The 72,089-nt window shown below is 37.7% G+C and overlaps 1 protein-coding gene and 1 pseudogene across 1 annotated transcript; one reads left to right on the top strand and one right to left on the bottom strand.

Moving 5' to 3' along the window:
* Positions 1-17,694: 17,694 nt before the first annotated feature.
* chrd (chordin) lies at positions 17,695-34,768 on the top strand. Its single transcript, XM_051664955.1, has 21 exons — positions 17,695-17,999; positions 21,175-21,278; positions 21,355-21,481; positions 22,051-22,176; positions 22,437-22,554; positions 22,653-22,740; positions 23,878-24,019; positions 24,137-24,274; positions 25,277-25,359; positions 26,583-26,730; positions 28,823-28,929; positions 29,216-29,507; positions 29,972-30,213; positions 30,513-30,626; positions 30,725-30,922; positions 31,026-31,119; positions 32,702-32,758; positions 32,893-32,996; positions 33,119-33,376; positions 33,831-33,924; positions 34,025-34,768. Exons 1-21 carry the CDS (start codon positions 17,870-17,872, stop codon positions 34,087-34,089), a joined length of 2,829 nt encoding a protein of 942 aa, XP_051520915.1. The 5' UTR covers positions 17,695-17,869; the 3' UTR covers positions 34,090-34,768.
* Positions 34,769-47,709: 12,941 nt separating this feature from the next.
* On the bottom strand, positions 47,710-71,315 carry LOC127421848 (NACHT, LRR and PYD domains-containing protein 3-like; annotated as a pseudogene).
* Between the last annotated feature and the right edge of the window lie 774 nt (positions 71,316-72,089).

Raw genomic sequence — 72,089 nt, 5'->3', positions numbered from 1 at the left:
TATCTACCTTCTCTTGGTTTTGATTTTGTCAGAGGAACATTTTAAGTACTTAAGAGAGAAATCATTTAAAATGACTAACTATTTCTACACGCATCTCCACACATCTAAAAGCTGTCAAGTCAATCTCAGCAGACGATTCAATGTGATGAAGTTCTTACCTGCGCAGTTTGCTGTCGCGCGCATTAATCCCGCACACACTCCGCACGTTCACATGCGTGAGATCCGCTAAAGTGCGTTAAATTCGGCCGCTCAGTTGAATCTACAGCCGCAGAGCTCCAATCTCACTCATGTCAAGTGCACGCGGATCGCCTTGACACAGCGCGCGCGCGTGTGTATGTGCGCGTGGAGAGGCGTGGGTATGTGAGATCTCAGACACACACATCCTGTTGTTAACTTCATAACCTCTGTACTTTCAGCAAGAATAAAAGCTTCATTCACTGTTTGGAGACGTAACACACACACAAAACGCGCAAAGACTCATTTCCACACATTAATCTGCTGTCAGTACTGAAGGTCAGTGCATACGAATGATCCTCGTGCTACACCACTGCCATGTGCAGGAAAATAACAGTTTATTATTATTATTATTATTATTATTATTATTATTATTATTATTATGTTATTTTATTGAGGATGGGATCAGACATTTGATATTTTTTCATGTCATGTAATTTCATTTTTTCCATATAATTTAATTATATTTTATTTCATCATATTTACATTTATTTTTCATGCAATGCAATGTCATTTTATTTCATTTTATGTTTTCTTTCTTTCACATATATATATATATATATAATTTATTTTATTGATGATGTGGTCAGAATTATAATAGGCTGCTACACCATCTTTATTTAGGGTTTCTTTTATTTAAAATTGTGATATTTTTTCATGTCATGTCATTTTACTCTTTCCATATAATTTATTTCTATTTTATTTCATCATATTTAAATATTATTTTTCATGCAGTACCATGTTGTTTTATTTCATTTTATGTTTTCTTTTTATATATAATTTAATTTAATTTATTGATGATGTGGTCCGCATTATAAATAGGCTGCTACACCATCTTTATGAAGGGATTTTAATTTTATTTTTATTAGATTTTTTTTTCATGTCATGTTATTAATTTTTTTTAATTAATTTTTATTTTATTCTTACCATTTAATTAATTATATTTTATTTCATCATATTTTAATTTATTTGTCATGCAATGCCATGTCATTTTATTTCATTTTATGTTTTCTTTCTCTTTTATATATATATATATATATATATATATATATATATATATATATATATATATATATATATATATATATATAATTTATTTTATTGATGATGTAGTCAGAATTATAATAGGCTGCTACACCATCTTTATTTAGGGTTTCTTTTATTTAAAATTTTTATATTTTTTCATGTCATGTCATTTTACTCTTTCCATATAATTTAATTATATTTTCATCATATTTACATTTTATTTTTCATGTAATACCATGTAATTTTATTTCAATTTATGTTTTCTTTTAAATTTACTTTTTTCATTTTAATTGAATTTATTATAAATAGGCTACTACGTCATCTTTATTAAGGGATATATTCATTTGATATTTTGTTCATGCCATGTTATTCATTTTATTTTATTCTTACAATCTAATTAATTATATTTTATTTCATCATATTTTAATTAATTTTTAATGCAATGACATGCCATTTTATTTATTTATTTAATTTATTGATATTGGAGTCAGAATTATAAATATGCTGCTTCATCATTATGTCTAAGGTATGTCATGTCATTTTATGTTTTCTTTTCTTTTAATTGAATGTATTGATGAGGGGATCCAAATTATAAATAGGCTGCTACACCTGCACATCTGTATGCAGGGTTCCTTTAATTTGAACATTTAATATTTTGTCATGTCATTTAATTTTTTTTCTTTCCTTATAATTGAAAAATACTGTATGCAATCATTTTTTTATTTTTTTATGACATGTCATTTAATTTATTTATTTTTATTTTATTTTTGTTATTTTATTTAAATGATAATTTACTCAGGGTTTGATCCAATGAGTGATAACAGTCCAGTTGTTTACTTGTCCTTAGAGTTCAGACGTGCATTTTGAAACAACTGTTGATAAAGCTGGAATGATGAACACTGTGGCTGTTATTTGTGAGAATTGTACCTGTGTGTGTGTGTGTGTGTGTGTGAGTGTGTGTGTGTGTGTGTGTGTGTGTTTGTGAGTGTGTGTGTGTGTGTGTTTGTTTCTGTGTGTGTGTGTGTGTGTGAGTGTGTGTGTGTATGTTTGTGAGTGTGTGTGTGTGTGTGTGTGTTTGTTTGTTTCTGTGTGTGTGTGTGTGTGAGAGTGTGTGTGTGTGTGTGTGTTTGTTTCTCTGTGTGTGTGTGTGTGTGTGTGTGTGTGTGTGTGTGTGTGTGTGAGAGAGAGAGAGAGAGAGAGTGAGAGAGAGAGAGAGTTTGGTGTGTTGGTCACACACATGAATATTCAAAATATTCAAAAAAACATACAACCATACTGTCGCCACGGGGTTGAGCTGCCCTGCTTTGATTGGACGTCCGCTATGACCCGCCTGCCCTTTGACCACACGGTGACCTTTGACCCTAAAGTGAGGGCCGAGATCGAGGACCAGATGGCAGACAGGTGAGCGCAGTGCTGTGTACTGCATACTGAGCAGTGTACACTGCATACTGCATGCTATTTTTAAAAACAGTATGTAAAACAGTATGCATTAAACAGGTGAAACAGTAGTGTACTACACTTTTATCACATGACCTTACTATATTACATGTTTAATAAAGCTGTTCAACTGACTGAAGTCTTAAAACCCAGAAAAGATCAGACATTTCTGAGGTTCCATGGGTTTCCTAGATGTTTGTTTCTTTGTCAGTAAAATAAGGTCTGCGGTTTTGTTTTAAAACATAAATTACACACAGTCATACCTCAAACGTAAATCTTGAAGCCACTGTTTTTTAAAAACACAAGATTTCTTCATGTTCTTCTCTTGTCTGTCCTTTAGATGGCAGTGTAGATCTTTCTGAAGAGGAAATGGAACAATCTGTGTCAGGTAGGGCAGTAGGGAACACAGCATATACTGCCTACTTCAAAAAGATAGTTTGGGAAACAGTATGCAACAATAAACGTGTCTGATAATTGAATGCAACATTATTAACACATGACACACTGGAAATGGAAGGTCAAGCACATTGCATTGTGTAATAAAGTATACAATAGTATACTACACTTCTTTGGAATAGTATACTACGTGTTTATATGGTTGCCAACTTTTATCCATGGGTTTTGCCACTTAAATATGGGACAAATTTATTTTGGCCAAAAATACAGGATGTCCCCGCTACTTCGGGACAGTTGGCATCCCTAATACCATCATTCTATTATTACTATTTCTGCAATTATAGAAATGGCAAAAATAGTAGGTGTAGTATGCAAGTATGCAATTGCGAACCAAGCCACAGTGAGCACTGGTTGTATATTGCACATGTTGGGAAATATAATATTTTTTTTTACCGATTTTTTTATGCATGCAGAATGTGTGCATACTATACATACTACACATACTATTTACTGCAGAACCTGTAACTATGTAATTCTGAACAAGCCCTACTTTGCCATACCTTACTCTGCCTACTATTTAAAAAAAATAGTATGTGAGCAATATGCAGTTGTACACTACATTATCACCTGACCTCTTTACGTTGCTTGTTTAACACTTTAATGCATACCTCTGGTCTGTAGTGACCTGGGACCTCTTTCCACCCCCTGTACCTCAACCATTTTTTGGAGTTGTGCCCACACCTCTTTTGTATTCCTCAATTTTTCTCTTATAAATAGTGTAACACAAAAATATAATGTATAGTGTCAATAGAGACCCTAGGTATATTTTTTTTCACTTTCATGTATTATATTTTTATGATGATTTCATATGTATATAAGTGAACTATCACAGGAAATCTATTTCTTTGTTTATTACATGAGAAATGAGTAATATATTCATACAAATAAATACTATATAATGTTGATTTTCTGTGCAACAATGGTGAATTATCTGTATCCAATATCCATGTACACATTCATATTATACATATATTTCTTACTCAAGGTGGCGCTGTTGTTTAGTGATTGACTTGATTTATACCTGACATTGATATTTGATGAAGAAACAACATGGAAGTAAACTATAGCAAGTGTAACACATGAACAGTATGATTTGGCTGTTATTTGGGTGTACTACTGAAATTATGTAAGTTGTGCATTTAGTGCAGAGGCGCAAAAATCATATATGCAAGGTATGCATGTGGGTGCTATGTGAAGTTGGGCGCCAGCATTTCACTAAAGGTGGTGCAATCGACCTCCTCGACAACCCCAACATCCCCCCCCCCCCCTTAACAGATACATGGGCACAAAATGTAGTTTTGCATACACGCTCCGAAATGTGTAGTTGCGCCCTGCATGCATACTTAAAATTCACATCCTGGTCACAGTATACACACTGCAAACAACTTTTTTTCAGAAATAGTATGTAGTATGCCAAATATGTGTGGTCCGTGTGTGTGTTATCTCACGTCTAGTACTCCTCTCTGCAGGTCTGATCTTCAGCCTTGATTCGTCCTGCTCTGATTCAATGCTTCACCTGTCAAACTCCACCCTCACCATAACCTTCAAAGGTCACACATGCCTCCCGTGTGACAGCGATGGGATCAGGGTTGTGACTTACGTCTGCAACAGCGCCGTCTATAGAATAGGTGAGAGAACAGCAGCTGATTTCAACAAACCCCTGACCCTAAAGGCTTGAGAAGGAGATAGCTGCAGGCCAGAGCTCCAAAAAGGGGCCAGAGCTCCAAACCGCTAGCAAAGGTATACTGTAGAGAGCCCATAACCTAACCCTTTCCCTAGCCGTGTGTGGAAGTGTCAGCCGCTTTTGGAGCTGGCCCATCCCCCTTCTGGATTAACTCCACCCCTTCTGGAGTTGCCACACCCTCTTTTCGAGATTCCACCCCCCTTTTGGAGATCTCCGGACTGCAGCTATACCTACTTGAAAGGCTTGGGTATAATTAGTTTTTCTGTGTGCCGTTCTGTCTCGCCCACGGTCAAGCGCTTAGACTTTTAAAGTATACTCTTTTGAGCGTGAGCAAATTTGAACTCGTCTGACGCATGCACACTATGACTGCTTTGTGATATTCTTTTGGTTAATGGGAGGCACATGTTCCAGCCAGGTCTCCTAAGCAACCAAATAGGCCTGGTTGCTAGAGTGGGTAGAGTTACATGGGGTAACCTCCTAGTGATTGCTATAATGTGGTTCTCTCTCTCGGCGGGGTGCGTTGTGAGTTGTGCGTGGATGCCGCGGAGAATAGCGTGAAGCCTCCACACATGCTATGTCTCCGCAGTAACACGCTTAACAAGCCACATGATAAGATGCATGGATTGACGGTCTCAGACGCGGAGGCAACTGAGATTCATCCTCTGCCACCCGGAGTCACTACGCAACCATGAGGATTTTGAGTGAACTGAGAATTGGGCATTCCAAATTGGGGAGAAAAAAATAAATAAATAAATGACAAGAACATGTGGCAACAAAGCACACAGACAAGGACAGTCCGTGTCTCTATAAATACTGGAGCACACGTGGTCAGGCTGCACGTACTGTGCTGATGATGAAATTTGCATCACACATGCAATGCGCCAGACATACCGAAATGCGGAGAACCGAAGTGTACTTTGGCATTAAGTATTAAAGTTATGCAAGCTTGATTTTATGCATCCTTGCGTTCCAGAATGTGTCAGACCGCAATTTAAAACACAACGCAAGTATGTGTTGCATTCTCAATGTTGCCACAAAGGGTGCTATAGTGTTTACCGTATGCTTCAAAAATGAGTGTTCTCTTTCAGGTCAACTATTGTAATGGCAAAGAGAATATTGAAGAGAAAAGCTGATATACATGGACTGATTTGTTTAGAGACGTTTCAAACTTGTTATGCCATTAAACTCGTTTTGTTTCTGTTTTAACATTTCATTCTCAGGTGTGATCTCACCATCTGATGGTCGAGGCTGGTGGATTGAGAGGCGTGGTTCTGCATTTCACTCTGTTTTTGACAGACAGCATGAGCTCCTCCCCTCTGTGCCCCCTCAGTTGAAGACAGTGGGTGTGTTTCTGAATGTGGGCGGGGCTTCGATCACCTTCCACAATCAATGTAACTCAAGAGTTTCTTGCTGCCATCCCCTACCACTTCACCCTTCCTCTCTGCCCTGCTCTTCAATTAGGCCAGGGTTGACTCAAGCTCCGGTCTGCCACCACCCAGTCACATCTTTCTCAACCATAACTCTGCCTATCGGGGCCTTGGAGGGGCGGGAAGAGGGTGCTGGAGGCAGGATGTGCCATTTGGTTCTGTGAGAACGGTGATCCAGAAGTTTGAAGAGATGTCAATTGGGTCGGACTCCAATTCTGGTCCCACATCCAATTGCAGCTCTCGTTCAACTCTCAGCTCGCTGTCTGAGCGCAACACCAGTACAGAGCGACTCTGTTCCAAAACCTAGTGAACTCCTAATGTTAGGATAGTGAAATCAAAAGGCTTATCAACTTTTAAAAGGGAAGAGAAATTGGTTCCCATTTGGTCAGGTCTAAGGGGATTTTCCCCGAGCCCCCCAGAACCTTCTGATGCCCACGCCTTTAACTGACAGTGAAACGATTAACAGGCACTCTGCCCCCTGGACATATGGCATAACAATCAACGCTGCCCTCCTCTAAACATAGAAGTGCCCAACCAAAAATTGCATCGTAGTACAGGTGTACAGTAATGCCAAATTTTGACTCCCTAGTATCCCAGTGTTTAGTGTTAGGTGTAGGGATGGGCTTTAGGGGTAGGGATCAATGAGGTTAGGGTTAGGGGTGGGTGTAGAGTTGTGTTTCTCTAGGGATGAGGGCTAATCAGGTAGAGGGGGGTCAGAATCTGGTGGGCAGTCAGATTTCAGCACAACACCGGCCCTGTTCCCATATCTTTGTTGTTGACATCAAAAGTGGTGTGTCCAGGGGGCCTGGGTAGCTCAGCGAGTAAAGACGCTGACTACCACCCCTGGAGTCACGAGTTTGAATACCAGGGTGTGCTGAGTGACTCCAGCCAGGTCTCCTAAGCAACCAAATTGCCCCGGTTGCTATGGAGGGTAGAGTCACATGGGGTAACCTCCTCATGGTCACTATAATATGGATATTGCTCTTGGTGGGGTGCGTGGTGAGTTGTGCATGGATGCCGCGGTGGATGGCGTGAAGCCTCCACACGCGCTATGTCTCCGCGGTAACGTGCTCAACAAGCCACGTGATAAGATGCGTGGGTTGACAGTCTCAGACATGGAGACAAATGAGATTTGTCCTCTGCCACCCAGATTGAGGTGAGTCACTACGCCACCACGAGTACTTAGAGTGCATTGGGAATTGGGCATTCCAAATTGGGGAGAAAAAAAAAGTAGTGTGTCGAACTCTACAATATTTTGGTGTTAATTCATCCATCACTTGGTGGAAGCTCATCAAATTAGACAGATGCCAACATGGAAAGTTTGTGTGACATGCCCTCATCCTCAAAAACCAACAACTACACAAGGTAAAAGAAAACATGACCCAGCCTACATTAAAAACAGGTTGACTTGCAGTGAGAACAAAAATGGTTGGCTGCAGAGATTAAATATAATTTTAATTATTTAACTATTATTAGTTTTATTTAACATGATTTTAAAAAAAACTGCTTTAAAGAATTCTCAAACAAAAAAAAAGAAAACAAAAAAAAAGCATGTTTAGTGACTGTTGACAGACCAAGTAGAGTGCCAATCATACTACAATGGTTATTTAGGAAATGGACATTCCAAATAAATGGCAAATTAAATACTACTCTTAATATTTTTCCTGTATATATAGATAAAGCAGGAAAAACAAGAGTAGTATGGTTATATGCAATTCCGAATTTATCCCAAGCCTCTAAATTTCCCCAGCAATTACAAGCAGGTGTTTTACTTTTTACTTGGGGTCATTTGAATCAGTGGATGAGTTCGGAAGGTGCGGCAGAAATAGTAAGAGTACTACGGTAGTAAGTCATTCCGAAATCCGAACTCCACCAGTGTTGTGTTGAATGGCCAAAGTGCATGACTTTAATACAGTAGAGGGAGACAGATGACAACCATGAAAAATAAAAACTTTCACCTCATGTTGATAATATAAAACCAGTAAGAAAGAAAAGTCACAAGTCACAGTTTCTTCTAGACAGAAGTGTGACTAAATGGAGAGCAAATGGCGACGTTTGGTGCAGTCTCCTGCGTCTTAGAGACTCAAATCAGTATGAACTCAAACATTTTTCATCGAACTTTTCCAAATTATCTGAGCTTTGCCATCCACATTCATTTAATAGCTCTATACTCTTACTGTATGTCAACAATGGACTTGTCTAGGAGTTTCAGGAGAAACATCTGAAACAAAGTTGATTCTTCACTGAAAGAGAGTCAAAAATTACACAGGTGTACCTATAGCTCAACTGGTATATCATGGTGCTAGCAATGCAAAGATCATGGGTTTGATTCCCAGGGAACATACAAATAGATGGAAATGTTTTCCTTGAATGCACTGTAAGTTGCTTTGGATAAAAGCATCAAACGCATAATTATAAATTAAGTGGGGCTCAGGACAAACATGACTGTAAAATTCAAAATGATGGGGATGTTATTTATTTACATAGTCCTTAATATTCTATTCTAAACCTAGTTATTCACATTATCACACAAAATATTATTTGATTGAATTTTATGGGTAGGGGAGGTAATATAGTCTTATATATTTTTAAATAATTATTTTAATTATTTAATTATTTAGATTGAGAACTTATGTAAATGAATGGATTAAATTGAAGTATTGAATAAAAGTATATTTTAATCATCAATCAGTAAGTTCCAAGGCACTCTTCACACTGCACACATTTTTGGCAGTTGTCCCGATACATGCGGGTTTGCAATCCACATTTTAGAGTTTTTAAGCTGTTTAAGTTATAAAATAGTGATTTTTACTTGATTGTTCCTTGGAACTTACTGATTGACGATTTAAGCTTCCCCTAAAAAAGAGCACCTTCTATAACCTCCTGAGACCCGAGCGTGACTGCTGATTGCATTTTCCATTCCCCTTTTTGTTTTGTAACTAGTAATCCCTAAGAAACATGCAATATATATATATATATATATTTAGACCAAATCGTTTTCCTAAAAATTGTTGTCCTCATATGTGGACAGTGGGACTATGTTGTGAAATTTTAAATAATACCAAGAAAGTCAAATTTTTTATTGTTTCCAGGAGTGTTGATTATTCATGTTTTTGAGACGTTATAGATATTACAGCTGAAATTAGCATAATTATTTCTGATTCAAAGTAATGTCCAGCATCATCCAATCACTGTCAACCATGTTAAAATAAAATGATACATTATAAATTCTGAATCTATGTACTGATTATCATTGTCTCATGTCTGTCAAACATGTTGAGTGATCCAAACATCATCTGAAACCTGAAACTGAACTTTTGATCAGATTTTAGGAGTGAATGCACTTAACTGCATAGAGAGCTATAGGATGCTCCCTTGCTCCCTATTTAGTGAATGACTTAACCTCCAGTGTGCTGTCTGTCTGCACTGGTCTCAGAACAGTTTGAAATGCACCTTATTTTCATCCTGACTCCATATAAAGCCTCTGACAGCTTTTGGATGAACCCATTTATTCTCAATGTGATAATGTACAGTAAATATAGGATAGTTTAAATGAAAATGAGCCTATAGTCCACATACGTGGTCATTGTGTTTAACAGTGAGGCGTTTTTTTGATAAATCAATGAAATGTAAAAAATGGCATATCGGATGAAACTAGAGACACTAATCTTTTGACTCAAACAGGTTTCAGTGTAAAAACTTAATGAGGTTTCTTACCAGATGTAGTTTTGTTGCCGTTCCTCCTAAAGACAAACTCCGCTGTGATCAGCGCCATGTTGTTTTGTCACATGACTCCGTACGTCGAAAGTTTAACCCTTTAATGACAGCACAGAGTCTCCTGAACTGAGATCAGTCGGTTTAAATTAAATTAAATTATGCATATCCTATAGCGAAGCCAAAACGTAATATCCACGCATGTGGACGCGGGGTCTCAGGAGGATACTATATTTATTTTAATTACTATTAATCAGACAGGATACATTTTTTGATCTCTAAGTTTTTTATATGTTTAGAAAAAAAAAAATGCCCTCATAAATGTAAAAAAAAATAAAAATAATAAATGACCCTGAAAATCAAATTAATTTCTCACACTGGTCTGGCATGATACAGTATGAGAGACATGAAACTACCTTAGATATGTTTTGTATTGCACTAATATGCACTAGAATGCACTAATTGATCAATCCTAATCAAGTATTTCTGAGAGTCATCTAATAAGACATCTTTAAGGCAACAGCGGCCAGCATCCTCTCTCTCTCTCACATTAATTCAGTTCTCTTGTTTGTGTCTTGGCCGGGATAGTGAATTAATTTATCAGACCACCCAGACTGAGCAGCAGACTGGACGTCTTGTATATTTTCTCCTTAAAAATCAATCATTCCAACCGGTCAGAGATGATTCGATTTGTGCGTCTGCAGAGTTTTGAAGGCGACTAAACGAGTGCAATAATGCGCCATTGGAAAACAAGCATGGAAGTAATTTGCCTTGTAAACAAAACAAACTTTTTTATGTGTGTATGTTGTTCAGGGAAAGTAGGAAGTGGTGAACATGATATGGGGGAAATGTCGTTGCTCAGAGGCTGCTCTTGTATAGCTCAGGAGACATAATGGAGTTCATACAGAAGTATCAACTTTGTCTCATGTGCTTCTCCTAAAATTACTTAAAAGGAATAGAAACAGGCACAAATAAGACAATCGTTGATGAAGAGAATATAGAGCTATATAGTTAATGTGAATAGCATAGATCAGATCATTTGGTGTTATGGCATGTTGGGTTCATATCTTTGAGACATCTCATGACATCATGCAAGAGGGGACACTTTGGATGTTATTACTGGAGATAACTTGGATCTTTTTCATAGGAAAAACATCTGTGAAGCAAGAGACTTCCCTTTGCTCTCCATTTCATGCCATTGCTGTCTAGGAGAAACAGTTGAGATATTAAGGAGATCTCACTTGTGATTTGTCAAACGGGTGAATATGTTCTCCAGGGCTCCTGTTGTGTTTCGCAGAGGTGAGAAAGCAAACGCAAGACCTTCAGTTCGCACCTGGGTTCGATAAACCACAAAACAGTCTGCTTCCCTTCAAGAGCTAATATGCATGAAGGAGGTTCATTTGCATATTAAATGAGTAATTCTGTCTGTTAGTGACCTGTGAACTTCATCTGTATCTCATTATTATTCCATTATCACCGTACATTCATGCCGCAACACCCTTGAGAACAGCATATCAGTATGTTCCAGCAAAAAGCAAATGTTTTTCCAAAAGCAAAACAAATAGTTTTCAAAGGCTTTTTGCGTGAGCAAAACTCTGATTCATGCTGCTTAATGAGTGAAGTCGCCTGTGAGTTTGCTGTTTTTCTGTTTTATTTCTACTTTCACTGCTTCCAAGACTTTTTTAAAACTTAGTAATGAATACATGCGCACTTAGTCAGCACGCCTGATGCAGTATGTGTGTGTGATGATGTCTGGACCCGATAAACACTTTTGGCACCCGTGCAGTGTGGAACAGGATGTGTGTATTTACCGTTTCCCGACAGTTTTCAAACAATAATCTGCTAGAGAGTCACGGTGAGCTGCCATCACCAGGAGCACGAATCATCTATCAGCTGTTGATGTAATATCCATGTCTTCAGATGGAAACCTGCAAAATAGAGAGAAATTAGAAAAATAATGTAAAAACTTATAAAAATGTATATGTATTGTCTGACAAAACCTTCCAATGGGGATGTCCTTAACTGGAAAAAAATGATTAATAAATTAGGAAAATAATGTTTTTGTTCATGTTTTGGGGGTTGGATTTAGTTTGTATTCATTACTGCAGACTGGTCAATGGTTTGTCCTCATATGGAAAGCAAGATAAACTTCTGTTTTGAATACACTTGAAAAAAAAATGGTAATACCAAGTTACTTTTATATATAATATGGTACAGAATGATTATGTACCATGGTACTTAAATGATACCAGACATCTGATATACGGCCATATACTGTATATGTGCAAATTCAAATTTGACTAGTATGTGGGAAAATATGTTACATATATGAAAACTGCCATTTTTTTAGTATTTTGAAACATACAGTATGTTGCATATACAGTATGAGACTATAACGACTATTATAACACTTCAATACAGTGAGACTCTATTTATATAACTTATCTAGAGTTATACCATAAATATTGCACTTGATGCAATATATTTAATAATTATTTTTTATTTCATTAATTTTTAAGTTCTAATTTATTATAGTTTAATGGAATTATAATAAAATGTTAAAAACAATTATACATGAAATTATTATAATTATAAATAATAAAAATAATCAATACATTTAAAATGTTAAAACATTATTTATTATATACTATTATATACATTAGAATTTATTAAAGCTTAATGTAATAATAATAATACAAATAATTATGCATAATTATTATACTTATAAATAAATGATTTATAATAATTTCCTACATTTGAATATTGTATAAATAATTTATTTTAATTTAAAAAATAATATTTGTATGTATTTACTACTTTTATAAATACCCTGGTACTTAAGTGGTACCAGAAATCTGATATATGGCCATATATGAACAATATACAGTATATATATTATTATATTATATTATATTATATTATATTATATACACATTCAAATTCCATTAGTATTTGGGACAATATATGTTGTATATATATATATATATATATATATATATATATATATATATATATATATATATATATATATATACACACTAGTACATAGCATCTCAGTGAAAACCACATATGAACAAATATTTCATATATGTTTTTTTTTTTTTTTTTTTTTTTTTTTTTGGCATATATTGCCAAATATCGAATTTCTACCATCATGGTAATGTCCAAAAACGTTGTATTGCTATAGTTTTTCCTTGGTTAATTTGTATGATAATACCATGGAACTTCATATACATACGCCATAAGCGTGTTCCATGGTTCTTAAATAGTACCATACAATACTTTAAAGAATACTATTGTGTTAGCATTATGGTAGTGTTCATAAAATGATAATATGATATTATGATAATACCAGTGTACTGTTTGATTACCACATTCATATACCATGTTGTTTAACTGCTAATGTAGGGTACTTCAAAGAATACCATGGAAATAGCATTATGGTACAGTTCAAAAACCATAGTATTTAATTACTATTGAATTACCATATGATACTTAACTGGTAATGTAAGGTACTATAAAGAATACCATAGTGTTACCATCATGGTATTGCCCAAAAACATGGTATTATCATGTCCATAAAAATATATCATAGTATTTAAATGGTACTTCAAAGAATATCATGGTACTACCAGTATTTTCATAGTGTATCTTTATAATAACACCAGTGCAAGTGCAGTAGATGATACCCACATATACCTGTGTACACACTAGTGTCAATACGCCCTTATTAATCCAAAGCTTTTGTCAAAGAATCAGGCAGAAAGTGTTCACACGCCCTTCTCATCATAACATGAGCTGTATAATTGGGCTCTGTTTTCTCCAGTTCGCCTTCCTGTGTTGGTTTCTGCTCTGTTGAGTGAATAATATCTTATGTTATCACCTCATGATGAAATGCAAACAGCTCATGATCGATTGATGATCGATTCCCATTCTCAGCGGATGCGCGAGCGCAGGTGTGAAGCACCATCATCATGAAAATAACACACCTTACACACCTCGTGTGTACCTGCGAACTCATTTCGGAAACTCTAATACACACACAGAGCATTTGCTGTGTATATTGTGATGTTTAGTTCTGTCTCACATGTCTGTTAACGGAGATAATTGGACTATAAGGACCATGAGAAACTCCCATTACAACACGTTCATTATTGCCAGACTCTATTTAATTGAGCTATAACTATGCCATAAATGTTGCATTTGTTGTGATATATTTTACTCATTATTATTATAATTTTACTATTTTAAGTTATAATTTACTTTAAAGGAATTATAATCAAATGTAAAATAAAAATAAAAAAAAATAATAGATTTGAACATTTGTAAATAATAATGTATTATATATTAAATGATAGTAATTGATATCTTTAATAAGTTAAAAATTATTATAGTTTACTAGAATTATAATAGAACTAAAAATAACAATACATAATCATAATAATTATAAATAAATTGTATATGATAATTTTCTACATATGCACATTTAAAAAATATATATTATATATATTAAAGAATAATATTTTATTATTTAATAAATAATGAATGTATAGCCTAACAACAAATAGCTAAATAAAATAAAAACATATATATTTTATAAATTGAAAAATAATAATTACACATTTGACATTTTTTATAATATTTTTAGAAAATAATAATATTTATATATTTAATACCTTATTATAATTGTTGTAATTTAATAGAATTATATTATAAATAAAAATAACAATACATAATTATGATAATTATAAATAAATTGTATATAATAATTTCCTACATGTGCTCTTTTTAAATAATGTATTATAAATAGGCTATATTAAATACAATTATTTTAGATATTTAATAAAGAATGAATTTATAGCCTAATAAAAAGTGGCTGAATAAAATATAAATTAAAACATAATAATTATACATTTGAAAATGTCTAAATAATATTTTCAGATATTAAATAATAATATTTTATATGTTTAATAAGTTATTCAAATTATTATAGTTTAATAGAATTATAATATAAATAAAACAATAAATAATCACGATAATTATAAATCAATTGTATATAATAATTTCCTACATATGCACGTTTTTAAATAACGCGTTATATATTAAATAATATTATTTTAGATATTAAATAAAGAATGAATTTATAGCCTAATAAAAAATAGCTAAATAATATATCAATTAAAACATAGTAATTATACATTTAAACATTTCTAAATAATATTTTCAGATATTAAATAATAACATTTTATATGTTTAATAAGTTATTCCATTTATTATAGTTTCATAGAATTATAATAGAAATAAAACATAATGCATAATTATGATCATTATAAATAAATGGTATATGATAGTTTTCTACGTGTGCACGTTTTTAAATAACGTATTATATATTAAATTATATTTTATATATTTAATACAGAATGAATGGATAGCCTAATAGCAAATAGCTAAATTATATATATATATATATATTTTTATTTTTTTTTTTTTTTTTTTTACTAAAAACAAAAAAATTATTAATTCTAATTTATTATAATAGAAATAAAGTGTAATTTACTAGATTCAGAAAATATGAATCTACGTTATTTATTTGAGACTCTTTAAGACTGAAAAGGGGTGAAAATACAAAACATTGGGCTAAACGAGCGAATATGTTTCTTAAACGTTCTAAGCGCATCCTACACCAATAAACCCCCTTCTGAAGACAAAGAAACAAACACACTGTTGGGTTCGTGTAGCTTCATTTATCTCTAATCTCACTGCATGCACTCGGAATAAAGCGAACAAGCTGAAAGTTCTTCCTCCTTTCACCCCTGCTGGAGTTTATTGCGCGTTTCCTTTCTCATGTATAACGCGTTGTGCTGCGGCTCTATAGTCATGTTTAACATGTGCATGGCGGGGGGAGGGCCCCGGGGCCCCCGAGAGGTTTCCGGATCGCTTGATATATGACCGCACCGCTCATTCGGCCACTTTATTATTTTGTGATTTTATTATTCCATTATCCTCCATTATTCAGAGCCTTTCAAGGCCTATGGAGGGGGAAATGGCCCTATGACCGCATACGGAGAGGAGGGGCTTTAACAAACCATCATGACTCACAATAGAAACCATTATTATTATTATTATTATTGGCATATTCATAATTTTCTAAGGGGAAAGTGCACTTTCATTGGCTGATCTCTCAAGCAAATAAAATCAATGCATACAGACAATAAAAGCACTTAATAACTTCTCATATTTGCGAGAGTTGAGGGTGCAATCTCATCATTTATGGCTGTTTTATTTCATCCGACTTTAAATGGTCAGTTCAGAAGTACACAGTAAAAATGGTTTTGTTAAAAAACCTATACCTATTATGATTCTAGACAAAAATATTAGTCTGAATCAACCCAACAACACCAGTAGATGTCATTTTAAAGGGTCAGATCAGGTGGAAATTGCTCCTTATGGAAGAAATGCACAGTTTCATCCCCTTGTAAAAAAAAAAGAGAGAAAAAAAAAGGAAAAGACACATGCAAATAGAAATAGACACAGGCACTGATCTTTTCAGGTTAATGGTGCTCTCAAGATTAAAGTTACATTTTGAGTATCATACTTACACCTTTAAAAATACTCATCAGTGTTTGTTCCTCATTAAAGTTTTGATCATTCTTGAAAGACAAGAGCAAGCTTTTCTGAAGACCTCACTGAGATACACAGACTTGCTGAGGGGAAATATAATTGCTTTGGTTCCTCAGTGAACATGCATTGTTCTTCTCAAAGAAAAGGCTCTGGTTCTTCTCAGGATGCATTCACTGAGTTACTTGTGTAGGACATCTAGAGAAATAAAAGACTCCCCACACAGCCTTTGATTCTGCCAGGGGGCTGATGGATGTTAAAGCACATTAAAATGTGAATCATGGACCTGCTTTGGTGACTTAAAAATGCCCCAAAGGGTCTGAAGCTCTAAAGATGGGTGATTATTGCATGGGCGGACAAGTGGAGTGTAGCTGAAATGTGGTTATGGGGTAAAAATAAGAAATGTGTTTCAGCTTATCAAGAAACGTGCTTGGCTTTATTCTTGAGCTGCTATGTGGTTTTTACAATATTTTTAAAATTCTTGATGTTTTATGGGTTCTTCACAGCCATGTTTTGGTTTCTATGATTGTTTAATAAAGAACCAGAGAATAAAAAGTTTCTTGTGCAATTTAAAATGGGTTTCTTATGACATCAGACTGCATGACTTCTAAATATTTTTATTTTTTTTTTAGCTTTAACCACTACATTAAAGTAGTTTAGCCCTTTAAAAAGGAAAAGACATATAAATATGACAATTAAATGACATTTCAAATGTATTTTGTTTCCTGGATGGAGTGTTACTCTTGTTCATAATAATAATAATAATAATCAATCAAATCATGAAATAACAAAGGCGGTGATCTTTTTAGGTTAATTGTGCTCTTAAGATGAAAGCCATAATTATTATGAATTAGCCTATTATTATTATTGTTAGGCTATTTTTGATCTTTTTGGCTCTAATAGGCTAGTAACGTTTATTTTTATGAGCGTAATAGAGAAAAAAGTTTTAAAAATGATGAGAGGAAAAGATAAACAGTTTAAAGCCATTCAAATCATTAAAGGTTGTGTTTTGGGGGCATCTAAGGTTCCGTCCCGCCCCTTCACGAGCTCTGTATAAAAGCGCGTCCCGCTCCTTAGAGGGTACAGGCACACGCGCAACTCGCGCTCTGACGCGTCGCGATATAAACCACTGAAGTCAGGGAGATTTGATCTTTTCACTGGAGAGCTCAGTCTGAGGAGAGACTCGCATTGAGTGACAACGAAGATTATTGAATTATTTCCTTATTATTATCTATTGATCTTGTGGTGAAGAAGAAGGATTTACTCTGAGGTGATGGAGGCGCTGCGGCTGCTGTGGATTGTCGGCTGCGCATCGGTCGCATCGGCTCAGGGTTCGAGACTCAAAACACCAGCACTGCCCATCCAACCCGAGAGAGAACCAATGATATCGAAAGGATTATCCGGTAAGTGTGACACTCTTACAAATAAAGGATGAATATAACATAACGTACAAAGAACCCTTTCAGCTCAAACACTCAATCTAGAGGTTCTAAATGACTCTTTGGAGATTAAATAAACGTTCCAATTTAGAACTAATAAAATATAATGAAACATCAAGAACTTTGTTAATCTTAGAAGAGCCATATAGCTATCTCAAGAACCCTACAAGGTTCGTCACTGGTTCTCCTTATCAATAGCCACTTTTTTCTGTCCTGTAAAAAAAATCCGGTTAAATTTACAGTAAAAAGCCGGCAGCTGTGGTTGCCAGAAATTCACAGTAAAAATACGTAACCACGTTTTAAGCTTTACGTGATGTAATTTTGATGCCTGTATATTTTACTGTGTATTAACATCGTTTATATGATCAAGTAATAAACTTGATATAGGCGAATAACCTTCTGAAACTGTACAAATCTGCTTTCACTTTATAATGTATTGTTAATCACCGTAGTAATGACAGAAGGGCACATGATGACATGAAGTTCATCAATACATGCTCTTCCTGGAGCAATGCCCAAGACACACGAGACAGTGCTCAGTGTCACTCACACAAACACTAAACACCATCAGGGTAACACAGATAATGCAGTAAACATTAACTAAACTACATCAGATATAACACAGAACACCCCAATGTACATAACTGATATTAAAAATAAGAAGAAACATAACTATTCCCATAAAATATAATGCAATATGATGGGTAACGCAGGGAATTCTGGGAACGCCCGATTATTATTTTTATAGTAATTTTTAACAATAATTTACCATAAAAAGTACATGTACTCTCTTGTTAAACATAATATACATTTTTACTGTTAATTATACAGAAAATCATACTTTTTACATTTAAAAAAAATACTAATTGTAATTTTTTTTTTTACTGTAAAATTACATGTATTGTCTTTTTAAATATATTTTAAAAAAATTACAGTATATTTTAAGGTAACTACCTGTTAACCAGTTAATTTTTTTTTTTTTTTACTGTAGCATTTTTACAGTCTTTTACCGTTAAAATTACGAATATTTTTTACAGTGTAGGTTCTACAGTGTAATTTTATTGGAATGCCATTTAAACTTCCACAAAGATCTTTAAATTATCTAGTTCTTCAGGGAAGCATCCATGTTTTTGTGCTTTGAAAAACCCAGAAATCCAAGTACACTGATCTTAAAAACATATAATGAAACATCAACACTGAAAAAATAAAACTGGGGTGAGGTTTACTTAAAAAAAACTAGTAAACAATTTCCGCACAGAAATTGCTAGTAAATTTAACAGACCATGTTTTCAAGTAAAGGCTACTCACTATTCTGGTTGGCTGTAATTGGAAATTCTCAAGTAAAGTTTACTTTGCAATACTCTGTTTTAAGTACATTTTACTCACTTTTTGTTTGTACATTTTACTTAAGCAATTTAAAAGCCATACTTTTAAAAGCGTACTAGCATTTCAAGGGGTTTTAAACATCCTTAATCATGTACCACAAGACACAGAAGCTTATGCGTGCGGCTGTCCATTAGTCACCATCACCGTGCTTTAATGGCGATAGAACACGATGACGGTAACAATCAACAGATCATTTTTTTGATCATGAACAGGTAATTTTGAGTAGAAAATGAACATCAGACTTCACAAAACAAGAAGTTACCAAATGTAACAACAAAATCAAAAATAAAACAGAGTAAATATTTGCAAACAGTGAAACCGTGCATGCTGGGAATACCAGCATTGAAAAGTTAAGTAAAATTTACTTATTTTATGTACCTGTGAAATTTACTCAAATTAGTGAGTAAATATGACTAGGTTTTCTACTTTAGGAGTGATACAGGATGACGCATTGTAAAGATAAACAATCATAGATAATATTTACTTATAAGCTAGAGCAGGGGTTCTTAACGGGGCGGTTCCACCCCTCCAATGGGCGTTCAAAGGATGCCAGGGGGCGCTGAGAGCAAGGGAAGGGAATGAAGTAGGGGTGCGTTCATCAAAGCAAATTTGAGAACCACTGAGCTAGAGCATTAATTTTTACGTTTGAATTGAGTACAAATGTAGAATTTACATAATATTTTCAAGTTCACGCTTAAACTAACTTATTCAATGTAGAAAATACTTTCTGTTATATTTACTTAATATTTAAAATGTTCTTAATATGTACTTAATACTTCTTAATAATATATATTATTCTATATTTCTTACTATCAAGTAAATATTATTATGTATTCTTTATAATAATAATATATATTATTCTATATTTCTTAATATTAAGTAAATATTATTAGTTAGTATTTACTTAAAATACTTAATATTTTCTGCTATATTTACTTCAAAGAAGAAGAAAAAAGTTCAATGAAGAATGCTTTTACTCTCCAAAGAACCACGTACAGCCAAGAATGGTTCTTGATAAGAAGATTCCTGGCATAACCTTTAGAGCTATTAAAGATGCTTTCTATAGAAAGTCACTAGAAATAGATAATTTTGCAAAATTAGTTTATTCTTATATCAGCGAAGAATCTTGGAAACAGACTTTGATGAAATGGGACAAGCTGCATTTCAAAGACATTTCTTTCTGATTGGCCTCTACATGGTCATATTACAGTTTATGCGTGTGTCTTTGAGTGTGTGTTTAGCTTAACAATAAATTGTTTAATAGTCTCGCTCTATAAAAGGAGGCAGTAAACTGCAACTGATGATAACTGGCCCCATTCCAGATGCCATAAACGTTTTAACTCCAAATGTACTCGAATCTCTCATTCTCTCATCAAAACAAAGCAAAAGACATGTTTTGGTTACCAGCGCTGCTGTCTGATGTGGGTGTATGATTTCATTAGGAGAGATGAAATCATATTTGCTGCTTGTTATTGTCCAAGTAAAGTCATGTTCCTGAATGTCTGGCTCAGAAACATGCTTTTGAAACTGATTTGTACACATTCAGGTTCCAGCCACAAAATTAAAGCGATAGTTCACCCAAACATGAAAATTCCGACATCATTTACTCACCCTCATGCTGTTCCAAACAAGTATGACTTGTATGAAAGTATGAAAAAAGAGGGGGTTAGTGAACTATTTCTTTCAATATTCACACTAGAAATGTCTGTGCATGCCAGAAAATCACATGTTGCGTTTGTTTATTTTCCTAAAGGTTGCTCCTTCGGTGGACGCTTTTATTCCCTGGAGGACATGTGGCACCCGGATCTTGGTGAACCGTTTGGCGTAATGCACTGCGTTATGTGTCACTGTGAACCGGTAAGGCCTTACACACATACACAAACACTTCAGTTGTGTGTTCATAGGAATTCTAAGCATCTTTCTCTCTGAGCAGCAGAGAAGTCGCCGTGGAAAGGTGTTTGGAAAGGTGAGCTGTCGGAATATGAAACAAGACTGTCCTGAACTGACCTGCAATGACCCTGTCCTGCTCCCAGGACAGTGCTGTAAAACGTGTCCAAAAGGTAAAACACACACACACACACACAGACAGAATGCACACACAGATGTGTGTGTTTTTCTATGTCTGGTGAGACTTAACAAATGGAAACACAGTCCAGCGTTTTGGAATGTCACACCGTTATACGGGAAAACAGTGTGCTTGTGTGTGAGAGAATGATGGAAACTTTTGGCTGGCACTATTTTTCGTGGACAGATGGATGAGGAATGAAAGAGAACAGGGATTGATGGAGTATTGGCTCATGTTTGAGCAGAGCAGGGTGGTCTGGGATCGTACACACACATCTTATGACAAACACTTTGCTGTATCGGTAGTCGCCAAGTTCACGTCTTAGCTTTTCAAAAGTACTTGAAAACTTGACACAAAACGTGCCGGCATACTTCATCATCATGTACTTTGACTGGCATCGTAACTCTCTTACGTTATTAAACATTTATAAAGTCGCTCATCTTTATGGATGATGGTGAGTTCGGAAGTTTCTGTACGCTTTTCCAGGCTACTCATCAAACGCTCCGTCAGTGTGTACATGCCCTAAGTGACATCATTCTAAGCTGGTGGTTTCTGTGGTTACAGGTGACTCGGACAGGAAGGAGTCTTTGTTTGAGATCTTCCAGGAGAAAGAGGATGATCTGCACAAGTCTTATAATGACAGATCATACATCAGCTCTGAAGACACCAGCAACAAAGACAGCAGGACAGGTGAGACACTTTCTGTCTCTTTAGCACATGCAGGTGCACAAACACATTTGTAATGGGGAGACGTCATATTTAATGTGACACAAATGGCCATGAGTGCACGATGATGTCATCAATATTTTTGGCCCATATTCCCTGAAGAGTAATTTAATATGGTGTCTGCCCTGACTAAGGTTCATTTTGTTCTCACACGTCTAGATCTTTACACAATTAAATGATCAAGTTGAATTAAGCCTGATGAAATGGATTTGTTGTTTCTCTAGATTTTGTGGCATTGTTGACGGGTTCAAAGGACTCTTGGCTGCCGAGTTCAAGTGGCGTCGCACGAGCACGTTTCACACTCACTCGAACGAGCCTGACGTTCTCTATTACATATCAGAGGTAACACACACACACACACATGAGAACACATGTGATGTCAATGGGTCAAACTAGTCTCTCTCTCCACTTCCATAATTTCACACATTCGTCTGTTTCAGGATGAGCAGACCGAGTGTCATCACGTTCCTTGATTCCGATGGAAACACAGCGCTTGAGTTCAGAGTTCCACGGACAGAGACGGACATGGTGAGCATGACTAACTGTCTATCTGTCTGTCTATCTGTCTGTCTATCTGTCTGTCTGTCTGTCTGTCTGTCTATATATCTATTTGTCTGTCTGTCTGTCTCTGTCTGTCTATCTGTCTGTTTGTCTGTCTGTCTCTGTCTGTCTGTCTTCCTATCTGTCTGTCTGTCAGTCTATATATCTATTTGTCTGTCTCTGTCTGTCTATCTATCTGTCTGTCTGTCTATATATCTATTTGTCTGTCTGTCTGTCTGCCCATCTCTCTGTCTGTCAGTCTGTATATACGTTTTTCTGTCTGTCTATCTGTCTGTCTGTATATCTGTTTGTCTGTCTGTCTGTCTGTCAGTCTATATATCTGTTTGTCCATCTATCTGCCTATCTGTCTGTCTATATATCTGTTTGTCTGCCTATCTGTCTGTCAGTCTATATATCTGTTTGTCCATCTGTCTGCCTATCTGTCTGTCTATATATCTGTTTGTCTGTCTGTCTGTCAGTCAGTCTATATATCTGTTTGTCCATCTGTCTGCCTATCTGTCTGTCTATATATCTGTTTGTCTGCCTATCTGTCTGTCTGTCTGTCAGTCTATATATCTGTTTGTCCATCTGTCTGTCTATATATCTGTTTGTCCATCTGTCTGCCTATCTGTCTGTCTATATATCTGTTTGTCTGCCTATCTGTCTATATATCTGTTTGTCTGTCTATCTGTCTATATATCTATTTGTCTGTCTGTCTGTCTATATATCTGTTTGTCTGTCTGTCTGTCTATATATCTGTTTGTCTGTCTATCTGTCTATATATCTATTTGTCTGTCTGTCAGTCTATAATTTATATCTGTTTGTCTGTCTGTCTGTCTATATATCTGTTTGTCTATCTGTCTCTCTGTCTGTCTATATATCTGTTTGTCTGTCTATCTGTCAGTCTATATATCTGTCTATCTGTCTGTCAGTCTATCTATCTGTTTGTCTGTCTATCTGTCTGTCAGTCTATATATCTGTTTGTCTGTCTATCTTTCTGTCTTTCTGTTTGTCTGTCTCTCTTTCTGTCTTTCTGTCTGTCTGTCTATCTATTTGTCTGTCTGTCACACAGTATATGTGTGCTGGTACTTCTTCAGATCTTTAACTTTGTATGTGTGTTTGCAGATTTGTGGAATTTGGAAGAATCTTCTGAAGTCCCAAATCCGTCAACTGGAGGCGGAGCAGCTCCATGTTTCCATGACAACTGCTGACAACAGGAAGGAGGAGATACAGGGCAAAATCATCAAACACAGAGCGCTGTTTGCAGGTGAGTGTGTGTGTGCTGTAACTGTATATTCATCAAAACTAAATGTCACTCAAAATACATATCAGAATATTCGTTTTATTTTGAGTTTAACTTTATTTCCTGCTGTTTGTTGGACAGAAACGTTCAGTGCAATTCTGACATCTGAAGACGTGCATTCTGGGATGGGTGGAATCGCCATGTTGACTCTCAGTGACACAGAAAACAATCTGCATTTCATCCTGATACTGCAAGGACTCATTCCACACACAGAGAAAGGTGAGTACACACACACACACACGCGCGCGCACACACGCACAGCCATGATTCTACTTACTTTATAATGAATGTGATTTCATTTGTTATTTTATTATGCCAGTTTAGCCCTTGTACAGTCTTCATTGCAGACTGACATTCTTGGTATTCCCGGTCAAATTTGACCAGATACAGTTTTATCAGTTTTAATTATTTTATTTCTTTTAAAGAAATGTAATAAAACTGACTTCACTAAAGTAATAACACTAAACGTATGCATTTCTTTTGGAATTTTATAGTATTTAGACCTAATAGACCTCTAAATGACTAAATTACACCATTTAATTTTATATAAAATAAACACATTTCATATTACTTTCACTTAATAAAATGCATACACTGCATTAAACTGAAATAATAAGAAAATATAAAATGTGTTTGTAGCATCTGTTGGGAAAAAAAACAACATTTACATTTACATGAAATTACAGTTATAACCAGTAGATGGTGCAGCAATACACATGCTGCCTGGTCACTGTAGACCAATGTTGTAACAAAGTTCATTTCTACATATTATCACAAGTTACGAATTTGGATTTATATTTAGATATTATCAATGACTATAATTTTCTAATAAGTTTAGAGTTGTTTTAATGTTTGCAGTCAAACCTGACCATGGTGTTACACAGATAAGACTTAGAGTAAGCATTTTGTTACAAATCATTCATTTTGCAAACATGAAAATTCTATTCAAATTCGGTCAGTGAAGTAAATGAAGTATGAAAATGGCAAGATATTGAACAACAATAAACAGTGAATAAGAAGAAGAATGTATAACTTTACATGCAATTTTGTTTTCATTATAGATTAAGTGTTTTGTCTGGATCTGTATATTCAGTTTTGAAAGTCATTTTTGGTGATAACAATAATAATATTCACACAGTAACATACAACCGCACTGCCACTGAGAATGAAAAATGGAAAATTTAATTAATGATAATTTAATGTCTTTATTTTATTTTTTAGCCTCTGTAAAGGTGCCAGTGAAAGTGACATTGATGTACCGACAACACCTGCTGAGAGAAATACGAGCAAATATCTCTGCAGACGTGAGTTCTAACACACACACACACACACACACACACACACACACAAACATGCACACACAAACGCACACACACACACACACACACAAACATGCACACACAAACGCACACACACACACACACAAACATGCACACAAACATGCACACACACACAAACATGCACACAAACACGCACACATGCACACACACACATACACACAAACACAAACATGCACACAAACACAAACATGCACACAAACACATAAACACACAGATAAACATGCACACAAACACACGCGCACACACACACAAACACACACACACACACACAAACATGCACACACAAACGCACACACACACACACACACACAAAAACATGCACACACACACACATACACACACAAACACAAACATGCACACAAACACAAACATGCACACAAACACATAAACACACAGATAAACATGCACACAAACACACGCGCACACACACACACACACACACACACACAAACATGCACACACACACAAACATGCACACACAGACACATACACACACAAACACAAACATGCACACAAACACATAAACACACAGATAAACACGCACACAAACACACGCGCACACACACACACACACACAAACATGCACACACAAACGCACACACACACACACACACACAAACATGCACACAAACACGCACACATGCACACACACATGCACACACACACAAACATGCACACACTCACACATACACACACAAACACAAACATGCACACAAACACACAAACACAAACATGCACACAAACACATAAACACACAGATAAACACGCACACAAACACACGCGCACACACACCCATGCACACACGCAAACAAACACAGCTGTCCTCTTCAGCCTGTCGCAACACGGTGGCCCCGTTTCGCAGCAGGCCCACCGGGAAAAGTCCTGGTTCTCCCTATGGCCAGTTCGCCCTGCGCACACGCACACACACACATACATGCTTTCACCCTGTCAATCAATCTTTATCCACCAAACATTTGCTTCTCACTTTGTTGTCAAAGTGTGTGTGTGTTTGTGTTTTTTTCAGTGTGTATATTTACTCTGGGTGTGTGTTGTTTGCATGTTGTCAAATATTTCTTCTCTCTGGAGATTCCAGACATTTCCGGAGCGATTATAAACTTTAAAAACATGCATTCTCACCTGTCTCTCTCTGTGTGTGTGTGTGTGTGTGTGTGTGTGTGTGTGTGCAGGACACGGACTTTGCTGAAGTTATGTCGGATCTCAACAGTCGGGAACTCTTCTGGTTGTCTCGTGGGCACCTGCAGATCACCGTTGAAACGGAAGGTCAAAACCCCCATCAGATCTCAGGATACATTTCTGGCAAAAGATCATGTGACAGTGAGTGCAGCCAATCAACTTCAGCCACATTATAAGTCACTTCATCAGTACATGCACAGACTTAAAGACTGTTATATCGGCTTAAAGTGAATTTAAAGTGTACTGAATTTAAAGATGACCCCAAAACAACAGACCTGAACTCATGATTCTCATTAGATACATTTATTGCATATTACTTGTTATATTTCATCTTTGTTTCATGCATAAGTCATCTTGGGGATTTTTTCAAGCCAAAATGTAATTGTAATTCAAATGATTTAGGATTACGCTTGTGCACGAGAGGCTAACGGTCAAAGTTCAAATATTGTAGGATTGGTTTCTTGGTCGTTCCGTTTGGGACTCTAGATTAAACAAGATTTTCTGTGTGTGCTTGACTCACGTGTCTGTGAGGCCTCTTGTGTCCACAGTAACACACACACACACACACACACACACACACTGGCAGGCGCTGCCAAGGTCGCACTGCACTGGCGTTCTTCTGCTGTCTGATTCCAGCTGCAGCATTATAACAGTTTGACGTGATGTGTGAAGAATTCAAACCCAAACCATCCTGAACAACTCACACTCTGACCACTGCCATCTTTCTTTCTTTTTCCTTTCTTTCTTTCTTTCTTTCTTTCTGTCTTCCTTTCTTTTCTTTCTTTCTTTCTCCTGTCTTTCTCCTTTCTTTCTCTCTCCTTTCTTTCTTTCTTTCTTTCTGTCTTCCTTTCTTTTCTTTCTTTCTTTCTCCTGTCTTTCTCCTTTCTTTCTTTATTTCTCCCGTCTTTCTTTCTTTCTTTCTTTCTTTCTTTCTTTCTTTCTTTCTCCTTTCTTCTTTCTTTCTTTCTTTTTCTTTCTCCTGTCTTTCTTTCTCTCTCCTTTCTTTCTTTCTTTCTTTCTTTCTTTCTTTCTCCTTTCTTTCTTTCTTTCTCCTTCTTTCTTTCTTTCTTTCTGTCTTTCTTTCTCCTTTCTTCCTTTCTTTCTCCTTTCTTTCTTTCTTTCTCCTTTCTTTCTTTCTTTCTTTCTTCTTTCTTTCTTTCTTTCTTTCTTTCTTTCTCCTTTCTTCTTTCTTTCTTTCTTTCTCCTTTCTTTCTTTCTTTCTCCTTTCTCCTTTCTTTCTTTCTTTCTTTCTCCTTTCTTTCTTTCTTTCTTTCTTTTTCTTTCTCCTGTCTTTCTTTCTCTCTCCTTTCTTTCTTTCTTTCTTTCTTTCTTTCTTTCTTTCTCCTTTCTTTCTTTCTTTCTCCTTTCTTCTTTCTTTCTTTCTTTCTTTCTCCTTTCTTTCTTTCTGTCTTTCTTTCTCTCTCCTTTCTTTCTCCTTTCTTTCTTTCTTTCTTTTTCTTTCTCCTGTCTTTCTCCTTTCTTTCTTTCTTTCTGTCTTTCTTTCTTTCTCCTTTCTTTCTTTCTGTCTTTCTTTCTCTCTCCTTTCTTTCTCCTTTCTTTCTTTCTTTCTTTTTCTTTCTCCTGTCTTTCTCCTTTCTTTCTTTCTTTCTGTCTTTCTTTCTTTCTGCTTTCTTTCTTACTCTTTTATTTCTTTCTTTTATTTCTTTATTCTTTCTTTCTTTCTTTTTTCCCTCTTTTTCTTTCACCTTTTCTTTCTTCATTTTTTCCCTCTTTTTCTTTCTTTATTTCTCCTTTCTTTCTCTCTCCTTTATTTCTTTCTTTTCTTTTTTCTTTTACCTTTCTTTTCTTTCTTTCTCCTTTCTCTCTTACTTTCTTTTCTTTCTTTCTTTTCCCCCTTTTTCTTTCTTTCTTTCTCTCAAATTTTCAAATTGTTCTTCTCTATTTATGTGTTGGTCTTCATTTTCTGGGCATTACGTCATTCTAGCCCTGACCTTTGACCCTGCACGAGCTCATGTGGGTCTCATTTCGATGTGTCGGTGATTGTTTGAGTCTCTCTGGACTAGATTACATTCACCTTCTTTCATGCAAGAGTCTCTGTCGTTATTGCTTTCCTTGTTCTCTCACTCGTGTCACTGTATTTTTACTTTTTTTATTTCAAGAGGAATTTAGGAAAATTAATTTGGTGAAACTTAAACTTAAAAAAATAATAATAATAATTAATTAATTATTAAATTAAAAAAATTAAACTCTTTTGCTGTCTTTTTTTTTTCAGCTCTTCAGAGTGTGATGTCCAGCGGCTCTGCTTTGGCTCCTGGAAAAACAGGTGGCGTTGGGTCAGCAGTTTTCACATTACATCACAACGGCTCTCTGGATTACCAGGTATTTACCATAATATATTTACAGTATAGATGTAAAAGGGGTTTCACTAATTGTGAAAAGTATGAAAAAGTGTGAAAAGTTGTATAATATTGTCAAGATTTTCCTGCTGCTAAGAGTGCAAATGTGAAGCTGAGACACTGAAAATACAATAATTATTTTGTGATTTAATTGTGTAATTACTTTGTGGTTACACAATTATATCAAGTAATATAATTGACAAATATTATGTTTGTCATAATGATATCAGTTCAGTCGAATGATTAATTTGTTCCGATCTCATTCACAGGTGCTGGTGGCGGGTCTGACCAGCACGGTGGTTGGCGTGACTATCGAGATGAAACCACGGCGACGCAGTAAACGCAGCGTGCTTTACGACGTCACGGCAGATTATTCTGCGACAGAGGAGCAGGGCAGCGGGCGAGCGGCAGGCAGCTGCAGTCGTGTGGAGGCTCGGCACATTCACATGCTGCTACAGAACGAACTGTTCATCAATATCGCGACAGCCGAACAGCCCGAGGGCGAGTTACGCGGACAGATACGAACGCTGCTGTACAACGGACTGGACGCACGCCGACACGGTAAGAGAGAGACTAGATACAGATTTAAAGATGAAAAATTACTATAGTTATATACAGTATATATATATATATATATATATATATATATGCATTATATAAAAAATGCCAAACAACAATACCACCAAAATTCAAAATATGGGAATGTTATACTATTTTAGGTCTAGTTGTCCATATTATAAATTAAGAAAATGAATTATGTTTTTATATATTTATTTATTAAATTTTATTGGTAAGAGGTAATCCATTCTCAATCTATTTTATGGATAATTTATGCTAATGAAAAGTATTCGAGGTAAAAGCATTTTTTTTACATGGTTTACGTGGTTTAATCATTTTCTTAAGGTCCTTAAATCAAGATAAATTTACTGAAAATATTAAGACTTGTTTTCAAAGATTATGTGTTGGGTTAATTGTCATTACTTATGTAATTAAAAAAAAAAAAAAAATGGAATCCGTCTCTCTAGAGCTTCCAGTTCCTCTGGCGGGTCAGTTCGTGTCTCCTCCGGTTCGTACCGGTGCAGGCGGTCACGCGTGGGTCTCGGTGGACAATCAGTGTCATCTGCACTATGAGATTGTCGTTAACGGCCTCAGCCAGAGCGAAGATGCCACCATCAATGCCCACCTGCACGGATTAGCCGAGATCGTTGAGATGGACGACTCAGCCACCAATCACAAGAGACTTCTCACTGGCTTCTACGGTCAACAGGTAAACAAATAAACACCAGGAAACAAGCTCAAACTTCAACATAATTCACACCTGATTATAATATAAACGACATGATTGCAGGACAATAAAAGTGTGTTTGCTTTGGCTGCTCCAGCGTCATCATGCCAGAAACAACAAACACACTTCTGCTGTTATTTATTAAAATCCTTGCAGGGAATTGTATGTTTATATAAAGCGGGCGGATTCTCTCACAAACTGAGACCAGATATGCGTTTGCAGTCCAAAGATGTTCAATTCTGTGTTTGAACTGTCTCTCTCTCTGTCTGTCTGTCTCTCAGGCTCAGGGTGTGTTGAGGGATATAAGTCTTGATTTATTGAGACATTTGGACAAGGGCACAGCTTATATTCAGGTCAGCACCAAAATCAACCCAAGAGGAGAAATACGAGGACGTGTGAGTACACAGACATTTACTTTACTTTTAAGGATATATTATAGACTTCTAATGTTTTTATACAAAGCTAATTATTATCGATCTGTCCTTTTTCACAGATTCACGTTCCTAACAGCTGTGAGTTCGGGTCCCGCAGTGAGGTGGTTGAGGAGATGGAGTTTGATGACCTCGTGTTCGTTCGTGACCCGTCAGAACTGAAGAAAGACCCACACACATGTTTCTTTGAAGGAGAACATCACGCTCACGGATCGCAGTGGACGCCGCAGTACAACGCCTGCTTTAGTTGCATCTGCCAGGTAACACACACACACATATGGGTATAGTTTGCATTTCCATCTCTTTTGTATTTGACTGGACTTGTGTGTTAATTTTGTGCATGAAATGTTTTACTCCCTGTAGAAGAAAACAGTGATCTGTGACCCTGTGATCTGTCCTGCACTCTCGTGTCCTCACACCGTCCAGCCCGATGACCAGTGCTGCCCCGTCTGTGATGGTGAGTCTCAAATATTGTGTAAAAATTAGGACTGTGGATTGAACGCAAAATTTTATTTAGTGCAATAGACCTGGCTGGAGTCACTCAGCACGCCCTGGATTCAAACTCGCGACTCCAGGGGTGGTAGTCAGCGTCAATACTCACTGAGCTACCCAGACCCCCCTAACATGTTAAAAATATGAACACAATGAATCATTTCATGGATCCGTACGTAAATTCCATAATAAAGGAGCAATTCAAGCTCAGTATATTACCTTGATTGCAGTAGGGGGCAGTCAGTGCGACTCCAGCTGTACAGGCAACACAGTCTTCCACAGACACACTTTTTCGCTCAAAGACAGCTGAACGAAGCACAACAGAATTCAGGAATATCGAGATGCATTTTTCAAAGTTTTAAGTATGTTTAACTTGACACAGCATCCTAAAAACACAGTGCTCATGACTAGAGATGCTAAAAACTAGTGAAATGCAACGCAACCAATGCAAGGGGATGCTCCAAAAGCATCCGTCTGACGCATGAGTACATCGACCAGCAGTTAAACATCTCTCAAACAGAATAAGGCCAATAATAGGGTTATGTTCAATAATATGGAAATAACTTTTAAGTCACATTTTGTATTTTAGATATATTAATGCTTAATTTCTCTATATACATGTAAATGATGTATTGTATCTGAATTAGATGAATTATTACATTTATTTTAAAATATATGTATAATTATTTTAATCATTATATTCTGAATTATCTTTTTTTATCTGGCCTTTTCTCGTAAATATTGATATATGCAAATAATTTAACACATTATGCAATTAAATCGATTACAAATTGTAATTGACTAACAGAACTATTTAAAATAATTATGTAAAAAAGCATAACATTTTTTATTCTACACCGAAAATATGGAGCGTTGGGGACAAGTGTGCACATTTCTGCTTATGAATATTAAATTTAGCTAACAAAATAAAAAGAAAGATTTTATATATATATATATTTATTTATTTTTATTTTTTTCAATTTGGAATGCCCAATTCCCAATGCGCTCTAAGTCCTCATGGTGGCGCGGTTACTCACCTCAATCCGGGTGGCGGAGGACGAATCTCAGTTGTCTCCGCGTCTGAGACCGTCAGTCCACGCATCTTATCACATGACATGTTGAGCGCGTTACCGCGGAGAAGTAGCGCGTGTGGAGGCTTCACGCTATTCTCCACGACATCCACGCTCAACTCACCACGCACCCCACCGAGAGCGAGAACCACATTATAGCGACCACGAGGAGGTTACCTCATGTGACTCTACCCTCCCTAGCAACCAGGCCAATTTGGTTGCTTAGGAGACCTGGCTGGAGTCACTCAGCACACCCTGGATTCGAACTCACGACTCCAGGTGTGGTAGTCAGTATCAATACTCGCTGAGATACCCAGACCCCCATACTTAAACAGTTTTATTGACATGGCCAATTTATACATTTTTTACATTTATGGTTGTTAGCTTGGACTAAGTAATGTATTAACATATAAAAACGTTTAATGAAGTTTGCATTTTTAAGCTTCATTTTAAGATTTGTTTTAATTCTCTCAACAGAAAAGAAAGAAACTAAAGAGACCGCACCAGTAGAAAAAGTTGATGAGAATCCAGAAGGTGAGTTATTTGTCAAATGTAATTTCTATTGGAAAATTTTCCATCAAATTGAATTTTGTTACTGTAAATTAAAGTGTGCGAATGATGTTCTAACTGATTTGAAGGGTATAGTAAAATGTTTTTTGTTGTTTCAGGCTGTTATTTTGAAGGTGATCAGAAGATGCACGCACCTGGCACAACGTGGCACCCGTTCGTTCCTCCTTTCGGCTACATCAAGTGCGCAGTGTGCACCTGCAAAGTGAGTGTACAAACAGTACAAAATGTCCCAGAATTTGTTCTGGCTATCTGTGGCAGTAAACTGTTAATATTCCTTTTTTTACGAATATTAGTAGCTAATGTCATTGCTTTCATCCATCACAGGGTTCAACTGGAGAAGTCCACTGCGAGAAAGTGACGTGTCCGGCACTCACCTGTAGCCGACCAATCAGACGCAACCCTTCAGACTGCTGTAAGGAGTGTCCAGCGGAGGACACGCCCCCTCTGGATGATGACGAAATGATGCAGGCGGATGGAACGCGTCACTGCAAGTTCGGCAAAAACTACTACCAGAATAGCGAACACTGGCACCCGAGTGTCCCGCTGGTTGGGGAGATGAAATGTATCACCTGCTGGTGTGATGTGAGTTTTTCTTTTATTTATATGAAATAAATTGGTAGCACTATTTGAGTTTTAAGGACTGCCTGAAAAGTTTGGAATGCCCAATTCCCACTACTTAGTAGGTCCACGTGGTGGTGCGGTTACTCACCTCAATCCGGGTGGCGGAGGACAAGTCTCAGTTGCCTCCACTTCTGAGACCGTCAATCCGTGCATCTTATCACATGACTCATTGTGCATGACACCGCGGAGACTCACAGCATGTGGAGGCTCATGCTACTCTCCACGATCCACACACAACTTACCACACGCCCCATTGAGAGCGAGAACCACTAATCCCGACCACGAGGAGGTTACCCCATGTGACTCTACCCTCCCTAGCAACCGGGCCAATTTGGTTGCTTAGGAGACCTGGCTGGAGTCACTGTTTTCATTCTTAATAGCACAACTAACGTGTGCCGTTCTCTTTTTATAACAGCACGGAGTTACGAAGTGCCAGCGAAAACAGTGTCCGTTATTGAGTTGCAGTAACCCCATCCGCATGGAAGAGAAATGCTGTCCTGAGTGTATAGGTAAGTTTTCAATTTTACATTTTGACATGTTGCTGGATTACAGAAGTTTAGCTAAATCCTGCATAATTTACTAATACACTTTCTGTCTTTGTTTTCACAGAGGACTTCATGGAAAAAAAAGAAATGGCGAAGATGTCAGAGAAAAAGAAGAGCTGGAGACACTGATATCTTCTTTTCTCAGCGTTCTTCAGATCAGGTCATCTCAGACTCACATAACGGGACACCTGCACCAACAACAACAAACAAACGAAACAGAGAGGACGTCCAGAACAAAAGAGAACGAGAGTTTGAGAGAACGTGACTCTGAAGACGAAAGAGATCAAAACAAAATGAGAGCGAATCTCAGCTGCTGCAGTCCTTTGAATTTCGTTTGGACTGAATTTTTCACAGAAATGTTTGTTTTATTTTTATACGATTAATTGGTTTTTTTTTTATACTTTGGAACAAAACATCCATTCTGTTACCAATAAACCTTTGTCGAACAGTTCGCTCACTTGGTGACACACACAAAATCTTTGAGCATTAATAACCGTTTGTACCCTCAGTAAAATCTTTCAGTATGCAAATATGACGCTCAAATCTCAGCCAATCAGAAGGACTGTTCTGCATTCTGTGGCTATGATGCATCTGATTGGAGATTTGCTCTATGGGTGGGGCTTGGTTGTGGAGGCGGGGTTTAGAATGCACAGTTAGCCCCGCCCATTTCTGTTGCACCTGATGTCAGTCTGTTTTTATGATTGCTGGTATGTAATATTTTATGGCTTTTTTCAGTATTTTGATGACTATTATGAATATTGTTTGTATTTCATATTTATTAATTATGATCAATAAAGAAAGTTTTGTAAAATTACATTGTCATAAAAGTATGTTGTTTCTGTATGCTGTTTTAATTCATGTTCGTAGTCTTTTTATTTTATGAAAAATTAATCTTTCATCAAAATGTAATAACTTGCTCCACCTCTGAAATGACTTTCATTTTCTTCTGACATCATCAATCCCTCTTATTTTTCAGCTCCTCCCCTCCAACTACTGATTCCATCCTGGTATTTAACGCCCACTTTTCACAATCCAATCAATTCTCTTTGTATAAATCAAATCCCGCCCTTCATCTTCAGTGTTTCATCACTGAATGTACTCATGAAACTACTCAAAGTTCAAATGCACGTCACACATCTTTGGCACACATGTATTTGATCTTTAGTAAATGTTTGTCTGCTTCAGTTTCTCCCGTAAGATCATTTGATAACAGATGTCATGTTCAGAATATCATACTATCATCCTAACAGAAGTGACAGAAATAGCTCAAAGTAAATGGCAGGCTGTGTTCTGAACTCAGAGTTTTGTTTGAGTCTGTACACACATTACAAATGTGCAGAAAGAGCATACTCTTGTGTCCACATGAGTAACTACAGTATTTCTGAACAGAGTGTTTTCACTTCAGTGTTTAAAAGACAATTATGTGCAAGTATAAATCTACAGTTACAGCTAATACATACTGTATATTTACAAATAAGTTTGCTCATTCATTCTTATTTAAACAAGTATTGAGCTACATTGTGTCATCACCTGAAAACTGTGACTCAAGTGTTTTCTGTGTTTTTTTGACATTGTAGGGCTTTCCAAATGAATGAATTTTGTCAAGTGAAGTGAACTTCAACATATATTTTATACTGAATGTGTAGGGTGCGGTGAACACTACGAGGGCACACTGAGGTCACTATATAGTCACATGACCTTCTGTATCACCCACATCCTGAGAACTACAGAATTCCCAACTGTCTCAATCAGTACAGGAAATGATAGACATCCTGTTAATAGGAAATAAATCCATTCTAATAGAGTTTATGATATTAAGATGTGTGATATCAATCATTTAGACACTACATGATAAACTAAATACATGAAGAAATAAGTTACAGTTGTGATTAAACAGAGATAAAGTAAATCTGACCATATTCCTTAAAGTCAATTGTGTGTGTGTGTGTGTGTGTGTGTGTGTGTGAGTGTGTGCATGTGTGTATGTATGCGTGTGTGTGAGTGTGTGTGTATGTGTGTTTGAGAGTGTGTATGTATGTGTGTGTGTGTGTGTGCGTGTGTGTATGCGTGTGTGCGTGTGTGTGTGTGTGTGTGTGTGTGTGTGCGCGTGTGTGTGTGATAGTGTGTGCATATGTGTGGGCATGTTTATGTGGTTTACGAGGACAATTTTTTAGGTTACAAACTGGTAATTACAAGGGTATTATGCTATAAATGTGGTTTATGAGGACATTTCTAGTGTCCCCATAATTCAAATCACATACCAAATGATGTTTTATTGAAAATGTAGAAATGGGGTGTCACGTGACGCCATGCAAGAAGCAGACGTGTGAGCGACGAGCTCTGTGCACTTTGCTAAATTTTCAATTATTTTCATGTTATAATCTGGTGAATTTGATACACCCAGTTACACAATTGCTCTTTGATGCAAAACATGGCAAAAAAGTCAAAATCCTCGGGCTCTGGAGACATTAAAAGACACTTACGTGTTCAGGATGAAAGCCCCGACAGGCCTACAGACCAGGGACTCGATTTGGATGGCGCGGCGGGAGAGGAGATCCAGCGTCAGTTGTCCAACATGTCGGTGATGTTGACGAAGGTTCTTGCTGAGTTGGAGGATCTTGCTGTAATAGGTCGATCGATTACGGTGATGGAAATAAAATTCTCTGAGTTAGTTACAAGAGTGTCAGATGTCTTCGGAGAGGGAATTAACCGCTAATCTGCCCGCGACCAAAGTTGATTTGGAACATCTCCTTGAAAAGCTTGAAGATCTTGAGAATAGAAGCCGCCGGAATAACATCATTGTTGGAATTCCTGAGCATGAAGAGGGCAGAGATATGGTGAAATTCCTAGATGAGTTTTTCCGGAGTCTGCTCGACATAACAGGCCACAAGCTGGAAATCGAGCGAGCTCACAGAGTCCCAGCTCACAGATTTGCTGAGGGAGATAGGCCCCGATCGATTCTGGCCAGATTTCTGAGATCATCCGATAAAGATCTTGTGTTGCGCCAGGCGAGGAGCAAAGGGAAGCTTTCTTGGAAGAACCATAATATTTTCTTGTTCCCGGACTTTGCAAACTCGACAAGAGAGAAACGCGATCGGTTCAAGGAATGTAAGAAACTCTTACATCAGAAAAAGATCTCGTTTGCTCTGATGTTTCCTGCCAAACTGAGAATAGAAACGAAGGTCGGTCGCAAAGTATTTATATGTCCCAATCAGGCAATGTCTTTTATAGAATCAATGTCTGAGTAAACCATTGGATGTTTCTCATGTGAGTGGGTCAACTCGCTGTACTTACTCTTGAGGAAGCTGGGTGACACTTTGGGTTTTTTGCGTTGGCTCTGCCGAGAGGCTGGAGCTTGTTTTGTGAATAACACTTTTCCTTAAAGAAACTTTTGCATTGAAGTTCCCTGCCAGTTTGAGAAGTGGACACTACAGATGACCGCAAAATATCTACATGCTCACACAAAGGATGTCTTTTATAAAGCTGACGGATTGTGTAAGTCATGGTTTATACGTTTATGCGGCCTCCGAGTGAATTGACTTGACCATCCGGGGAACCATGATGCCGATTTTGTTTCTTTTTGTGTTGGTTCCGCCTAGCGGCTGGAGCTTGTTCTATTGAATAACACTCCTTTGGAACAGCTGTGGATTAATCTGTTCGTTCTTCGTGCTTATTCCTCCTGCTGGCTGGAGTTTGTTTTTAGTTTTTTTACGGGACATTGGAATGATTACGTCATCCGCTGAACTCATAACAGCTGGCTCACTGAACATTCGTTTGCCTGACCGAGGAATCTGAACGGTTTTATATCAGCTGAAATTTGTTTTGTGGAAGTTCACACCTTTAAAACAGTTCTGTGAATGAATCTACACATTCTTTGTGTTCATTCTTCCTATTGACTGGGTTTATTTTACAAAGTATTTTCTGTTATGTAATTTTGCTTCACAAATTTGTGAGGCAAAATTGTGCAATCCGATGGCAAAGTTGTCACGGGGGCTCGTGGGCGTTCATGGACCTTTTGAGTTTGAAGGGATTGACGCTGGTTGGCGCTTTCGTGCGCGGGGTTAATGCGCATGTTTTTCTTTTTTCTGTTTGTTTTGTTCAGGGGAAAGTTCGGGGTTTGATTGTTTCCCTAATGGGGAATGTGGTCTGTATAATTTTGTTTTTGACACACAGTTTATTTTTTCTACTATATCAAAATGTCAAATATTAATATGAGTGTACTATCTCTCTCCACATGGAATGTGAATGGGGTGGGGCACCCCATAAAAAGAAGGAAGTTATTACTTTTCTTAAACGTAAGAAATATGATATAGTGTTTCTTCAAGAAACACATCTCTCCCCGCAGAAAGCGGAAACATTTGGGAAGATATGGGGTGGACATGTTTTCTTTAGTGTTGGCTCAAGTAAAAGCAGGGGAGTCATTATATTGGTAAATAAACATCTACAATTCAAATGTCTCAAACAGACTAAAGATAAATTAGGAAGAGTAATTATAGTTTTAGCTGAAATTCAAGGGCAAAGGTTGATTTTGGCTAATATTTACGCACCTAAGGCTGATGATCAGGGCTTTTTTATAGATCTTGAAGGGATGTTGCAAGCCGCTGGCACCCCTCATGATATAATATTGGGAGGAGACTTTAATCTTTTGATGGATTCAGTCCTTAATCACAGTGAAGCAAAAGTGTGTAAACCCCCTAGAGCAACAGTGACGCTTCACAGGATGTGTAAAAATCTTGGTCTTTCGGATATTTGGAGACTTTTGAACCCATCTGGTAGGGAATATACATTTTTTTCATCAGTCCATAAGATTTATTCTAGAATAGATTTTTTTTTTTGATATCCAAATCCCTCATTTCATCTGTTGTGGATTGCTTAATTGGAAACATCTTAGTCTTAGATCACGCCCTGGTGAGTTTAGAGGTGATGCCACATATAGAGAAAAAGAAATCATATAGTTGGCACCTTAATGTATCCCTTCTGCACAATCCTGAATTCCAACAAATGTTAAAGACTGAAATCAATGTTTATATGGAGACCAGCTGGTCCTCAGTATCCTCTGTGGGCGTGGCTTGGGAGGCACTTAAGGCGGTACTTATGGATCGGATCATACAGTATGCCTCATTCATCAAAAAATCCAAAGCACGAGAACTCGTGGAGTTGGAAGGAAATATTAAAAGTGCCGAGGCAGAGCTGAAGCGCCGTATGTCAGCTGATGGCCTCAGAGAATTGACCCGATTGAAATATAGATATAATACTATTTTGTCGCGGAAAGTGGAGGTTTGGTTATTCAGGGCAAGACAGTCATACTTTGAGTCGGGTGACAAAGCAGGGAAGCTTCTGGCTAGATATATAAAGCAGAGAGAGTCTTTTTCTACCAGTCCCTCAGTGAAATCTGCTGGTGGTGAAATATTTACCTCAGCCATTGATATTAATAATGCTTTTAAAGAATTCTATCTTGATCTCTATAGGTCCACGTCTTCGTCTACTGATGAAGATATTAGAAACTTTGTGGAACCATTAGATCTTCCTAAACTGATGATTGAGCAAAAAAAACTCTCTTGATTTTGAGATAACCTTGGAGGAGCTTGACGAGGTAATTAAGTCCCTACCTACTGGCAAGGCTCCGGGACCAGATGGATTTGCTGCAGAATTTTTTAGATCCTATGCTACAGAACTGGCTCCACTTTTGTTAGAAGTTTATACTGAATCATTAAAGAATGGAAAGCTTCCACCAACCATGACACAAGCCCGGATCAGTCTGATTCTTAAAAAGGACAAATATCCAAGCGAGTATAAAAGTTATCTTATACATATAGATCAGGTGGGGTTTATTCGGGGCCGCAGCTCTTCTGATAACATCAGGCGTCTCATCAATATCATGTGGTCAATGGCAAATGAACAATCTCCGGTCGCTACCATCTCACTTGACGCTGAAAAGGCTTTTGATATGGTAGAATGGGATTATCTTTTTAAGATTTTGGAAATATACGGGCTCGGGAGTACATTTATTGGTTGGATTAAGTTACTTTATAAACACCCTGTAGCAGCGGTACAAACAAATGGATTAATCTCAGATTATTTTACTCTGGATAGGGGCACTCGGCAGGGTTGCCCTCTTTCCCCATTATTGTTCTGTCTTGCCCTGGAACTATTAGCAGCCGCGATCAGAAAGGAGGATGATTTTCCAGGGGTGACGGCGGGAGGCGTGGCACATAAGCTTCTGCTTTACGCAGATGATATTTTATTATTTGTCTCTGAACCTACTAGATCTATGCCTTGCCTCCACAGAATTATTAATTCCTTTTCCAAGTTCTCAGGATACAATGTAAATTGGTTTAATCCGAAGCTGTGGCACTGACAGCGTACTGCCCAGAAACAGCTTTCCAGCCGGGCGCCTTCCGGTGGCCCAAACAGGGCATTAAGTATTTGGGGATTTTATTCCCAGCAAATTTGTCTGATTTAGTTAGAGTTAATTTTGACCCTTTAATAAAAAGGTTTTCAAGCGATGTGGGCAGGTGGGCTTCATTACGTTTATCGATGATTGGGAAGGTTAATGTTATTAAAATGAATTGTATTCCAAAATTCAACTACCTGTTACAATCTCTCCCTATAGATGTCCCCCTCTCTTATTTCAAGCAATTTGATAGCATAGCGAAGTCCTTTATTTGGAAAGGTAAGCGCCCCAGGTTAAATTTCAATAAGTTAGATAGGCCAATTGACAATGGTGGGTTAGGCCTACCCAAGATTTTTTTTATTATTATGCATTCAGTCTTAGACATTTGGCTCATTGGTCGCTTCCACCTGAGAGGGCCCCTCCCTGGTTTTGTATTGAAAAGGAAGTTCTTGCCCCTATCTCGCCACTGCAAAGCCTGTCTATCAAACTAGCCGGAGAGGTTAAGTTGCACCCTGTTATTTTGCATTTGCACTCGATATGGACAAAAGTGTCCAGAGTGTTTAATTCTGATATTTATTTAAACGCAGCCTCGAGCATATGGCTGAACCCTAAACTATGTATTAATAAGTCCCCTTTTTGTTGGTCAGATTGGATTGTGAGGGGGGTTAATGCACTTGGTGACCTATATGAGGGTGGAGTATTGAGACCTTTTGAAAATTTGGTTCAACATTTTGGCATTCCCAGATCTCAGTTTTATAAGTATTTACAGCTTTGCCACCTACTCTGCACTATTTTTGGGAGTGGCACGCACCCCCCTAAGGCAGCAGGTGCTTTGGGAGAGGTGATAGCTGCTTTTGGAAAAGGCCATGAAGCATCAGTGTATTACTCCCTACTAATTCAGAGTCTGGGGGATGGAGCCTTGACTTCTCTCAAGAGAGTATGGGAAAAAGATTTGAATTTGGTATTGGAGGATGGAGTGTGGACTAAGATTCTTAAAAATGTCAAGTCTGTATCTAGAGATGCAAGGGTTCGCCTTATGCAATTTAAGAATTTACATAGATTTTATTGGACCCCCTCTAGATTATATAGGCTTGGTCTTAAAGACACACCCACTTGCTAGCGATGCCAGTCAAAAGTTGGAGACACTACCCATGTCTTTTGGGGGGGGTGTTAAGATCCAGGAGTTTTGGTTGAGGGTTCAGAGGTATTTGTGTGATGTTTTGAACACTCAGGTTTTGCTCTGTCCCAGACTCTGTATTTTGGGTGATGGGGCGGTCATGCATTTAGGGGATAATCACATAAAAAATTGGGTTTTGACCAGTCTCATGATCGGCAGGCAAGTAATTTTAAGGGGTTGGAAGTCAAGTGGAGCACCCTCTTTTTCGGAGTGGTGTGTGGAAATGGGGAAGGTAGCTGCATTTGAAGAGGCGGTAAGTAGAAGGCTGGGGTTTAGGGACTTATTTGCAAAAAAATGGGGCAAATATTTAGTTTTTTTGGGGGACTCTCGAGGAGGGTGTAGTTTAGTTTAATCATGTATTTATTTGTGTATATATATATGTATATTTTTATTTTATTTTATATTTTTATTTTTTATTTTTTGGATTGTGTGTGTGTGTGTTATGTGGGACCACACGGGTGTTTGTTAGGGGTCAGGGTGGGATTGTATTAGTGGGGTTTAAATGTAAAATGTTGATTCTTTATATATGTGTTGAGTTTTTTCCACTGTCATGTGCATATGAATCAATAAAAAATGTTAATTACAAAAAAGAAAATGTAGAAATGCAGAAAGTTTTTTGTGAGGGTTAGGTTTAGGTTAGGTTTAGGTTTTTAATGGATTCCTATGGGGCTATTCACACCGGGTCCGACAAATCGTCCACTGACAATCCAAAGGTTTTTTTTTTTTTTTTACGGAGAGTTGTCCAATTTTTCTTTCTTCGGACTGCGATGAAAAATTACTGACCAATGAGATAAGAGATTTTTGTCATTTTTCCACTGGCAAACACCAGCATTGATGTGGATCTGATACACACCTCAAAAATTACGTATACAAAGTCAAAGTCCTGACTTGAACCCAACTGAGATGCTGTGGCAGGACCTTAAATGGGCAGTTCATGCTCAAAAACCCTCCAATGTGGCTGAACTAAAGCAGTTCTGATAAGAAGAGTGGGCCAAAATTCCAGCACAGTGTTGTGAAAGACTGATCTCCAGTTATTGGAAGCGTTTGGTTGCAGTTGTTGCTCCTAAATGTGGCACAACCAGCTATTAAGTTTAAGGGGGCAGTTAGTTTTTCACATGGGTGATATTGGTGTTGGATAACTTTTTTGCTTCAATAAAAAATATACAGTATATATATTTGAAAACTGTAACAATTTAGTATGAAAAATACACAAAAATGGATGAAATCAGGAAGGGGGCAAATACTTTTTCACAGCACTGTATATTATCCAGACATTAATTCAGGCATTATAAAAAGAGAAGCTGAGTTCAGGAGTCTGGAATATAGACCTACTTGTAGCAAAATACATGTGCAAATAAATATCCAACAGTGCTCTTTAATCTCACTCACATTAAAAACATAAATTATATACTCCTCAAAATGCATCAACAATCATGGAAAGAACATAATGAAACAGTTATGCCAAAGTAGGTAAATAAATGCTTTAACAGCGTTTATTATATTAATCTCTCACAGCTGAAGGGTGCGGACAGGAGACTGGTATAACTACAGTGCCGCAACAGCGCCACCTACTGTACAGGAGTGAAATAGTTTTTAGTTGCATCATAAGAATAATAAGATGAACGATATATCAATGTACCAATCAAACTCACTCAGACTGCTGACAATTTCTTTTTTTTAAATTATATTCATGTACTGTATGTGGTTACAGATGAATCATATAGAACAGTGAAATCACTCACAGAAACTTTAACTTCTCTGCCTACACTTGACTCCATTATCTTAAAGGAGACGGATGTTTTTGTTGCTCCCAATAGTCGCTCCTCATTTGCATAAAGTTAAACTTTTCTCAACTTTGTAATGTTGCTTGTTAAGCCCACATCTGGTTGCCAGAGGTCGCTGTCGCTCATGTCACTGGAAGTCCCCAGCTCTCATTGAAAATGAATGAGATCTAGTCACTTTGTCTTTGGAAGTCATTGCATGTGTGTATGGGGCTTTAATCATGGTCGTTACCGTCAAGCTCAAAGAATGGCATAAAAGAACCATAAAAGCACCATTAAAGTAGTCCATAAAACTCATGCATTATATTCAAAGACTTTTGAAGACATACAATAGTTTTGTAAATTGTAAAAAGCTGTTTAATAAATAAATATACAGTCTGCATGCGCAACACGCTTCAATGAATGTTGACACACACACACACACATTCAGTAATACGGTATATCACGGTAATTAACATGCACGATATTGTTATCGAGGGCATTTCAAAATACCGTAAAATAATTCTAGATAACCTTTTAGCCAAATGTTTCTAATCGCACTGTAATTTTTTCCATCAACGAATTAAGATTTACAACACTGTGTGTATGCGGCATAAATGTGCACTCTGATGTAAACAAAACCAATGTGGACAAGAAACATGACTGAAGGAGGAACGCAGCCAACCCTTAATCCACCTTCCAAAAGGGTTAATTCAGAAGTGAGGAAGTATTTTGGGTTCCATAAAAATGCTTGGTCGAAGACGATTTGCCTTTGTGCAAAAAACGTGGCAGAAAAGAGGCAGTGAAACACAAACACCTCCAACGTTTTCACACATTTGCAGGACAATCATCCTGTGTAATTCGGCGAGATAAAGGCAAGTTGTGACAGTTCTGCTCGTTTTTCCAAACTGCATTTGAAAACTGAGAGACAACACTCTGAGACAACTAGCTAAGTGACAACTAAGATGACAAAGAAATGAACTGTTGTTGCCATTTGCAGATAATGTGTAGCTTGCTTTCAAGTGGCGACACAGTAACATTTGTGTCATTTGTAGAAACAACTAAAATAGATTTGTAATCAGTTAATACTAAGTCCTGTAATGGAACGCCATGCAATCGTCCATTTCCATACTGTACAGTCTGAGTGAATTTGCAGTTGTTAAATCTGTAGCTACCACCTAGCTTTATATTAGCAACTGGTTTGCTATCCAGAAAAAGCATGCATACTATTGTTGTAGACTAGTTGCCGTCTCAGTACAGTTAGTCTTGCCTGACTTTAACAGCCTTAACAAGACAAGTTGTAGGTCTGCACTGATCTGTAATGATCAGTGACCCTGTGACATAATGACCATTTAAATATTAAGATATCAACTTAATGTTATATTTGACTGTGTATCAATGGTGTTGAACTGTTTTTCAATTCGTTTTTTAAATGTTCAGAGTTCTTTTCAAAGTTCTTTGTTATCTGTTAACTTAAAAGGACAGTTTGGTACTGAAAAAAGTAATTAAACTTGTTATTAAGAGTACAACAACAAAGTTTGTGTATCTTTCAACCTGTTTTTATAATGTAATTCAATACGGTGATAGAAACTCCAGCAATTACCGTGACATGAAAATTTGATACCGTCACATGCCTAACACACATGGCTCATGATGTGCTGCTATTTTGATCTCTCAGAGCTGTGCGCAATATGTGAACGCTCCACACAAAGTTCATCCCAGATTTATGCATGAGCCATGGGAGGCTCGAGGGGAGAAGCCATGGAAGGTGGAGCCGTGGGAGGCTCGACGAGAGCTGGCAGCGACTGGGAACAGACCTCCGTGTTCGGGAGCACTGGCAGCGACTGGGGAATGACCTCCGTGGTCGTGAGCACTGGCAGTGACTGGGGAACGACCTCCATGGTCGTGAGCACTGGCAGCGACTGGGGAACGACCTCCATGGTTGTGAGCACTGGCAGCGGCTGGGGAACGACCTCCGTGGTCGTGAGCACTGGCAGCGGCTGGGGAACGACCTCCGTGGTCGTGAGCACTGGCAGCGGCTGGGGAACGACCTCCGTGGTCGTGAGCACTGGCAGCGGCTGGGGAATGACCTCCGTGGTCGTGAGCATGGGCAGAGACTGGGGAGAAGGTGTCCTATTCCTTCTCCCCTATTCCTATTCCAGCTGGGAGCGTAGTCATGGGAGTGGGCGATGCCACGGGCCTTGGCTCTGGGACGGCGGAGGCCACGGGCCTTGGCTCTGGGACGGTTGAGGGCGCTGGCTCGTTGGCCGTGGCGGGCATAGGCGCTGGCTCGTGGGCCGTGGCGGGCTTGGAGCAAGGAGCCGTGGAAGGCTTGGAGCAAGGAGCCGTGGAAGGCTTGGAGCAAGGAGCCGTGGAAGGCTTGGAGCAAGGAGCCATGGAGGGCTTGGAGCAAGGAGCCATGGAGGGCTTGGAGCAAGGAGTCGAAGATGCAGGTTTTGGCCTGGGGTTCCCACCATAATCCACTGTGTAATGGGAACCGCAAAGTTCCAGAGCCTTCTCCACATATTCACAGAGTGTCCAGTGAGGATCAGCCAGAGGCATCAGGTCCTTCAGTGCACTATTCAGACCGGTCCAGAAGAAAACCACCAGAGAGTGATCTGGATAGTGCACTAAATTCGCTAGTTCCAAAAACTCATGGACGTGATCCTCAACTGTACGGTCCCCTTACTTAAGAAGCAGAATTCTGACAGCCGCTAGATCCATGTAGGTTAGTTCTTCTGTAACGGATGGTTGCTGGGATGAGACGGGAGACGCTGGATCTATATGCAGGCTTTTAGTGAAGATGATAATAGTGAAACAAACAGACATGAACTCATAAAGCAACAAACAAGAACTGACAAAGAATTGCAAAACTAGATGGTATATATACACACACAAGGGCTAATGAGGGAATGGAAAACAGGTGAGAACAATGGGGAACAGATGGCAGTAATGAGTGCAGTGCATGATGGGAAAAGTAGTCCGGGGGAAACACTTCAATATAAGAGTCCTAGGAAACACGAGGGAGACAGACTGTGACAAGTGCCATAAGGATTGATCCATGTAATTTTAGCTAAACTACAATAACACATTAAATGAATGCTAGGCAATGTCAAAAGATAATGCAAAAAGACCCATTCATTAGTGTAACATAACTTGGTTATACAGAAAATATATGCATTCTATTATTATAAAACAATAGTGCATCGATATATCAAAATGACAGTTGTGATGGAATCACATCAATACTGAATTGTGTCAACATATTTATAATGTACAGTCTATTTTATAAACAGCTATTGACATCATCCAACAAATTTAGCTAACAGCTATTGATAAAGCTGGTTAGCTAGCTAACGCCGACGTAGGTACATATTTATACTGCATCGTATAAATGCAGTCAATGTATCATGCAAAGAAAAGTGATTACTTCAAACTACAGTCTCGCATAATCAGACCTATATCCACACTTTGTTTTAGCCCTGTTCCAGCACTGGAGAGTCAAATATAATATACAGTCTCAAAGTTTGTAGTAAAACAATCATAACTGTGTAATTTTAATTATGCTACCTCATCTGTCAGCATGATGCCAGTGAATCATGTTGTCTCTTTGTACGTTACGTCATTGTTTTGGTCGATGCTCGCTTGCTCGTGTCACTATGGAGTGTGTGCAGGAGCACGAGCAACAGGTAGCTGGCTGCAGTTCACTTAACGGCCACAGGTGTCATTAATAACAAGGGTTTCTGAATCTTACATACTGCACCTTTAATATGCAATGCCTCATGCGTGGAACTCGCACTTACTTCTGCATTAGACATCCGGGCATTTGTACATGATGAAATCATACAAATTTATATGAAGGAAATAGTACAAATCGTACGAAATAACCAACTCATAAAATATGTACGAATTTTCATGAGATTGGTTTTCATGAAAAATATGATGGAGATATCAGTGAAGTTGGAGAAAATGAGTCCAAAGAGTTGAATGTTCTTGTCCAGTTAAACAACCCTGCTATATGATGAGATGCCCTATGTTCTTTTTTTCCAAACCTTTACCTGTAGGTTGCAGTTTTTGACTTCAGATGCCCTTACCAAAACAAGAAATTCAATTTGTACTGGATTATACACTAATCAACATGACTGAGTGAATTAATTATAGAGCATGAGCTTTCTTGAACTGTTATATATTTCACAAGTTTACAAACATGAATATGATGTTTGATTGCATAATATTGTTTTATTAATTTTCTAGGTGTAACAGCTAAGTGGTTTATGCATGAAATATATTTGATTAAAACAGATTTAAAGAAACTAATGGAAACTTTTCTGTAGAGATTTATTCCTACTGCTATAACCACGTGAAATTGGTTCACAAGACGTACACATTTTAGTTTTGTAAGTGACATCAACTTTGTTGCCATTGTAAATTAATCTGTTAATAAATCATTAAAGGGCGCACAAGAAACTGGTTAGCAACAACTTTGTTTTTAATTAAAGTAAATCATTCTTAATGCAGTCTTTCAAAACTATTTGAACTACTTTTAATAAAAAGGCACATTTAGGTGTGCTGATTATCAAAACATGTTGACATTTTTTTTGAGAAAAGCTCTGTTCCATTTGGAGGAGGATGGCTTAGAATAAACAACACTGAAGTACTATTTCAAGTCAGTTCAACAAAAAGTGCTCCAGATTTAACATATCCAAGACAGGAACACACCATTAAACAAGTAAAAAGTAACATGTAAACAAAACAAAGAATTAAGAAATCTTAAACCTCCAGAAAATGAAGTTTCTGCATACTAGGCAACATACTGTGCTTACAGTGTCAAATCACCTTAACTAAAAAAATAATAATAATAAAACAGGTAACATTAAACATTGGTAAACTCTTTAGAGACTATATAATTAAACTGCATTCAAACCTATTTTGAACCTGTTTTAGAGCTTATGATAAGATGGCGATGGGCTTTTTCTCATCTCTGTGTAGTAGGGTGCTTAGGGGTCATATCACCCACCCTAACAGTTGTGATTAAATAGAGATGAAGTTAGAGCTCTACTGAACATATTCCTTTACGTCATTTGTCTGCATGTTGTCTCTGTTTCTCACAAGAGGCTGTTTAATGTGACACAGAGACACTGAGGAACAATAAACTTTAAATCCAGCATAGAGCGGTTCAGTGAATGTGGTGTTGAATGTGTGTAGGTGTGTGAGTGTGTCAGAGACGCTGTAGAAGGAAAGAGTGCCGGCCTTCCAATCCAGATACACTCCTATTCTCTTAGGAGATAAGGAGGTAGGTATGTGAGTTTCCTTCTTATTGTGACTGACAGTGAATCTTACACCAGAGTAGAGCAGACTCCAGGACATTTCATTGGTTCCAAACGTACAGTTACTCCCTCCTTTCCTCTTGATTCCTTTATATGTCACTGACATTTCAGCCCGCCCCATCCATTCAGCCTCCCAGTAACAGCGTCCAGTCAGACTCTCTCTACACAGAACCTGATAACATCCATCAAATCTCTCTGGATGATCAGGATATGGTTGTATCTCTTCCACAATTGCCACATTTTTCTTCTCCTCAGACAGAATGAGATGAGTGTTTGCTGTGTTTGGATCCAGCGTGAGATCACAGGCCCCTACACACAAGAAGAGAAAATAATGGACATTACAATGAGCATTTCAATGTGTGTGTGTGTGTGTCTACCTACATTTTTGTGGTCCTTGAGTAATTCTGAACTCTGCACCATGATCCACACTATAAAACAAAGACAAAACACAAGCATGATGTCACATTTTTAAAAGTGTTTTCACCTCAAAATTAATTCTGTTCCCTCTGACACACTGTAACAGTCACCAACCTGTTACCAAGTTGTGATATGGCTGCAGTTTCCATCCACACCATGAAGTTTCAAGATGGCGCCAAGTATGGCTGCTGCGCTGCGAGCTCCGACCCAATATTGCAGTTTTTTGTTTTGTCTACAATTCTTATGTTTTTTTGTCTTGGATGTTGTCTGCCTTATTGTCTACAATAAACAAAACGCTTTTGGATACTGGTTCTGCAATAGCACACTGAAAACCGGACTTTAAATTCCTCAATGCCGACCCGCTGTTTTCAAACAAGACAGTGGAGCCTTTTATCTGGAAAGGGGGAAGGAGAGCCGGCATTCTCGTCAGACTAATACATTGCACAAATCGACCCCCGCTACCCAGCATTCTACTGCCAAATGTTTAGTCTCTGGACAACAAACTCTGCAAGCTGAGAGCGCGGATCTCTTTCCAACAAGAGACGAGGGACTGCTGCATTATCTGCCATACAGATGTGTCTGCGGAGATTCCAGACTCCAACCAAGCCATCAAACCTGTGGGGTTCTCTGTGCACCAAGTGGATAGAGTGAAAGACCTCTCAGGTAAAAGCAGAGGTGGTGGTGTATGTTTTGTGATCAACAAATCCTGGTGTGATCAGAGGAACGTACATTCTATCATGTCTTTCTGCTCTCCTGATCTGGAATTTCTCATGCTTCTGTGTCAACCATTCTGGCTACTGAAGGAATTCACAGTGGTCATTATCACAGCTGTGTACATCCCCCCAAAAGCCGACACATACCGGGCACTCAAGGAACTGTATGGGAGTATAAGTGAGCAGGAAACCACGCACCCTGAGGCTGTGTTCATTGTGAACGGGGACTTTAACAAAGCCAACTTCAAGTCAGTAACACCGAAATACTACCTACACATCAGATGCAACACACGAGGGGAACGGGATTTGGACCATTGCTACTCTCCCTTCCGGGATGGCTACTAATCCCTCCCCACCCACCATTTGGCAAATTGGACCACTCTTCCATTCTGCTTCTGCCCGCTTACAGGCAGAAACTGAAACAGGAAGCACCCACTCTCAGAATGATCCAGTGCCGGTCGGACCAATCAGATTCTACGCTACAGGACTGTTTTGATCACATGGACTGGGAGATGTTCCGGTCCGCCTCTGATGACAACATCGAGGTTTATGAAAGTGTTTCTCAACTGGTGGGTCAGCGGACAGCAAGGAAAGAACATGACATGGTTCTCCCATTGAAAAATGTTCAGTGGCCACCTAAGTGAAATTTAGGACTGCCGAGGCAAACTGAATGATAATCTCACGTTCAGCGTTTTAAACACGCAAAAAGCTTCTCATGTGCAACACGACATTGTCGTGGTGCCATTAAAGCTTGTTGTTTTTGCGCGAGTGTAACGGAACAACTAGCGTCAATTATCTGATCTGATCTACTGTATCTCTGGCGCGCGCTTGCTGCGCATCAACGCCCATTTGAATTCTAGTGAGAATTTTTCTAGTTTAAATAGCTACGGAGGAAGTCAAACCTCTCAAACAGGCAGCTCTGACATTGGAACAGAGCAACACTGTGCTATGTGGCAAAATAAAGTTGTTGTTTTTAAAATTACACATCATCACCAATACAAAAATGTTTCACAATTTTACAGTAGTAACAGTAACTGTGATATTTGTCAATTGACAAATGTTAGTTTCATATTAAATAAGCTATTAAGTAGAATCTATACTATTTTTCATAAACACTATAATTTGTTATTATTAGTAGTAGTAGTAATAGTAGTAGTATTAGAAAGACTAGCTACATTGACCTAGCAATGGTAATGAGGGACCATCATGGTCTTATGTCTGTCTGTGCTTATATGTCATTACACTGTAAATATCAGAGCAAATATATAATGGGCTTTAAAATCTGGACCTCCAAGACTTGTGTACAAATTATGAATAAAGTTTTCCTGAGTAATATATGTTCTGTTAGAATGATGTTTGATATTAGGAAATAAATATAATAAATAAATATGCTCATTAAATTTTAAAAAAGGGGGAAGAGATCTTTTTGTTGTTGACATCAACAACAAAAATAATGTCACTTGATACATGCATTTATACTTGAAAACCATTAACAAAACTATGCAAGATAAAAGAAAATGCGACCAAGGATACATTAAATACAGGTTATGTTTTTACTTTGGTGGGTTGCCACTTGATGTCCAATGTAAAATCTGGGTCCCGAAGCAAAACAAGTTGAGAACCTCTGGTCTACGCTGATACCATAACGTGATGATGTAGTGCTGACCAAAACAATACGGATCTACCCTAACCAGTAACTGTGGCTTAATAGCGATGTTCATGCGGCACTTAATGCATATACCATCGCTTTTAATTCTGGGAACGCGGAGGAGCATAAACAAGCCAGTTATGCCCTCCGCAAAACTATCAGAGAAGCCAAACGCCAGTACAGGGACAAGATTGAAGGACAGTTCAACACCACCAACTCTAGAAGCATGTGGCAGGGAATTAATAATCACAGACTTCAAAGGGAATAAAAACTCTGCCGTGAACACTGCTGCCTCTCTCCCGGATGAGCTTAATACTGTTTATGCTAGTTTAGAGGGAAATAAAACAACCCTCACGGAGAGTTCCCGCGGCCGAAGCTTCAGAGGTTAGTTCACAGAGGACAGACTCAATGACTGCTGAGTAGAACTGGATTAGTAGCGCCTGTGGCATGTTGAACTTCCTCAACTGGCAAAGGAAGTACAACCTCTGCTGGACCTTTCTCACAATGGAGTCAATGTGGGTCTCCCACTTCAGGTCCTGTGAGATGGTAGAGCCCAGGAACCTGAACACTCCACTGCTGCCACAGTGCTGTTCAGAATGGTGAGGGGGAGGGGTAATGTTGGGGTGTTTCTCCTGAAGTCCACAATAATCTCCACTGTTTTGAGCGTGTTCAGCTCCAGCATGTTTTGGCTGCACCAGACAGCAAGTTGTTCAACCTCCCTTTTGTATGCAGACTCATCAGCATCTTGGATGAGGCAGATGACAGCAAAATGACCCAATAGTCAAAAATCATGAAAAGACTGTCTGGTATGTGCTGCCGAATGTTCAGCAGTTCATCCCTGGTCAAACTGGTTGAAAAAAATGACTAAACACAGGACAAACAATCATAAACAGCAAAAGAATTGGAGGGCTCCACACCAAGGCAGCCATTCATGGCACTATCATGTATCTAAGAATGTCAGAAAGCAACCGAAGGATGAGGACTGTTGTGTGCCTTTCATTTGTGAGCAATTTATCAGCCATCCTCTAAGACATTTACATTCTTGGGATTACTTTTCAATTTTCATCAACCTCAACAGTCTACACTACTTTTACTTGGATTATACTGACTACTCATTTTGAATACTTTTGGACACTGATTGCTCTCTTACATGGACTCATATGTACTGTGTTTTACTTTATTTTGTGCTACATTTGATGTTTAATTTTTTGTGAGGTTTCTGGGGGTTGTCTTTTTTTTAATAAAAGAAAAACTGTTATTCTGCCATTCTCTGCTACTGGTATTATTCACTTGTGTTTTAAAATAAAAGCATTACAAGGTGTTGTAGGACCCACTTTATTTATTATAGCTGCTTTTGGATACATACTATACCTGAACAGTTATAACACACACACACACACACACACACACACACACACACACACACACACGATGATTTGTAATACTCAACATACTTGAGTTTATCCAGTGTGCAGTTTGGATCATTGAGTCTCTCAGTGAGCAGTTTGACTCCTGATTCTCCTGGGTGATTGTAGCTCAGATCCAGCTCTTTCAGGTGTGAAGGGTTTGAAATCAGAGCTGACGCCAAATAACAACAGCCGACCTCTGTCACCATACAGCCAGATAATCTACAAACATATCAACATTCAAGATGAAGAAATAGGGGCTCAAGTTACATTTTAATGTACTTTACAATTGTCCTAAAATAACTTAAGACATGACATGACAAAAATGCTTCATATATCAGTCTTTTGAACACAAACACTAATGAAATCACAAAGGAGGTGAAAGTGTAAGTGGTATTTCTGTCAGTAGGACTCATAGAAGCATTACGTCATTCATTCACTCATTCAGGAATCTCATCCAATCCCTTCTGCTTTATAAGCTCCACACAGCTGTGCTTCATCACTCATTTTGCCACTGTTAATTTTCACTTACTCCCATGTGAGCAAAACACACAAGCGTGCCACACGCTAACTACTGCTCCTGTTTCAAATAAAAAAAGCTGTCAACAATTCAAGCATGCATCGTTAGAGCAATCTCATTTTGCCATCTTTCACATCATGGCGCTCCCTCATAAAACAGCACATTTGACAATAAAGGCAGGAATGGCAAAAAAGCTTTGTGTAATGTACCAGCTATAGGGTGAAGAGAAAAATGTAAAAGCATGTTACATCTCTTATCTCTTCTCTTATTTCTCTAGAGTTCCATCTGACGTATACAAGTATTGTCTCTGCCTTGTGATTCAGTCCATTTTAATAAGTGTATAATAGTATACAAAATTGTAATTTAATAATTTAAATACTATAATATTAACAATTAAAATATGCTTTTAAATATAGTATATTATCTGTCTTTAATATAAATAGTCACTGTTTTTACTATACATCAGGCTTATGTCATTCATCCTTGCATAATTATGTCATGTCCGTAGACACAGGAAAGTAGTACCGGCTGTCACGTGTTCTCACAAGAAACTACGCTGTTCAGTCAGTCACAATTACACAGTTCAGGACAGCATCACTGCAGTCTGTATGGATGAGCTGTTATTCATTTGGCAAAGTTGTTTACCTGCTATAATACTTGGACATGTTTTCTGGTAGGGTTGTTGAAGTTTATATTGGTTGTCATGCTTGTTTGAATCGAACATTCCTTGTGTGTTAACCAATTGCGATGTATCTACATTGTTGGGGGAAGTTACTGTGACATGTTTACTAATACGTATGTATGACTACTGAAATTGGCTTCTTGTAATTGTCATACTCCATTTTTAAGCATATTATTTTCATGTTTAATAAAGTTTATTTTATCCCTATCATTATCGAATCCTTGTTTTATGTTTTTAGTTTTCAGTATTATTGTGTGCATTGCATAGACATACTACATTGTGTAGTATTATGGTTCACTTGCATTATCAACTGAGGCTGTATAATATAATATAAAAATATAGCCTTCCATTGAATTCACACCAGCCATATCACAAGTTTCACCTCTTATATTGATAAGTGTAGTACAATACAAATATTAATAGTAGATAAAACACTTAATAATCATTTTAAAATATACTGGTATCTGGTGATTGAGGAGAGTCCCCTGTTCTTTATTTGTAAAAGTGATTTGAGTGTAGTGTCAGAAAAGCACTATAAGTGTAAAATTCATGCATTCAAAATATGTAAATAAGAGTGTTTTTTATCTTCATCAAAGCAAGTAATATTTCAGGTATCCATGTTTAATAGAACAGCATAATATTAACATGAAAATAGCATGTTATGACTCTGTGTGATCATGACTGGGAGATATTCAGAGCCACAGGCATTGTCCAGGTAAGCTCACATCAAGAGATTCATCCGCCAGATGAGCAGTGCCGAAACACGACTCGCATAGTGTTCTTCCACAAATTGCTTGCAATTTTAAGTTTCAACCACAGATGTCACTAGAGAGCACAAAGTTACGTAGTGCAGCTTTAAGCAATTTGCAAAACAATTAGAAGATCTTTAAAGTTCTGTATTAGCTGGGAATGTACATAACACTACAGCTGCTGTATGTGGTTATTTCATACAGGACAGAAAATACCTCTTAAATACCTCAGTATTTCCAGTTGACAGTTTGTACTCTTCAGTGCATCAGAGATCAGCTTCACTCCAGAATCCTGCAGGTCATTGTTACTCAGGTCCAGATATCTCAGAGGAGAGTTTAATGATTGCAGAGCTGACGACACATGTTCACAGTGCTGATCAGTGAGATTACAGCCTGACAATCTGAAGAACACAAGAACGAATACATTCACTTCCATTCTAAATATGCAGTAGGACTGGTCTCTGTTCTAAATCTGTCTCACATTACACAGCATTGTTTACCCACAGAATATTGCTAAAAATGAATATTTTATAGTAAGACTGGGATTATATTAAGTTTATTAATATGATAAGGATTTGTATAAGCAGGATTTTTTTCCTGGGTCTGAAAAAGTTTTACTCACTGTTATATCTTCCCATTGTTGAACCCTTATGTAACCCAATTGTTCTTCTATTGTTAAACTGTGGCATAAATGCCATTGCAAGGTAAGTGTATGGATGGCTCCTCATAAATGTGGTTTAGACAATGTAGTTAGAATTAGAAAAAAAAAAATCCCTATAGTATTTATGATCAATAATTAAATAAACATTAAGAAACATTTAGAAATGGTTGTTATTATGGCTGCAACTAACGTTCATTTTCATAATTGACATCTAATGATTACTAGAACGATTAATAGACTATTCAGGTGATTATTGCAAAGAATAATCATCACATAACCAAAAATTCAGCTTGTGCCTTGAGTTAAGTGGTTGTATAAAACTGTTTTTAAAATGGACTTTTGTGTTTACTAACAATAGAGAAAAGAGGATTAAAAAAAAAAAAACATTTTTAAAATACCTTTAAATTACCTTCACTGAATTACAGAAAAAATATATACTTAAGGGTTTTTGTGAGGTATTAATTGAATATATTTATTTCTGTCTGTCTGAGTCAACATACATCCTCTGCTGCTCTTCTCTCCTGTGGTGTACCGTAAGGCTCGATCCTGGCTCCTATGCTTTTCTTGCTATATAAACTTCCTGTGGGTTCAATCTTCAACAAACATGGTGTCTCTTTTCATTGTTATGCAGATGATACCCACATCTATTTACCTCTGAAGCACAATGAAAAACATGCCCTTGAGCCATTACTTGCCTGTTTAAAAGAACTGAAAGATTGGCTGACCCAATTTTTTTTAAAAGTTAAACGAGAATAAAACAGAAGTTATTTTACTCGGCTCTAACAACAGTAATCATTCGTGCAACCTTGAGTTAGGTACTCTTGAGCCTTTTAATACATCATGTGCTAGGAACTTAGGCTTCTTATTCAATAACAAACTTAAATTTGACAAACAAATTAATGCCATGGTTAAGTCAGGTTTCTTCAACTTACGATTATCAGCCAAACCTTTTCTCTCTATGAGAAAACTGGAAAAAGCAATTCATGCGTTCATCTCGTCTCATTCAGACGACAGCAATTTCCTTTACACTAGAATCAATTAATCTGCCCTCAAACGTCTTCAATCGGTCCAAAATGCTGCAGCCTGATTCTTAATGAACAGACGCAAGTATGAGCACATTACCCCAATTTCTGTTGCTCATGCACACACTCCATAGGGACACGAGCGAGCGAGCATCGGCCATAACAATGACGTAACGTACAAAGAGACTGAACGTGACTCACCGGCATCATGATGACAGATGAGGTAGCATAATTAAAATTACACAGTTATGATTGTTTTACTAAAAACTTTGAGACTGTATATTATATTTGACTCTCCAGTGCTGGAACAGAGCTAAAACAAAGTGTGAATATAGGTCTGACTATGCAAGACTGTAGTTTGAAGTAATCACTTTTCTTTGCATGATACATTGACTGCATTTATACGATAACCTATGTCGGCGTTAGCTAGCTAGCCAGCTTTATCAATAACTGTTAGCTAAATTTGGTGGATGATGACAGTAGCTGTTTATAAAATAGACTTTACATTATAAATATGTTGACAATTCAGTATTGATGTGATTCCATCACAACTGTCATTTTGATATATCGATGCACTATTGTTTTATAATAATAGAATGCATATATTTTCTGTATAACCAAGTTATGTTACACTAATGAATGGGTCTTTTTGCATTATCTTTTGACATTGCCTAGCATTCATTTAATGTGTTATTGTAGTTTAGCTAAAATGACACAGATCAATCCTTATGGCACTATATTTCACATGCTTTGCACTTATGTAAGTTTACCTGTCCAATAAGAAGAACGCCAATTCAGGGTCGGTTTTGATCGGCAAAACCGAACGAAGCTCCCTCCAATAATCAAATGCCCCGCCGATGTTCACTCTAGTTTTCGCTTGACAATGATCACGTTCACACTTAGCCAGACGGGATTCAGTAGATAAATGTTTTTTTTGGCTTATTCTGAGTTTGTGTAGGAGTCGGTGTTGTGCTGGGAGCCGGACGTTTGCTGGATTCCATCTCTAAGATAATGTTACCTAGTGTTGCAGTTTGTTGTTACTGTTGAATAGCGGAAGAGAAGCGCTGAGGCTCTCGGGAGCATGCATAAACGTCACATCCTTTGGATTTTCCCAGCAAAACCGACCCGCTCCCTTCGCATGAAAATCAGTCTACAGGCTTTAATAGGCAACCTAGGAAGTCTGGGAAGGGCTCATTTTTTAAGTTGCGCTACAAGCCGTTCACACATTGGCAAAAAAAGGCTCTACACATTCATTTTGCAGTGTGCTTGCATCACTTCCAGATTATTTAATCAATTAAATAAGAGACATATCACAATTTTAATTTGATTCATTGTACATTCAAACATTCATTTTCATCCAAATATTTCATATTCCATGACATACTGCGGTTTATTGCTAATGCCGTTTATTTGACTAGATTCTGTGTTTTCCGCATACTTCATGTTGTAACCGCGGTATAAGCTGACTCCAATTGTTGAATTATTGAAAATTAATTAACTTCCCGAGGTATTAAGACCGAATCACCACGCTACCAACCCAGTGTGAATTCATTTAAAAACATTTGTAAAAATCAGTGGTCTGACACTCATCATTGTCTAAAGTTTTTAACTCACAGGGATGCAAACTCATGAGGGGCGAAAAATGACTATCACTGATCCACGAAACATGTTTTCCAGGGTAATTTTTTAAAATAAGCTAAAAGCACCAACTTAAGCTATTTTAATGTTTCAAGAATAGCAAATTATCTGCACTATTGTGCAGAACTAGCTGCAATAAAAGGTATTTTGGTGTGGCGTCTGTTTCACAAATTTGTTCAGTTTCATTAATTGACTAGTTTAGTGACCACTTCTACAGATGTCACTAGGTGGCGACAAATGAGCTTCTTATGTGCAATGATTGAGTCATTGACTCATTTTGGGACATTCACCACCAAAATCTGCCAAGAGACTTCATAGTATTTAAACATTATAAGAACAAAGCAGATGTACTGTTTCATTTTCATACAGCATTTAAACTGCTGAGCATGACTTTTATCAGAAAAGAAAATAATGGCCTAATAATAATAATTTTGAATTTCAATAATGTAATTTGGTCATTGTAAAGTGCATTTCAAATGAGTTGAGTCGAGGTGTCACACCAGCATCAAGCGTTGCAGAAAGCATCACAGAGGGGCAAATTGAAGAGCTTGCCATACAAGAAAGCGGGAGGTGTGCACAATAAACATTGAAAACATTTATTCTGGAAGAGAAAAAAATGGCAATTGCTTTGATTGCAGAAAGTGAAAAGAGAATTCATTTGTTTAGGTCTTTGCAGAGTTTTTTTTTTTCTTTTTTTCTTCTTGTACCTTTGTACTCTCAAAGACATCATTTGTGTGAGGCAAAAACGTGCATGAAAAATACTTTGGTGTGAAGTTAGAGCCGAGGTTGAGCTGACGCGTCACTTCATAAACTGCAATGTAATCAGCAGCGCTGACGCGAGTCATGTAAAAGCCCCTCAACATGTATAAACAATAACATTAGTCACATTTACATATTAATAACTTTTCCTCCCTTTTCTCTCCATGATGAACAAGGTAGACTCACATGCCGATGTAGAAGTAAACAACACAAACAACATGCCCCTCTCATTCAGTCTGTCAATACATTTACCAGGTCATTCAGTTTGTTTATGAATGACAAGTTTCACGAATGTTGCTTCTTACTGTGCACGCTTTGCAGAAGCTGAAACCAATCAAGCGATCTGCCTCGGTTGGACCGTGATTGCCAAGCACCCGATTGGCTGCTGCTGTAATCAATCATGAGGGGTGTAAGCGCCCTTAACTGTTGATGTCATTTCACAATGCGCAGCCACCAGCAGTGACAAAACGATACAAATTTGTGTAATTGACTCCTATTCTAAGTCCCGACCATTACCATGTTTCTGTACACGTAATGCAAACCTTGCTAGCAACACAGTCAAACTGTTTTATTATACTGAAATTTTTTCCAGGACAAATCGTTTTTTTTTCCCCAGGACATTTAGATATTTTGGTGGTAGGTATATCCATGACTGGAAAACTGCATTGCAAAATTCCAGGTTTTCCAGGACACGTGGGAACCGTGATTTTGCTACATCGCAATAGCGCAATATGTAAACATCCATGTGCACAGCGCAAGCATATCTATCAATGGGCACGCTTCACGTGAGACTGAAACCAGGGTTAAGCAGGGAATGATTTGCGGCCGTTAAAATTGACGTTTATTGGTGCGCGCTGGTTTTGTTATTTTTTTACATTTTTTTTATCCCCTTTTCTCCCCAATTTGGAATGCCCAATACCCAGTACTTAGTAGGTCCTCATGGTGGCAAGGTTACTCACCTCAATCCAGGTGGCGGAGGACAAGTTGCCTCCGCTTCTGAGACGGTCAGTCTGCGCATCTTATCATGTGGCTCATTGTGCATGACACCGCGGAGACTCACAGCATGTGGAGGCTCATACTACTCTCCGCGATCCACGCACAACTTACCACACGCCCCATTGAGAGTGAGAACCACTAATCGCGACCACAAGGACATTACCCCATGTGACTCTACCCTCCCTAGCAACCAGGCCAATTTGGTTGCTTAGGAGAACTGGGTGGAGTTACTCAACACACCCTGGATTCAAACTCGCGACTCCAAGGGTGGTAGTCAGCGTCAATACTCACTGAGCTACACAGGCCACTCATTTGCGCGCTGGTTTTACGCTAGATTCACTAAAGGAATTATGCAGATCAGGCAACGGCACAAACACGCCACAAACCCCTTGCTGATTCTCTGCAACTCTTATTTTGTGGGCCATTTCTGTGCGCTCTATAGCAGAGGATTAAGCAGTCCACCGTGATCTGGCATGCCCTGCCAGTACAGCATTTCTGTGATCCAGACACCTGGATCATCTCTTTAACAGGCCGAGGTGCACTTGACTACAACACACATTTGTACTTCTGCATCATTTGATTAATTATTGCTGATATGATCAATAGAAAAGTCAAGAAAATGAAGGGGAGCTTGTTATTAAAGCAGGTGCGACATCTGTGGTGTGGGCTCACAAAAGCCAACACCGATTAGACATTTTTTATCTGCAAACTGTTTTGCATGTCAATAATCACTAATCTGTTTTACCACCTCAAAATGAAGTACACTAAAGAATATTATGAAAGCCAAAAGATGTGCTCCACATTAATTCCGTCACTGTTTAAAAATATATTTGAAATGTATTTTCTGCAAGATGTGTTATTTACCTCAGTATCTCCAGTTTACAGTTTGCACTCTTCAGTGCATCAAAGAACAGCCTCACTCCTGAATCCTGCAGGTCATTGTTACTCAGGTCCAGTTCTCTCAGAGGAGAGTTTGATGATTGTAGAACAGACGCAACACCTTCACAGCACTGAGAAGATTACAGCAATTAAATAATGATGAGTGACTTTTTTGAGGTTATAATATTGCCATATTTTGTACAGTATATGACACTTTTTATTCAAAGCAAACTACTGTACAATTCCACTTAATGGGCCTCATTCATGAAACATGAGCAAAGAAGAAAAAAAAGCCGTAAACGTAACGTAAATTTTCCAATTCATGAAAGTTTTCACATTTTAAAAATGTTTTACACCTGCTCTTAAATGTGTAAAAAATTTTGTTTGATTTTCTCTAAATAAAATATGCCCTCTAATGTATGGTTGGAAAGTTTCTTCATTTGATATGAGCTCTATAATTAAGGTTTCATAATTCAGTATAGTCATCAATAAATCACTTTCAGTTAATAAACACATGGTCTATGTTAATGCTGTTAAAATTAACATTAAATGAACATTAAACATGTCATGGGCAAGTGCGTTCACAATATAACAGAAAAAATTGAAAAAGGCCAACACACTGACACATTTTTATTAGCTTACAGCATTTTGTTCAGAGACCTTCTTCAGGCATTCTGTTAATATCTCAAGATTCTTCCAGTTGCAATTGAAAAATGTCACTTTCATCATAATTTACATGAGAAGTTTCCCCAACTGGATCACGATAATGTTAATGGTGGTGGACATCCTCCTGTCAGAATGAACAGAATGTTTTTTTACACTATAGCTTCTTGTCAAACCATTTTTATTGACCTCTTGGACTATTCAAATTCACAAAGGAACCTCAGATGACAGCCAGAACATGCGATGACAGTATGTTCCTCACGTTCTTTGTGTCAAAATTACGAGATCTGAATGCACTTTATTTTAAAACCATTTAATTACTGTTCCCCATATCCATATTCTCATTTACTAGCGAGTCTAATTCCTTTCTTGAAGGGCAATTTCATGGGCATGGATAACGATAATTGTGAATAAACGTGCACATGCACCCTATTCACAAATAATTGGAATTCACTAACATGCACACATTTTACTAACAAATCTGGGCAGCACAAAGCGTTTGTGAATCCGGAGGAAAGTTTTCAGGAAGGTCCATTTTACGTGCAAATTCGTACATGTACTCATATATTTACGAAAGTTGCATGAATGAAGCCCAATATACGACTTGCTACTTGTCACTAACACAACTACTGTAGATCAAAACTTCTCTAAAATTCAGTAATAGTGATTAAATGTTATTTACACTCACAGAGCTTTTCTGCAGTTCCTCACAGCTGGTAAGAGTCTCTGAAAACAATTTCTTGATTTTACATTACATTTTTTAAGGTCTAACTCATCCAGCACCTCCTCTGACATCAAGATCATGTTGGCCAAAGCTGAACATTGTGCAAGAGAAAGATTTTTCTTTGTTTCAGATTTTAAAAAGGACTGTATTTCTTCAACAACAGAATTATCTTTCATTTCAATCAAGCAGTGTGAGAGATTCATCCATCGATCTTGACTGACATTTTGAGGTTTTTGATTATATCCTTCATCATACATGGATTGTTCTCAGTGTGTATCAGTAGATCCTGTAAGAGTCTCTGATTGGACTCCAGTGAGATGCCATGAAGGAATCGAAGGAAAAGATCCAGATGTCCAGTTTTACTCATCAAGGCTTTACTCACTGCCCCCTTCAGAATCCCACTAACAGAAACATTCTCACAGAAAGTTTTAGATCTTCCTCTCAGAAACATTTTCAGCACCTCACACTTTTTGTGTAAAAAGCAGAACAACAAATAAAATGCTGCAAAAAACTCTGAAAGCTCAGATGTATGAAGCTGTAGACTTTCCTCTGATGAATCACAGATTCCTGCTTAAAGATTTCAGTGCAGATCCCAGAATACACTGAGGCGTCAGTGACGTCTATGCCGCTCTCAATCAGGTCCTCCTCATAGAACATGACATTGCCCTTCATCAGCTGTTTGAAAGCCAGTTCAGCAAGTTTCACAATCACTTCTCTGTTGGACTGCAGGAGTTTCTCTGGATCTCTCTCTTCATACTTCTCATTCCTCATTTTGATCTGAATGAGCAGGAAGTGGATGTACATTTCAGTCAGAGTTTGAGGGATTTCTGCACTGTCATCTTGTTTCAGGATGTTTTGAAGCACAATGGATGAGATCCAACAGAAGACTGGTATGTGGCACATGATGTGGAGGCTTCTTGCTCTTCTAATGTGTGAGATGATTCTGCTGGCTTGATGCTCATCACTGATTCTCTTCCTGAAATATTCCTCCTTCTGAGGGTCATTGAATCCCTGGATTTCGGTCACACGGTTGATGTATTCTGAGGGGATCTGATTGGCTGCTGCTGGTCTGGAGGTGATCCAGATGAGAGCAGAGGGAAGCAGATCTCCTTTGATGAGGTTTGACATCAACACACCCACTGATGAAGTCTTAGTCACATCAGAAACTTTCTCACTGTCTGAAAACTTCAGTGGAATTCTGCTTTCATCCAGACCATCAAAGATGAACACAACTTTACACTCATCATAAATCTCTGAGTCCAGATCATGCAGTTCAGGATGAAAGTCAAGCAGAAGTTTGTGAAGACTGTACTGGTGATCTGTAATCAAGTTCAGCTCTCGAAACGGAAGCACAAACATGAAATCTACATTCTGATTGGCTTTTCCCTCGGCCCAGTCCACAATGAACTTCTGCACAGAGACTGTTTTTCCAATTCCAGCGATGCCTTTAGTTAGAACAGTCTTGATGTTTTCTCTTCTCTTCTCCTCACATCCTGGTTCAGGTAAGGGTTTAAAGATGTCATTGCAGTAGATTGGAGTGTCTTGGAGTGTCCTGTAACTTTTCTCCATCTGTAAAACCTCATGTTCTTCATTCACTCCTTCACTCTCTCCCTCGATGATGTAGAGCTGTGTGTAAATCCTGTTCAGGAGGGTTTGATTCTCTTGTAGTTTGATTACCTCAAATAAACTCTCATACTTGTTATTCATGAAGGTTTTGTGAGTGTCTTTGACTCTCTGAAGGACATCATCCACTGCTTCTCTCTGATTGGACATCCAAGATCTGATCAGATCAGCTCTTTCCCCACTGCAGAGATATTAAGAACAGAGAAACTAAATAAATTGGAGCCCCTCAAGGTTTTATTTTAGGACTGATATTATTTCCTACATTATGATGCATTGTAGGACTGTGTAAGAGTAATGTGAGAGTCATGCCACTGCATCTTAAACTATTTGATTTAGATCTCGATTTGGATGCTTGATTATTCTAGTCAATTCTATATTGTTTTTTTGTTGTTGTTGTTGTTGTTGTTGATTTTATCCCCTTTTCTCCCAATTTGGAATGCCCAATTCCCACTACTTAGTAGGTCCTCGTGGTGGCGCGGTTACTCACCTCAATCCGGGTGGTGGAGGACAAGTCTCAGTTGCCTCCGCTTCTGAGACCGTCAATCCGCGCATCTTATCATGTGACTCGTTGTGCATGACACCGCGGAGACTCACAGCATGAGGAGGCTCATGCTACTCTCCGTGATCCACGCATAACTCACCACACGTCCCACTGAGAGCGAGAACCACTAATCGTGACACCATGTGAACACCATGTGAACTGTCTATTACTTTTGACTTAACATTTGAAAATATGGACCGATTTATTTCATTTAAAAAAGTACAATACATTTTCATGGTTCAGTCAGTACTGTTTATTTTTGTAATAAAGTTCAGCACTATTTTACTTTGAGAGTAATTTTTTCGTTCAGTATCAATTTTAAAAAACTATCGGTTGATTAATCGGTTATCAGCAGACGGCAGGTACTGCCCAACTTAGTTATCGTTATCGGTAAAATCCATAATCCACTAAATATTTTTTATATATTACGTTTTTAAGACAATTTCCCCCAAAACTGTATCACATTTATAATTTTCAAGATATAAAATCATAATTAAATACATCATATTAACATCAGCCGTCCTGCCATTTTTATTTTATTTTTTGCATTTTTCAGCGAAGAGTTCAGTGGAGCAAATTATGGGTTTTTAGTCACCCGTTTAGTCATGCTGTCAACTTTTTGGCCATGTGTAATGTTTTCACAACCAGGATCAAAGATTTAGAGTTAAATATTTGATTATTGACCAACACTGACTGATACAAAAGCATTGAAAGAAAACACCTGTACAGTGCAGAGACATTTAAATGCCATCTTCGAGTTGATCAGATTTGATAATAATAATAGCCATCGTGATATTGCTTCTTTTCATATCAGATGTCATTATCATGTCGAATTAATGTTTACGCTTTGAAACATGACCTAATTAAATGTATAGCCTACTTACATTTTGGAGACTGAGCAGCTCATGATTTCCAGCCACACGTATAACCGGAGTTTAACAACGTTTTTAATGTTCAGCTCTTCATCTCTAAAGAAAAAAATACGCTTTTTTTTTTTTTTTAAACTGTTGGAACAATACTAGTTCTCTGTCCCTTTAAGAGAGCGTCTAAGCTACACAGAGAGATGATGATGAGAGAGATGCACTGAGAGAGAGATGGATTTACATTCCAACAGAAAGAAACGGTTGATTTCTTGTGTTCCTGTGTGTGGATTACTAATTTTCACCAACATGTTAAAATGAAAAAATGTGGGAAACGCACTATGAATACGAGATGTGCGGTGATACTTGAAATATTGTGGAATACGTGCAATCCCGCTCTGAAATTCATGAAGTGGGGTTTTTCTTACTATGTTCTACACATTGGTAATTGCTGCTACTAAGACGGAAAAGAGCTAGGACAGTTCGAGGAGAGCGCTTTGTCTGCATGTTCTTGCCTCGCCACGTCATTTTTGTGCTCTCTCGCTTGTTATATGCTTGCACTAATGTTATAAATGCAGCACTGGCCCGATCGGGCAACTATATAGCCTACTAGATATATATCTGCAGTTGACAAAGGTGTAATTTAGGTGTTAGGTGAATTCCTGAGATAACTGTCTCAGTGCGATTGCTTCTCTCTCCGTTTTTGTAATGCAAAAATAAATTCATCCTCCTGCGTTTGACTTGTTTCGGAGTTGTCCCACGTTTTGTGTTTATCATTCTACATGTTTGTTCATCTCTCTCACTATTAATCTCTATTACTGTAACAGGGTTCAAATGGGAAAGGAGGAAGCAGGAACCGGCTGAACAGTCAAAATAATGTTTTAATAAGAACTTAAACCAAAAGACACACATACACACACGGCAGCTGCGTGTGGCTCTTTCTCTCGAACTGCCGCGTCCCGCTGCACTTATCCCTCTCCTCGGCTGATTAGCCCGATTGGGGGCCAGGCGTGCGTACTCACGTCCAGCCAGGTGGAGCGTTGCACACACAGATATTTACATATCGTGATATAGACATTATAGAAAAATCTTTACCGCTGGACACTTTATTCTGTCCAAATTATATATATCGCCACACCGCCCAGCACAAACAGCAACTAATGATTATTTTGATAATCGACTAACCTAACGATTATTAGAATGATTAATCAACTACTCGGGCGATCATTGCAACGATTAGTCATTAGCTCTTAACCGACAATTCAGCTTGTCAGTTTCAACTCAGTAAAACAAACTCCTCTTAATATGATGTTTTATGTACAGTATATATAAAATGGAAATTAAATTAAGTTTCTTATGTAATCTCTTTGTGCATTCTGTTTTACAGACTTTCAAATAAATTAATGTTCTTTATATCATCCCACACCAATTAAAACACCCATTTGAAGTTTTTGCTCACACAAGGTCAGAGGTCACTGGTCCATCACTGAGATTAGGAGGAATAAACATGGAGTTGTTACTCTTCATAGACACACAGCTGGGATCTGGAGATGTTGCTCTTTTTCTCTTTCTTCTGATGATACTGAAAAATTTGTTGAAATAATTCACATTATATATTTTTTGCTCCGTCTACTGAACAATTTGGGTTAGTGTTTCACCAGAACTCAAAGGTCTCTCATCCCTTTAAATGAATAATTCACCCCAAAATGAAAATTCTGTCATTATTTACTTACAGGTTGTACATCAATAACATCAGTCCTCATTTGTTTTGGCTGCTGTAAACTGAAGTTGATCAATGATTTGATTTGAGAGGGAATAACAACCTAAATTTCATGGCACAAAGTGATCATATGGCCACTATTCAGTTTCATTAAATGGCAAAAAGCTGCATGAATATTTTAACAAATTTGTCCTTTTGTGCTCCACTGAAGAAAGTCATACCGTTCATTCACAGCTGTTAGTCTTCATGTAGACAAATAAGAAGTGCTTTTTAATTCTGGAAGAGGGTGTAGATCAAGCAGACAAAAGAAACTTGGCTCCTGAATTGGCTGTGGTTGATGAACACTTCTCAAGTTTATTAAATGATATAAACTAAACATGTACAGTCTTGCACTCTACAGGCTCCTTCTGATCAAATCTGAAATTAGTAAGACACATTGTCCAATAATGAGGCACATTACCGTAATCGATGTTTAAGATTTACAGTGAATAATAACTTACATTTCTGATCCATACACACAAAGCTATGGGATCAGAAGACTGGGAATATAGTGCATTAGTTATATAGACTACTTTATAGGTGCTTTTTTGTCATTTTTAGAGCTTGACAACTCCTGATGACTGTATGATTTCATTGTATGGAAAACAGCAGCTTGGGCATTCTGTAAAGTATCTAATTGTGTGTTCCATGGAATAAAGAGACTCATGCTGCGTTCACGGCATGTCGTAATTACCGTAATTATGAGATTCCGACTTGTAAAAAGCATTCACGTCCTCGTAAAACCCGTAATTACAACTTGTAAACTCGGAAACACTCATAATGGTGGCGGCTTCAGCGGTAGTAGTTATCTTGTTATATTTCTGTGTAATAATTAGTATAATTGACTATTATTAATGTCTTAATAATGCAAGATTAATCTGAAAATAAATGACATACAATACAGTTTAATGTAGCTAGCACAGAGTTGGATAACCATCTAATGTCCTGCTAAATAAACGATATGTTTATTAATAAGGCATTTGCGTAACGACTGTTACTTGTTGTATTGCCATAGAAACGCATAATTCCGAGTTTCCAGGGTGTGAACCGCTCCGAATAGAATTTCCAAATTGCCAACTCATAATTACGGTAATTACAACATGGCGTGAACGCAGCTTCATTTGAGAGGGAGTACATGACAGAAGAATTTTCATTTTTTAGATGAACTATTAATTTAATGGTCTTCTAATAGATTTGAGGTGAGTGCAAAAATAAACATTTTGTTTGACTGTCACATTCAGTATTGCTTCACTGTAGTTTAAAGAAGTTCAATCACCCACTACATGCGTATACTCACTCAGGGTCAAAGGTCATTGCTCCATCACTGAGATTAGGAGGAATAAACATGGAGTTGTTACTCTTCATAGACACACAGCTGGGATCAGGAAATGTTGCTCTCTGATTGTGAACATCTCCCTCCTTTCTCTCCTCGTTAAGATTCATTTTAGAGGTAATACTCTGTAAAATATCTCATAATAATTACAGACCTGTACTTGGAAGATCACATGAACACAAAGAAATTCATAAGACAAACAGACGCACATAATAAATGTCCTAATTTGAGTAATCTCACACAGGCCAGTTCTAATTAACAGTATTATATATTTTCAAAAGAACACACAGGGTCAGTTTTTAACCCTTGTGCGACCTTCGGGACATTTTTTTCTTTTTCATTTTTGTTTTTTTTCGATCATTTTGGCTGTGTTAATGCCAACGGGATTAATTTTGCCAAATGTGTGTATTTTGGGTGAATTTTGATATTTCAACCTCAGTTCCTATAATACATCTATAATACACTGTGTACACAAAATAGTTACACTCAGGACCTTCAGGACAAAAATGTCCCTATTGAAACCCATTAAAACTGCAATATTTGATCCCAGTGACATTAAAGCATAAAATCATGAATTCTATGATATTATGCTTTCATTACAGGGCCCTGGCTTCAAAATGTACATTTTTTATATTTTCCACCAGATGGCGCCATTTATCTCATGTTTAGCCTATGGAGCAAATACATGCTTTTTCCCTATTCTCTGTTTGCTGTATTATAGAGTACAGCAGAACAATTGAATAAATGATGCAGCTAAAATTGTGTGTGTGTGTGTTGGTATGGATGTCAGAGTGTGTTTTGTAAGCGTGTATTAAGAAATGTGTGTGTGTGTGTGTGTGTGTATGTGTGTATGTGTGTTTGTGTGTGAGTGTGTGTAAAAAAACAAGAGTGGCATTATGTAAACTGGCATTTAAAGGGTTAAAATCCTGAAAATGAATGAATATTTGGTAGTTATGATCAGGACTGATGTTGGTTAAAAATGTGGGGGGCCTGGATAGCTCAGCAAGTAAAAATGCTGACTACCACACCTGGAGTCACGATTTCGAATCCAGGGGCATGCTGAGTGACTAGCCAGGTCTCCTAAGCAACCAAATTGGTCCAGTTGCTAGGGAGGGTAGTGCCACGTGGTCGCTATAATGTGGTTCTCACTCTCGGTGGGGTACGTGGCGAGTTGTGTGTGAAGCCTCCACACGCGCTACGTCTCCGCGGTAATGCGCTCAACAAGACACGTGATAAAGATGCGCGGATTGACGGTCTCAGATGTGGAGGCAACTGAGATTCGTCCTCCGCCACCCGGATTGAGGCGAGTCACTACGCCACCACGAGGACTTAGAGCGCATTGGGAATTGGGCATTCCAAATTGGGGAGAAATGGGGAGAAAAATATTAATATATAATATTTTTATGGCAGTTTTTTGACGCAGACATTTTTGTCCTCTAAGGACGTCTGAGTATCTTTCTTAAATTGATGCATGAGGGTTAATGTTTATTCATTGGGAAACTATGATCAATGCCTCTCACTAGAGGTCTACACGGGTCCAAAAATTTGTGCCCGAACCCAAAGAGACCTGGAAATGTACTACCCAAACCCGAACCGGACCCTTCTATTATTTTAAATTTTGGACCCGTACCCATGCAGAACCGAGAAATGCCAGACCCGAACCGGACCCGTCTATTATTTGAAAGCTGGGACCCGGACCCGGCCGGGAGACACAGACTCTATCGACACCAATTTCACAGCTGATTGCTATTAACAAGTTAATTTAAAATTTGTGATAACAAAACTACCTAATGTAACGTTAGTAGCCTTCTCCCCTGTGCCTGCCGTGACGCATATAATCCATCCTCCTTGCTAAGAAAGTTGGTCAAATACATCCAGGTTTTCTGTGATTCCTCTCTTGCTGATTGAAACAGCATAGCTAATCCACTCATTATTTCAGCTTCAAAAGTCCACTTGTTGTCACGGTGACAGGTGACATACGCGACTTGTTTAGAATCAGTTTTGCAGTTTCTTATTTTTTTGTATCTCGCATAAGATAACTTCGACTGTTTGCACTTTTTAACTATAATAATGATTGCTCGTTCATTGCCACAGCTGCTAAGGTTAGCATTGCTATTTTGCTATGTGCCTTAACTCCGCTCTGCCTCTGACATCACTCTGCTCCTTGTGGCTCCTCTCCATTTTTCACCTTATTTCCCGCCTGCACATGCTCATCCTAATTTTACAATGTTGCAACTTAGTTACAACACACACACACAGCACCATCATCATCAGCGCTGTCTGATCATGGCCAGGTGTTCTGGGATTGACTCTGGTATTACACATAATGTTAAACAGACCCGGGACCGGCAGCAATAGAATGGGACCCGTCCCGGACCCAACTTACCGTTTAAAATGTGGATCCGAAACCGTACGGTTCCCGGGTCGGGTCTTCGGGTTAGGGTGGTCCCGTGAAGACCTCTACACACCTCACACACAGATTGAATAAAAATCTCACCAGAGGAGTTCTAAAACAGAGAAACTTGATTAAAACTGAACAAAGAAGAGATAAAAAAACTCTAAAAACGTTGAGCCGCTATGTCAGAAAAGCGAACAGACTTCTGCTTTACACAACAGCTGAATTTGTACAATGATAGAAATAAAGATTATAAAAATATAAATCTTATTTACTGTAATATGATAAAGATTATTAACATGAATCAATGATATTTTTGTATCGATGACATTAAAAGTGCCTGTTGAACTCTTATAAACCAATAAACACAGAGACCGATGGATATCTCTCAGAAATTTGCCACTTTATACACAAAATATTCTTGTGAAAAATAAACGTTAAAAAAAGAATCGGCCTGTAACGGTCGAGTTTGAATTTGAAGCCACGCCCTGTGAAAAACTGCAGAGTATATGCTTTAAATACGATAACAATATCTGATAACTAACGTCCTAATGTATAAATGGAACAGTTTACTGTGAGATGTGACGGTATTTGAATACTTTTAAGCCTTCTTTCGTAACCCTCTGGAGTCTGTCGTCTCGAGATTCTATCGGTTTGGTTTTCTCAGGTGAAGAGAACAGTGAACTGCGCATGCTCCTGTGTGAGTGCACGTGACTCCTCGTGCAGGGAAGCTGTTGCTGTGTCTGAAACCTATAGAAGTCAAGTAATTTTTATTTGTATAGCGCTTTTCACAACACACATCATTTCAAATCAGCTTTACAGGAAATCATGCATTAACAGAAAATGAAATTGTAATATCTATAAAGTCATTATTGTGTAGTTTGATTAAATATGATTGTAAATTGTGTATAGAAATTAAATAATTAAATAATAATTGTATTTAGAAACCCCAGTGAGCAAGCTGAAGGCGACTGTGGCAATGAACACAAAACTCCATAAGATGTTGATTAATGGAGAAAAATAACGTTGGGATAAACCAGACTCACTGTGGGGGCCAGTTCCCCTTTGACTAAACAACATGAATATAATGACAATATTAGTTAATGTTCCATGAGTAAACTAAGTAAGTGTTAAGGGTCAGTGTTTAAACAAAGATTTTGTATGAACTGTAAGATTAATGACTAATGTCTTTGAAGTTCATCCTGGATTAACTGCAGAAGTTCACATAGATGCATTGTCCTTTGTTAGTTGGCTGATGAAGGCTTTTGTTGACAATTAATTGATAGTGTATGTATTCCATTATAAGAGTGTAGTCCATCAATAGACCGAGGTGATACAGGTAGAGATCAGTGAGGTGCATCACAGTTCAACCGGCAGGTCATTTTGGTGAGGTTCGGTGGGGTCCATCCTAAATCCAAGGTTCAGGCTGTGGCATATGAAGTATGCCATGTCTTACAGTTGGAGTTGGCATCAGTTCATCCTC

This window comes from Myxocyprinus asiaticus, chromosome 31 (genome assembly GCF_019703515.2).
Source record: "Myxocyprinus asiaticus isolate MX2 ecotype Aquarium Trade chromosome 31, UBuf_Myxa_2, whole genome shotgun sequence".
NCBI classification, from domain to species: domain Eukaryota; kingdom Metazoa; phylum Chordata; class Actinopteri; order Cypriniformes; family Catostomidae; genus Myxocyprinus; species Myxocyprinus asiaticus.
Note: the sequence above shows the minus strand (reverse complement) of the source record. Positions and strands in the feature narration are given on the sequence as shown.

What these genes read in the sequence shown, in the direction of transcription:
- chrd (XM_051664955.1), top strand. Translation starts at nt 17,870, where the DNA reads ATGGAGGCGCTGCGGCTGCTGTGGATTGTCGGCTGCGCATCGGTCGCA. An exon ending in CAACAAAGACAGCAGGACAG is followed by an intron (nt 22,177 to 22,436) that starts GTGAGACACTTT and finishes TTGTTTCTCTAG; the next exon opens with ATTTTGTGGCATTGTTGACG. An exon ending in ACTGGACGCACGCCGACACG is followed by an intron (nt 29,508 to 29,971) that starts GTAAGAGAGAGA and finishes CCGTCTCTCTAG; the next exon opens with AGCTTCCAGTTCCTCTGGCG.